Below are 72,089 nucleotides of genomic sequence, written 5' to 3' on the forward strand. Positions count from 1 at the left end.
CACCTTATACCTTCTTGTCTGTCGTAGCGGTAATAAATTGTATGCCCAAACCTTCGTTTTGAATCAGCCTACCTATTAGCGAAAACCCTATCAAAAGCCCTACAGTACTTTCTGATATTAGCCTTCACATACATACAGAAAAGCGCGGCGAGGTGCTTTAATTACAATACGTTTAGGTAACATTTCAGTTCTCTCACTGAAGATCCTTTTTAAATTTAGAGCGTATAGCTGAAAACATGTACAATATAACAACACTTAAAGGCTATTGGTTTATTATAGATTAGTTTTCAACCTATGTGATAATAATTTAGACTGATGAATGTTTGGCGGTACGTTCTATTCACGAAAGAAAGTACTGATGTGGAAAGGCACTTGTTTATTATAGCTGATTAGCGTTTGGCAGATGTGAATAAAATAAAGGACATAAATCCACGCCGGCCGTGGTGACCGAGCGGTTATAGGCGCTACAGTCTGGAACCGCGCGACCGCTACCGTCGCAGGTTCGAATCCTGCCTCGGGCATGGATGTGTGTGATGTCCTTAGGTTAGTTAGGTTTAAATAGTTCTAAGTTCTAGGGGACTGATGACCTCAGATGTTAAGTCCCATGGAAGCGAGAACTTTTTTTCTGAAAGCGATAGAATTTCAGATCACATGCGTTATAGCAGAGACGGAACATTTGAGATATTTGTTCAGTAAAATGCTTGATGTCGCTCTCTGGCGCTACAGTATTATCTTAAATATTATTTTGGTAAATAAATGCTCCATTCTGTATGCGATTAGCTTGATCTATGTGAGAGTTGAAAACCTTCTTTACTAAAAGACTGGCGACTGACTGCAGTAATGTGATCATTTCGACAGCTGGGATATTGTCACATAGAGTCCAGAATCAAGTACCAATTATGTGAGGGGGGTTTTCAACAGGAACTAATTCATTATGTGTTTAAAGATATCGGGATACTTATTTATGGGCATTAATATGGGGTGTGTCTGTGCTCCACCTTTATGACGGCTTGAAGTATCTTCGGGACACTTTCAATGAGGTGTTTGAAAGTCTGTGGAGGAATAGCATTTCATTTTCCCTCAAGAGCCGAAATTAGAGAAGGTGATGATGTTGCGCCCTATGGTCTGGAGCGAACGCAGCGTTATAACTAGGGGCTGGCGAGACCGTTTCACGAATGTTACTGTCCACAAGTTGTTGGCTCATAGATGCTGCTGCTTTATGACAGGTTGCACTGTCACGCTAGTACAACCAATCATAGTCTCTGAACTGTTTCGCTACGGTACGCAGTACAAAATGCTGTAAGGTGTGCTCATATCAGTCCGCATTTAGCGTTTTCTTATGCCCTCTCAACATCTTCTGCGTACTTCATTGTTGACACTCCACGTGATAGCAGGTAAGGTTCTCTAGATATTCGCTGAACCCACATCTTTCCATCGGACTGTGACGGGATATAGCACGACTGATAACTCCAAATTACTCATTTCCACTCATTTACTGCCTGTGGCGTCGATCTTTACACCACCCCAAGAGTTATTTGGCATTGACTACTGAAATGTGTAGCTCATAAGAGTTACTCGACCATTATCCTCCACTCTTTTTTAACTCCTTACGCACAAAAATTGTGGTAGGTGGACTGTTGATACCATTTCAGAACTCACAAACGATTCCTTCTGCTGATTATCATGCAATTTTTTAGATTTACGCTCCGCGGTGCTCGTCGGTCCCTGTCAGTAAGTAGATGAGTCTGCTTGGTCTTGGTTTAGCTGTGGTTGTTCTTCGCGTTTCCACTTCACAATAATATCACCAACAGTCCACTTGCGCAGTTTAAGAAGGGTTGAAATGTCCCTGATGGATCTGTTACTCAAGTGACATTTAATCATTAGTCCACGTTCGAACTCAACGGGGCTCTCCTGACCGAACCAATCTGCTGTTACTGCTTATCTAATGACATCACGATACTCTGAGTCTTTTTTTATACTTGAGGATCCGTCTCTCGTGACGTCAAGTGCTCAGTTCCAGATCGTATAGAGTTGTTCGGATGCTTTGATCAGATGCTGTGAGTATACATTCTAACGAAGTGGTAAGTCACATTTCTTGCTGTCACTGCAGTATTGCAGGGGGCACCTTAAACAGAAATTCGAACTTGTTTAATTCTGTGGTGTCACCGCCAGACACCACACTTGCTAGGTGGTAGCCTTTAAATCGGCCGCGGTCCGGTAGTATACGTCGGACCCGCATGTCGCCACTATCAGTGATTGCAGACCGAGCGCCGCCACACGGCAGGTCTAGAGAGACGTCCTAGCTCTCGCCCCAGTTGTACAGCCGACTTTGCTAGCGATGGTTCACTGACAAATTACGCTCTCATTTGCCGAGACGATAGTTAGCATAGCCTTCAGCTACGTCATTTGCTACGACCTAGCAAGGCGCCATTATCATTTGATATTTATCTTGTGATGCATGTACCGTCAGACCGATGTTCACCAATTATGGATTAAAGTTAAGTATTCCAGAAGCTCCGTACTTTATTTACCAGACTCAACTCCTTTAACTGTTCCAGACCTCACGCCAGCCTACGTGAGCTTAAACGCGTGCCTTTCGGCTATCTGCTAGTGGCTTGGCTGTCTTGCCAAGTCACAACAGTTTGGCGACGAGCTAAATCGCGTTTGTACCAATTCTGCCCTGATTTACTTGTGTAATGGCTTCGCCACCATCTCCAGATGTACTGTCCGAATTTTATCGCTTACAGAATCAGCAGACGCAGGCCCCACTGGATGACCTTGGACAGCTCGTCCAGGGTCAACGTACAATGCAAAACGATGCGGCCGCCGCCGCTCCACCGCTCCCGCAGCCACAACACGCAGTTGCACCACCTTTTCGTCCTTTTCATGCGGCACTGGAAAGCTGGACGGAGTGGTCACGCCAATTTGGATTCCATCTCGCCGCCTACAGAATTAGAGGTAACGAGCGGCAGCCTTTTTTGTTGGCATCCGTAGGCGTCCAGACGTACCGTGTGATAGTGAAATTATTTCCCCGATGCGACGTAGCAACTCTGAGCTACGACGAAATTTTGTCTGCATTAGATGCATATTTCAAAGAATCAGTCAATGTAGTTGCAAAACGGTATACGTTCTTTCGTACAAAACGTACGGCCGGTCAAACTAATTGGGAGTGGGTTGCAACTTTGCAAGGCCTTACTAGGGATTGTGCTTTTGAGTGTGAATGTGGACTCCCTTATTCAGATACTATGGTACGTGATGCTATTGCACAGAACGTTTCTGATGTTCGTATAAGGGAACAGATTTTTAAACTAGTCAATCCCTCCCTTCAACAAGTGATGGACATATTGGATCGGCAGGACACACTTGACTTTGCTCAGAAATCATTTGAAACTTCACCAGCCGTGTGTCACATTAACCGGCCCGCCGGGCGAGCTACATTGTTTTTGGATTTCGGTATCTCTTTAGTTGTCCCCGCCCGGAGATCCGAATGGGGGACTATTTTACCCCAGGAGAATTTAACCAACTCACTATGTATGTAACTTGAAATACAAACTGCCATAACACGTCTGTTTTTTCCACAATTTGAGTGAGTATGATGCTCCCTTTCCTGTTGATCACTTGGGTGATTCTGAGTTGAAGAATGATAAGGTCAGTGTCATACCTGACAATGTTGATAACTACATTTCATTCTCCAAGCGAATTATGCCAAGAGTTACATGCTTCTTCCTGGCTTCATTACGATTCATGCACACATCTCTTCAGAAACTTGCTGAGACAGTGCATCGGGAGGATACACATATCACCAGAGACACATATCCCAATGATGTCAAGTATCAGCTTGTGACAAAGAAGACAGTCTTTCCTTATAAATACCTCGATTCAATGGAGAGACTCCACGAAACTATGTTGTCAGATATAACCACATTCACCAGCAAGCTCACAGGCACTATCATAATGGATGGGAAGTATAGGCATGCAGTGAATGATTGGAAGAGTTTGACATCTATGATTTAGGCAATATGCTAAACTGTAAGTGGATACAGATGTACTTCTGCACACAGACACTTATGATAAATTCTGGAGTTTGTACATGGACACATCCACTATAGACTCTGCCTTCTATTACAACACGCCAGGGCTATTGTGGGACCCATTGTTTGAAAAGGCCTGTATCAACATTGAATTGTTGAGCGATGCTGACGCGTTGCTCTTTCTCAAACGCGGGATTCATGGGGGACTTTGTGAGCATGCAGAGGTACGTCATGGCGAATAACTCTCGAATGAATGAGGAGGCCATCTGACGAATTGAGTTACATCATTTAATTGGATGTGAACAACCTCTATGGGCACGCCATGCAACAATCTTTGCCATTTGGAGGGTTCCAATGGCTGTACGATGATCAGATTGCCAGAATGGAAGAAGAGATTCATGTTGTGACTCTGAATGCTGGTGACAGTTACGTCCTGAAGTCAGACGTGGAATATTCCACCAATTTGCATGACATGCACAGCGACTGGCCACTGTATCCAGACCATCTAGTCCTATGAAATGGTTCAACACCCAAACTGATGACAACTCTGTGGAATAAACAGAGATACAGTCTACGTTAAAGAAGCCTCCAACAGTGTCTCAGGTTGGAGATGAGACTTATTAGAATCACCCTTACCATCTCCCTCAACCAGTAACCCATAACACCAAAAAAAGAGCTCTCATGATGTTTGATTTTGAAAAGGATTTTTACAAATTAACGAATAATCCTGTTTTCGGCAAACGCGTGGAGAATTTTAGAAACCACTGCGAAATTAATTTAGTTTACCGATGGGATGGGAATTATGTTGCAAGAGATTACATCATAAGGTGAAATTTTAATGGAGCCACAATTTTCAGTGAAGGGCTATTCACTGTGGAGAGGGCTAAAATTTCAGTGGAGTTCATGAATCCCGTCTGTATCAATATGTGTAGAGGAAAAGCTGTAAATATAGACACCCTCTTTTGTTTTTGACTTAAAGGTACCTTCTTCCGTAAAAATTCTAGATTTCATACCTTCATTAACAACTATAACAAATTTAAGAAATGATGAGTGGCGAAACAATGATTAGTATCTATTATTTCTATTCGAAAACAAAGATTTACAAAAAGCTTGTAAAATGGAAATAAAAGAAAGGGGTTGCAAATACAGGCATCCACAAAAAGGTGCAAGAAATCTATTTAAGTATTTCTATGAAAAGGGTTAAAACAATACAGAATGGTAGACTAGTCTACAAAAAGCAACTCTCGCAAATTTATGCATGAAACCTAAAATTATTTACAGTAATCGCAAGTCTAAGTAGCTCCTTCAGCGCCAGCACTAAGTGTGCCGACGTTATGCACATAACACATTTAACCCACACCTGATCTCTCCTGTCTTAAGAGAAGTTTTCATCACAAAAGATGCAACTAGCTTCGCTTGAGTCTATTGTATCCCCCTCGTTCACATCAAGGTCATTATCGCTGTCTGCAAGGTGAGGGCTGCAGGAGCCTGAAGAGTCCGATGATGAATCAGATGGTTTTGTGGAACAGATTTTCTTTTTGAAGGGCTTTGGATTTTGCACCTCTGTCCGCAGGGCGGCCTCTAACCGCAGAGAAACTCAACAACCACTCCTTGACAGTACATTTGTCAAGCGACTTTGTTAACTGATCTTTGTATGGCGTTCCAGTGATGTGGCAGGTGGTTGCTGCTTTTCGCCCCCGCATTGTGGTTCTCTTCTTAATGTTGTGGACAGGAGATATATCGAATGGTGAAACTGCATTTGTTGAAGTTCCTGGAGAACTTCCCGGTGTTTCAATGGCTTCATCAACTAGCACAGCTAGAGCTTGATGTGACTGTACATCAGGACAACCTGAAGAAGAAGGAGGTGATGTCGATGGTCGAGAGATACGAAGTAGAGGAGCATGTGATTCAGAAACATTAGGTCTATGTTCTACTGTGGAGCAGGTTTTACCTGTGTGAGAAGACGCCCATTGTGACGCAACCACACGTCACTGCCTCACTGTAGTACGTTTTCAGAGGTCGAATGAACGTCTTATCAAAAGGCTGCAGTTTGTGGGTGCAATGTGGAGGAAGTGAGATAATAGTTACGTGGTGTTCTTTCGCCAAGTCAATCACATCTGGATTCCGAACGTGGCTATAATGACCATCCAAGATGAGGAGAACAGGCCTTTGTTCAATCAGACATGATTTCTCAATGAAGTGAACGAACCATTCGGTAAAAAAAATGTTTTCAACCCATCCTGAAAGATGGGCTCTATCAATTGCACCAGGGGGGCAGCCCCTCATTAGAGCTTGGTTATAGGGAAAATTATCGTTGGCGGGACATAATGCCCCGAAGTGCTCATGCATGCGATAACTGTGGTTGTAGCCTCTTTCCTGCTCCAGACGGTAGAACTTAAGGTTTTTTTTTTTGTTTGCATTTTGTTCGTTGTTGATCGTTTTGTTGGGCTCGTTGCGGACGTCACATGACATCCATTCAAGTACGTTGTCGATCCTTTCACTCAGTTTTTTATTACAGAGGCCAACCAGCTTTCTGACCGAACACGCTGAGCTACCGTGCCGGCACTTTGGACAATGGACAGGCCTGTGTCGCCCACCTTATACACTCGGTCTGCTGGATATGAGTGTTTGTTGTAAGTGTCTGCCAATAAATCAAAGAAAACCATTTCATTCTCTTTATTGAAACCTAAGGCTCTGGCATATGAAGTTCCACAAGGTTTGCGAATTGACAGCTGACTTTGTCTTTCAAGGAAAACGTCAGCCCAAGCTCGTCCTGCTTCTCCTCCTTTGAAAGTGGTTGTCACACTATTTCTCTAGAGATAAGAAACTAGTGAGATTACGATGAGAAAGTACACCAACTTCTGGAGGACCCTGCATACAGAATTCTGGAGTGTGACCCCACAGACAAGGTGGCCAAGAAGACTAGTGCTCTCTTGAAGGAAACAGGGATGCCTGATAAGATCATCAGACAACTACGGGAAAAAGCGCCAGTGCCACCTAGACTGTATGGTCTGCCTAAAATACACAAGGAGGGCGTGCCCCTACGTCCAATTTTCAGTAATATTGGGGCACCTACGTACACAACAGCCAAGTACTTGAAAGGTCTCCTGTCTCCATATGTGGGCAAATGTATTCACCACATCCGCAACTCAGAAGATTTTCTGCAACGCCTCAAGCAACTGCACATCACAGATTCGGACATCATGGTCAGTTTTGATGTGGTATCGCTATTCACCAGGGTCCCACTGAAGGACTCACTAGAACTGATTGCAGAGAAATTTGACGGTGCTCTGTTGGACCTGTTCAGTCATACACTGACATCCACGTATTTCCTGTACAGAAACCAATATTATGAGCAAACTGAAGGTGTAGCTATGGGCAGCCCACTGTCCCCTGTGGTTGCTAACATGTTTATGGAGAGTTTTGAGGAGAGGGCATTGGAGACAGCCACATTTAAACCCACATGCTTCTTTAGGTATGTGGATGACACATTCGTGATCTGGCCACATGGGATGGACAGGCTCAATGAGCTTCTTGAACATCTTAACTCATGCCACCCTAATATCAAGTTCACCATGGACCTGCAGAAGAATGGCCAGCTGCCATTTCTGGATGTACTAGTCCAGAGGAAAGCAGATGGATCAATTGGCCACAGTGTGTACCGAAAACCAACACACACTGATTTATATCTGCAGGCCAGCAGCTGTCACCACCCTGCACAGAAGAATGGGGTTCTGAAGACTTTGGTCCACAGAGCACATGCCCTGTCAGACCAAGAGAATCTACCTATATAGATAGAACGTCTCAAAACAGTTTTCTCCAAGAATGGATACACGGACAGACAAATTGAGAGGGCACTCCAACCAGCCACCATACCACAGGTTCCTGAAGAAGACCAAGATGAAACAAAGGAGGTGGCATATCTGCCCTATGCTGGCTCTATTTCTGCCAGAATCGGTAGGATCCTCCGTAAACACAATATCAAGTGTGTTTTCTGTCCATCCAACAACATTGGGGGACTGCTGGGGAGTGTCAAAGACGACCTGGGGTTACGGAAACCGGGGATTGACAATATACCTTGTCAATGTGGCAGGTCCTACATTGGCCAGACGACAAGAACTGTGGAGATCAGGTGCAAAGAACATCAGAGGCACACTAGATTAAGACAGGTGACTAAGTCAGCCATTGCTGAACACTGTCTAGAACTAGATCATGCCATGAAGTATGAGGATACCAGGATTCTAGCACAAACACCCAGATTTTGGGACAGTGTTATAAGAGAATCGATAGAAATTAAAATGGCTGACGATCTTATGAACCGTGACACAGGGTACCAGCTAAGCAGAGCCTGGGATCCGGCTCTGGAATTGTTAAAGGAGCAACGGGGCCAGCTACAACACTGCACAAACAGAAGAACCAGAGACATGGAGATGGAAAACGAGCCCCTGACGGACTGCCAGGAGCACCAGACCGAAGATGGAACACCCAGAAGTGGGACTGGTGGGCGCGGACCGCAGAGGGAACATCCAGAGCCGTAGTGGACGATAAACGGAGCGGCAACGCTCCAACAGGTCGTGGTGAGCGGGCGCGGACCGCAGGGGGAACGCTTGGTACCCCAGACCGTAGATGAAACCCCCAGGAACGGGGTTACTGGGCGCGGACCGCAGAGGGAACACGGAGCAGCAACGCTCCAGCAGGTCGCAGGGAATGGTCGCGGACCACAGAGGAAGCGCCTGCAGCCTTTGGTGGAGGGGAAAGGCCATAGGCATAAATACTGGACCAGGTCCACTCGAGGAGCAGTCTCAGGTCGCACCTGATGAAGGTTACGAGCTACGTGACCGAAATATCGTGCAAGTACGACGCTGATATCCGGCAGAACACCCGACAACCCAAGATGTCAAGAAACTAGTTGTTTTTCGAGGTCTGCAAGCTTTGTCTCTTGAATCGTTTGTTCAGGGATTTTATCAAGTTTAAGAAATCTCTGCAAAGTGTTACGAGGCATTCCGAATCTGAGATTTATCCCACTGATGCCTCTGGTTCTTACTTTCATAGCGCTTCTTCGTTCTCAGCATTCTGCAATGACGAACAAAAGCATTGGAGTCTATTATCGCAAATTGAAAATTTCATTTGTTTGTTTGTTGCAGTGTGAGTTGTATATATGGACTTTAAACAAAATTCGACTAACCATATCCCTATAAAATTATTTAAATGTTTTACATTGTTTAAAAGAAGTGATGATGTAATTATGGGTCCTCCTTAAATAGGAGCCCATATTTACACCAACCTAATGGGCCCATATTTACACCAACAATTCTTGATCAACGTGGCCACTATCACGTCTAACCTAAAAGCGTGTGTAACGTAAAATGTGCTCCTAAAAGTAGCTTAGGATTCCGTTATTCCGGATATAATTAAGAAATCGTTTTAAACCAATCAGAAGGATATAAAAGGAAAACGTTTTCACGTACCTTCCAAACGTTTGCAGTCCTGAACAAACACCAACACACACAGTAACCGAGGCTGTAACTACATTGTTTGAAACAATGCTTCCAACTGTTCACTGCTACCGTCCGTCAATAATAGGCACCGTCTTCAGTCGTGGTCTCCAGACTGCAGCACTGCCTATACCCTCTTCGTGAGGGGTGCCCATAATTTCACCTGTGCCCATTTTTATACCTTTTCCTCTATTCTGGAACTCCCAAAACTGCACATGTACCGATTCCACTACGAGTTTGCAAAACCAAACTTGGCTGATACCAAGACAGTTAATACGAATCCAGACAGTTTCATGTACTGGTCAAAGTACTACAATGCATATGAAATAGATAGGTACAATTCTGAGGAATTAGACTGGTCTGGATACTTCATTGTTAATCCTTATTGTATAACTCATTGGAACAAGAAGGTTATCAGTCAGATGAAAGATGAGGCGAATGGCTCACAAATAGCGGAGTTTGTGGGACTCAGATCCAAAACGTGAGTGTGCCATGTAGATGCAGGTGCCATACAAAGATGGGCTAAGGATGTATGTCATGTGGCCTCACACGCTCTCACAGTTGTGGACTACAAGAAGTGGTAATTCATCTCTGCTTATGGTGTGCAAAGTAGACTTTTGGTTACAGCGTCATGTGATACGTAATACAATGCAGTTGAATGTGGGCCTGTCGCACTACGACAAGAAATGCTTCATCTGGATGGAGAGGATTAGGGCACTCCCATTCTCACACTCTTCACTCGAGAGTGATTCAAATTTCACACTGTGTGTGTGTGTGTGTGTGTGTGTGTGTGTGTGTGTGTGTGTGTGTGTGTACACACTGATAGAGAAAAAATTGCAGCACCTAAAAATAATTAAGGTAAAGTAATGAAATCTTGTGAATACATTTGCCTGTGTAACTGATTTGAGTGATGAACATAGCAAGATGAAAGGTCAATCCAAGCACGAAATAAGCCATTGCAAATGTGAAGTGCTGTTTCATTAAAAACCAGTGTAAGCTCCATAATGTTGAATGAAAGCATACAAATGTGCATGAATTGTGTTGCGTAGCTACAGGACGTTGTTTTTGGGATGGAGTTCCGTGCCTGTTGCACTTGATCTGTCAATACAGATTGTGGATGACGTTGGAGTTGCCATATGGTGATGTCTCATATATGCTCGACTGGAGACAGATCTGCTGATTGAGCAGGCCAAGGCAATATGTCGATCCTCCATAGAGCATGCTGGGCTACAACAGCGACATGTGGGCGAGCGTTATACTGTTGGAAAACACCAAAATGAAATTCTTTTCATGAATGGCAGGACAACAGGTCGAATCACCAGAATAATGTACACATTTGCAGTCAAGTTATGTGGGATAATCGCGAGAGCGCTTCTGATGTCATACAAAATCACACCATATACCATGACTCCAGGTGTAGATTCAGTGCATCTAGCATTCAGATAGGTTGGTTGGAGGCCCTTAATTGGCTCCCTTCTAACAAACACACAGCCATCACTGGCACTGAGGGTGAACCGGCTTTCATCAGCAAACGCAACAGACCTTCGCCCTGCCCTCCAATGAGCTTTCGCTTGACACCACTGAAGTGGTGTTGCACTACGACAAGAAATGCTTCATCTGGATGGAGAGGATTAGGGCACTCCCATTCTCACACTCTTCACTCGAGAGTGATTCAAATTTCACACTGTGTGTGTGTGTGTGTGTGTGTGTGTGTGTGTACACACTGATAGAGAAAAAATTGCAGCAGTGGAATGCACGCTACAAGGCGTCTGGCTTAGAGCTGTCCTTGAAGTAACCGATTTGTAACAGTTCGTCGTGTCACTGTTGTGGCAACTGCTGCTTAAATTTCTGTTGCGGATGCCGTACAATCTGACAGCCATACTCTGAACACGACAGTCTTCCCTGTCGGTGGTGCTAAGTGTCCGTCCAGAGCCCGGTCTTCTTGTGAATGAACATTCTCGTGACCACTGCTGCCAGCAAACATGTACATGACTACCTTCCTGCTAAGTTTTCCTGCAGTATCTCAGAAGCAACATGCAACGCCTCATAGTCCTATTACTCGAACTCGTTCAAACTCAGTGAGTTGTTGATAACGGTGTCTTTGTAGTTTTGGAGGCTTTCTTCACTAACATCACCTCATCATGTCTAGTCTGAATAGTCTGAAAGGTAACTAACACTCACGACCGTTACAGCTTGTATTTAAAGCAAACCTGATTTGAAAAAAAAAAAAGGGTCAAATGGGTCTGGGTCTGAGCACTATGGGACTGAACATCTGAGGTTATCAGTCCCCTAGACTTAGATCTACTTAAACCTCACTAACCTAAGGACATCACACACATCCATGCCCGACGCAGTATTCGAACCTTCGACCATAGCAGCAGCGCGGTTCCGGACTGAAGCGCCTAGAACCTCTCGGCCACAAATGCCGGCCCTGATTTGCATTCTCATAGTGGTGTTATTAGCGCTGCTCTTAAGTGACTGGCGCGTAATTTAAATAGACATCATTTTTGAGGTGTAGAAACACATCTACCAACTCTCGTTTATGATGCACAATTCTTCTAGGTTATATAAGCATGTGTGTTTGTGTTTGTATGTGTGTGTGCGGGAGAGGAGGTGGAATAGATAGATGAAGTGTCTTTCATAGTTGTGTGTATGTGTGTTAATTGACTACGCTCTTTCTGTGTAGATACTTATATGTATACTACACTCCTGGAAATTGAAATAAGAACACCGTGAATTCATTGTCCCAGGAAGGGGAAAATTTATTGACACATTCCTGGGGTCAGATACATCACATGATCACACTGACAGAACCACAGGCACATAGACACAGGCAACAGAGCATGCACAATGTCGCCACTAGTACAGTGTATATCCATCTTTCGCAGCAATGCAAGCTGCTATTCTCCCATGGAGACGATCGTAGAGATGCTGGATGTAGTCCTGTGGAACGGCTTGCCATGCCATTTCCACCTGGCGCCTCAGTTGGACCAGCGTTCGTGCTGGACGTGCTACCGCGTGAGACGACGCTTCATCCAGTCCCAAACATGCTCAATGGGGGACAGATCCGGAGATCTTGCTGGCCAGGGTAGTTGACTTACACCTTCTAGAGCACGTTGGGTGGCACGGGATACATGCGGACGTGCATTGTCCTGTTGGAACAGCAAGTTCCCTTGCCGGTCTAGGAATGGTAGAACGATGGGTTCGATGACGGGTTGGATGTACCGTGCACTATTCAGTGTCCCCTCGACGATCACCTGTGGTCTACGGCCAGTGTAGGAGATCGCTCCCCACACCATGATGCCGGTTGTTGGCCCTGTGTGCCTCGGTCGTATGCAGTCCTGATTGTGGCGCTCACCTGCACGGCGCCAAACACGCATACGACCATCATTGGCACCAAGGCAGAAGCGACTCTCATCGCTGAAGACGACACGTCTCCATTCGTCCCTCCATTCACGCCTGTCGCGACACCACTGGAGGCGGGCTGCACGATGTTGGGGCGTGAGCGGAAGACGGCCTAACGGTGTGCGGGACCGTAGCCCAGCTTCATGGAGGCGGTTGCGAATGGTCCTCGCCGATACCCCAGGAGCAACAGTGTCCCTAATTTGCTGGGAAGTGGCGGTGCGGTCCCCTACGGCACTGCGTAGGATCCTACGGTCTTGGCGTGCATCCGTGCGTCGCTGCGGTCCGGTCCCAGGTCGACGGGCACGTGCACCTTCCGCCGACCACTGACGACAACATCGATGTACTGTGGAGACCTCACGCCCCACGTGTTGAGCAATTCGGCGGTACGTCCACCCGGCCTCCCGCATGCCCACTATACGCCCTCGCTCAAAGTCCGTCAACTGCACATACGGTTCACGTCCACGCTGTCGCGGCATGCTACCAGTGTTAAAGACTGCGATGGAGCTCCGTATGCCACGGCAAACTGGCTGACACTGACGGCGGCGGTGCACAAATGCTGCGCAGCTAGCGCCATTCGACGGCCAACACCGCGGTTCCTGGTGTGTCCGCTGTGCCGTGCGTGTGATCATTGCTTGTACAGCCCTCTCGCAGTGTCCGGAGCAAGTATGGTGGGTCTGACACACCGGTGTCAATGTGTTCTTTTTTCCATTTCCAGGAGTGTATGTAAACGTTTCTTTTGCACATTATGCATGCTTTTATGTAAGAGTACCTGAATGCATCGTGAAGGTATTAGCTAGGCTACTGATGGACACCATATTGAAATTGCGAATTAGATGTTCAAAGCACCTTGTGCAGCAAAAGATGGTCCTGCAACTCAAATATTAATTCAATAATGTGTCGATGCCATGATGTAAAACATATCAGTATATCATCTGTGATGGAAGTTGGGCTGTTGACAACGAAAGCTTCACAGTGATGAAGTAAATGGGGAAGAGTACCATATGGGGCTGGAAATGGCCTCTAATGCACAGAGTATACCACAATGTAGTCAGTATCATTAACATACCTCAATACTCGAAAACAGCAATGACAGCTGAGCTGTTGTGGAGATCATCTTGCAATACCGAATCAAATTCTGAAGACCCATGTGAAGTGAGTGACACTCCTTCAACGTAAACAGTTATTTCAAAATATGGCGATACCGCAGCGTCATCAGAACCGTTAAATTACTTGAATATTTGAAAATAACACTAATTAAATAATATGTCGGGGCTACACAACCATGATTCGCCATGTATGAACTGACATTATTATTGTCCTGTAGCACTTGGTCATCTCCTGGGGTATGGAACCATCTTTAGCAGGAATGGTATATGAGCTGCTTGCAATGAATCGTCTTAGAGTAAAGGATGCATCTATAACGGCCGTTATAGACATCTATTGATACCAACATGTAATGTTAAGGGATCCAACTCACAGAAGCTGAATCAAGTGCTGAAAATATCAATGTCTAGGAAGAGACGGTCCTGTAATACGAAGAGTAATTTAACAACGTGTCCATACCACCAAGTAGTTACCTACTTTACAAGATGTGAGTGCCTGAAAGCAGAGAATAAAATGTAGAAGATAATCAATAATGCAAAAGATAATATAATAAAGTGTCAATCCACGAAGTAATTAACATCAACGCCGTAAGCAAAATCTTGAAACATCGATGGCAGCTTGTCCGTCGACACAGATAATGTCAATCTAGCGAGTCTAGAGCTTAAGCCCACCGTGAGCAGCAAGTGATGGTCCTGTAACACGAGAAGTAATTTAATATCATGCCATTACCATGAAATAGTCAAAATTATTGACATCTCCTGAATAACAGCAAACAGCGATGGTAGCTTGTTTATTGATGGAAGCCATCACATAGTGGTGAATCAAGTGCTGACGATAAACATGTGATGTTCCTCCGAAGCAAAGACTAATTTCATAACATGATAATCCCACTACGTAATCAGCATCATTAACCTATCTGAATATTTGAAAACAACCATGAGAGCTCGCCTTTCACCGGAGAACAATTTACGACGTGTGAACATAACTACAAGCCAGGAGTAATGGCTCTAAAATACTAAACGTAATATTATTTGGATGCTACAATGTAAACAGTATTATTACAGTACCTGAATACATGAAAATATCTATGGCAGCTGTGCTGTTGACAGAGACTACATCATTATTGCGAATCAGGTGCTGCAGATAAGCATTAGCATCTAGTCATGCCCTGTAACACAAAAAGTACTGAATAGCATGAGGATATGCTGAAGTAACCAACATCATTTTAGTACCTCATATTCTGAAGTGTGGGGTTGATCTGTTATTCTGCGCAACGGATTAATCTGAGATGTACCCTTTACCCTGTGGCTCCTGCAAGATGCAATTTCCACCCCACACTACTACAGAAGACAGACAGACGCTCCTAACGTTCTAAAGAGAAATGCCTCAAAAACTTTCAGCAATAAATATCTTCTGGAGTCGTCCGCTGTAAGGAAATGACACAAAAATTCACAAAATTTCTTACGTAACTAGTGGGATACTTGGGTACTGGAGTAGTGCTAGTTAGTGTAAGAAAAACATGAAACTAACGAAAGTTATTATTTATATTGCAAAAATTCTGAGAAATCACAATGGCACTTTTAGTTATGAATTGAACAAGTTATATTCTGGTTCTTTTCGGAATGTGAAGTTACCTCTCAAGGATAGGATTCGCTACTGAAATTTCTATACAAAGTTTAAGATGGTTGTTAACTTCGCATAATGGCTGAGAGGCGCACCTACTCAACTTGAATAATTATCCTTTAGAATGTTGCTAGGTACGGTCGAGGATGTAGTGTGTGAAATGCAGTGAAGTGTACTGATGTGGAGGAAATATGGGGCTCACAATGTCTGTAGTGCACAATACCGTAATCTGCGATGACTGCTGTCTGCGCCGCTCGCTGCTGACAAATAAGATAACTCTCGTTCTATTTGGATTGACCTTCGCCAATCAAACTCTCCCTATGCCTTGATGAAGTCAAGGATTCCTATTCGTCGCTAGTCGAACTATTGGTGTGGTACATCGGTCAGATAACCAGTCCACCGCGATGCCATTCAAACTTCGCTCGCAGGCGTTTAACTATAACACTGTCATGAAACTTCCTGGCAGATTAAAACTGTGTGCCCGACCGAGACTCGAACTCGGGACCTTTGCCTTTCGCGGGCAAGTGCTCTACCAACTGAGCTACCGAAGCACGACTCACGCCCGGTACTCACAGCTTTACTTCTGCCAGTACCTCGTCTCCTACCTTCCAAACTTTACAGAAGCTCTCCTGCGAACCTTGCAGAACTAGCACTCCTGAAAGAAAGGATATTGCGGAGACATGGCTTAGCCACAGCCTGGAGGATATTTCCAGAATGAGATTTTCACTCTGCAGCGGAGTGTGCGCTGATATGAAACTTCCTGGCAGATTAAAACTGTGTGCCCGACCGAGACTCGAACTCGGGACCTTTGCCTTTCGCGGGCAAGTGCCCTACCAACTGAGCTACCGAAGCACGACTCACGCCCGGTACTCACAGCTTTACTTCTGCCAGTACCTCGTCTCCTACCTTCCAAACCTTACAGAAGCTCTCCTGCGAACCTTGCAGAACTAGCACTCCTGAAAGAAAGGATATTGCGGAGACATGGCTTAGCCACAGCCTGGGGGATGTTTCCAGAATGAGATTTTCACTCTGCAGCGGAGTGTGCGCTGATATGAAACTTCCTGGCAGATTAAAACTGTGTGCCCGACCGAGACTCGAACTCGGGACCTTTGCCTTTCGCGGGCAAGTGCTCTACCAACTGAGCTACCGAAGCACGACTCACGCCCGGTACTCACAGCTTTACTTCTGCCAGTACCTCGTCTCCTAGCTTCCAAACTTTACAGAAGCTCTCCTGCGAACCTTGCAGAACTAGCACTCCTGAAAGAAAGGATATTGCGGAGACATGGCTTAGCCACAGCCTGGGGGATGTTTCCAGAATGAGATTTTCACTCTGCAGCGGAGTGTGCGCTGATATGAAACTTCCTGGCAGATTAAAACTGTGTGCCCGACCGAGACTCGAACTCTGGACCTTTGCCTTTCGCGGGCAAGTGCTCTACCAACTGAGCTATCGAAGCACGACTCACGCACGGTACTCACAGCTTTACTTCAGCCAGTACCTCGTCTCCTACCTTCCAAACTTTACAGAAGCTCTCCTGCGAACCTTGCAGACCTAGCACTCCTGAAAGAAAGAATATTGCGGAGACATGGCTTAGCCACAGCCTGGGGGATGTTTCCAGAATGAGATTTTCACTTTGCAGCGGAGTGTGCGCTGATATGAAACTTCCTGGCAGATTAAAACTGTGTGCCCGACCGAGACTCGAACTCGGGACCTTTGCCTTTCGGGGGCAACTGCTCTACCAACTGAGCTACCGAAGCACGACTCACGCCCGGTACTCACAGCTTTACTTCTGCCAGTACCTCGTCTCCTACCTTCCAAACTTTACAGAAGCTCTCCTGCGAAACTTGCTGAACTTGCACTCCTGAAAGAAAGGATATTGCGGAGACATGGCTTAGCCACAGCCTGGGGGATGTTTCCAGAATGAGATTTTCACTCTGCAGCGGAGTGTGCGCTGATATGAAACTTCCTGGCAGATTAAAACTGTGTGCCCGACCGAGACTCGAACTCGGGACCTTTGCTTTTCGCGGGCAAGTGCTCTACCAACTGAGATACCGAAGCACGACTCACGCCCGGTACTCACAGCTTTACTTCTGCCAGTACCTCGTCTCCTACCTTCCAAACTTTACAGAAGCTCTCCTGCGAACCTTGCAGAACTAGCACTCCTGAAAGAAAGGATATTGCGGAGACATGGCTTAGCCACAGCCTGGGGGATGTTTCCAGAATGAGATTTTCACTCTGCAGCGGAGTGTGCGCTGATATGAAACTTCCTGGCAGATTAAAACTGTGTGCCCGACCGAGACTCGAACTCGGGACCTTTGCCTTTCGCGGGCAAATGCTCTACCAACTGAGCTATCGAAGCACGACTCACGCCCGGTACTCACAGCTTTACTTCTGCCAGTACCTCGTCTCCTACCTTCCAAACTTTACAGAAGCTCTCCTGCGAACCTTGCTGAACTAGCACTCCTGAAAGAAAGGATATTGCGGAGACATGGCTTAGCCACAGCCTGGGGGATGTTTCCAGAATGAGATTTTCACTCTGCAGCGGAGTGTGCGCTGATATGAAACTTCCTGGCAGATTAAAACTGTGTGCCCGACCGAGACTCGAACTCGGGACCTTTGCCTTTCGCGGGCAAGTGCTCTACCAACTGAGCTACCGAAGCACGACTCACGCCCGGTACTCACAGCTTTACTTCAGCCAGTACCTCGTCTCCTACCTTCCAAACTTTACAGAAGCTCTCCTGCGAACCTTGCAGAACTAGCACTCCTGAAAGAAAGAATATTGCGGAGACATGGCTTAGCCACAGCCTGGGGGATGTTTCCAGAATGAGATTTTCACTTTGCAGCGGAGTGTGCGCTGATATGAAACTTCCTGGCAGATTAAAACTGTGTGCCCGACCGAGACTCGAACTCGGGACCTTTGCCTTTCGCGGGCAAGTGCTCTACCAACTTTTTTTTTTTTATCTTTTTGGGTCTCCTTCCTCCCCTTCAACCCATCCTTTACGCTCTCCAAGTGTTGCCTTCTCGGCCTGGCTTCTCCGCCTTTAAGAATGAATGTGTAAGTTGATGATGTGGAAATGCGCTTCTTCTGAACGACGAACGAAGTATGCCCCTTCTGTTGCCTTTGTTTGCAACATGGCTTGAATAAAAATAAATGGAAATTCCATTGAGAAGGCAGTCTCATAATTGTTTTGGAAATGTAACTGCATCTGTAAATTTCGTTCTCCGTGCGTGGAAAAACGGAAAGAAGCAAACTCATTCTTCCTGATAAGTATAATGTCCTTTTTCAGAAGGTAATGAAGTAAAATAGGCTTCTTCTGCTTGAGTTTACACTTGATTAACATAAATGTATCTTCCTGTGAAAAGAAAGGAAAGAAAGACAGAAACTAAATAAATGGTGTATACCAGTTTCATCACTGTGTTTCACCGAAACCAAAGTAATAGATACACAGAGGCTTAATTGGTCTATACTGATGATCTCCTCTAACTACTTTCTGTTGGAAGTCCTCCTCCTGCTACGTGAAGTACAAACTTTAACCAAAAATCATTCATCTAATATACGAAATGCTTGGATGCGCAATGTAAATTACGCATTTCTATTGGTTACAGGATTGTTTTAGTTAAAATTTTGCGTAATTGTCTTTGTATTTTTTAGTACACATCAACTTGTGGTGCTCAGTTGTAAGGTATACCCAGAAGTCCTCCCTATTGCTTGATTCTTTTGTTAGGACGTAATGCATCGTTTGGCCTTTCAACCAGTTAATTGCATTTCGTTTTGTTTTAGGGTAAGGTACACCGTCAGGGTTTAAAAATTCAGCAGTCGTAACGGCATTGGGCGTAGTTCTGCTGACGCTCGCTATCTTTTGTCTTATGCAGAGCCATATTTCTTTTACCCTGTCACACAGCAACCTATGCTCTTCGGTATCTGGTATTTTACATAATGGACACAGCGGTGACTCGGCCAATCGAATAGAGTGAAGTTTAGAGTTCGTCGTAATTTTTCTGTTTACAGCAAAGTACCAGGTCGATTTGACATACGTTGGCAAGTTCCGGCAGTGAATATTTTCCCATATTGTTTCCCAGTTATAACAAGGATACTTTTGTTCTACGTCGTTTCTGGGTTTGTCTTTCATCAAGTTAGTATAAAGTTCTTTTACTTTCATTATGTCTTTTCCAGGAATCCTTGCCTGTATATAACTGTATTCTACGAAAAAGTATTTCAAGTGGTATAGTCCGTTGGGTATGTGTTGGACATTTATAGGTGCACTGACGTCAGCAGGAGCTATTGCGTTTAACAAATGTGCAGCAAGGGTACCACTTGGCTCTTTCCATTGTTTGTATGTGGTAGCAAGGTATAAGGCTTGCGCTTTTTTGCTGACATCGGTAAGATTTAACCCACCACATTTCGTAGGGAGCATCAGAATGTCATATTTGACTTTGAAAATACGTCCGCGGCTCACAAAGTGTCCTAGTGCAGATGCGATGCTTTGCAACAAAGTCGCAGGTGGTGGCAGAACTTGTGCTACATAATTAACTTTGGATGTGATGTATACATTTGCCACTGTTACTTTTTGAAGTTCATCGAGTTTCCTAATACTATGTGCTTGTACAGAGGCGCGTATGCTGTTAAGTAATTTTCGATAATTCGCAGCAATAGTGTGTTTGATGTTTCGTTTAAAATCTATGCCGAGACATTTCATGGTTACAAGCTCGCGTAACAGATCCTGCGTTTGCGTCCCAATTCCACGGCCGATGTTGAAAATCCCCGACTTTGTTCTATTAAGTTTTGCACCAGATGCCTGTTCATATTTTGTTACTATTCGTAATGCGCTCTGTACTTCAGCGCCATTCACGACTAGGAAGCCAACATCATCAGCGTATGCCTTGCACACGATCTTTTCTCCATGTATTTGTAGTCCTTGTAGATGTTTCATAAGGGAGGCAAGCAGGGGCTCGATGGCGATGGCGAAGAGTGACATTGACATTGGACACCCTTGCCTAATGGAGCTGGTGACGTCAATCGGGCGGCTGATGTGCCCATTGATGACAAATCTGGCTGAGTTGTTTCTTAATGTATTGCTTACTACCGCAATGAATCTAGGTGGGAAGCCCATTGCGCCCATGGTGCGAAGGAGAAAACTATGGTTAACTCTGTCGAAGGCTTTGTCAAAGTCGAGTGAGATGAGTGCACATTTTATTTTGCAGACGTCGGCCGTTGAGATTAGGTCCCTGTAATCACAGAGGGTCTGGAGAATTCTTCTGTCTTTGCCCACACTTGTTTGATAAGGGCCAGTGACGCTGGTCATTGTGCTTTTCAGCCTGCGAGCGAGGATGCGGCCAAAGATTTTGTAATCGCTGTTTAAAAGCGTAATTGGCCTCAGAGCGCTTACAGATTTCGTATTGGTAGTTTTTGGCACTAGCACTACGAGTCCCTCACGAAATTCTTTCGGGATGTCATTCTCAGGGTTTAGCAGTTCGTTGCAGATGAGAGTAAACTTGCCTTTTACGAGGCCACTGAATCTGCGATAAAATTCTGCTGGAATTCCATCTGCCCCTGGAGACTTATTTGTCGTGCTTCCATATATAGCTTCTTCGACGTCTTCTTCAGTCACTTCCGAGATGAGAGTTTGTGCTTCCGCGTGGCATACTTTGCCCTGGAGGTTAACCATTAACTCGTCTTGAAGCTGTTCGTCAACCGGCTGACTAGACATTAAGGATTCAAAATGCTGTACGATTGCCTCTTTAATCTCTCTTTGCTTCGTCAGCTTCCTTCCATCATCAGTTGTTATTTCAGATAATATCTTGCGAGACGCCCTTTTGCTTTCACGAATGACATGATAAATAGAAGTAACCTCGTGCTGGGCTATGTTCTGGGCACGCGACCTTATTTGGTAGCCTTCCAGTTGTTTGCGCCGTAGTGCTAAAATTTTTGCTTTAATTTTGTTAATTCTTTCGTAGTTGTTCACAACTGTTGCATCGCACTTGTACAAATCTCTTAGACACTGAAAGTAAAATTCTATAGTTGATTTGTACCAAAAGTTTTTGTCTTTGGAGTAGTTTATGAAAAACCTCCGTATTTTGGGTTTGGCATGTTTCAGCCACCAGTCAGTGCCAGAGTTGTACGAGCTAAATTTGCTTTCACACTCTCTCCATACCTTGTGAAATGCCTCCTGACAAGCATGGTCTTCCAGATGTGACACATTGAGCTTCCATGTGCCTCTACCTCTGAATGTCGCTTGTTTTATCAGATTGAGTGTGCAAATGTATGCAGCATGATCGGAAAAAACGGTAGGCCATACTTCGGACTGCAAAATGAGGTGTTTCAAATTGTGCGTGACATATATCCTGTCGAGACGGCTCGCCGAGTGACTTGTGGCGTGGGTGAAGCCAGGGGCTGCACCGTGCATATGTTCCCATGAGTCTATTAGTCTTAAGTCATTAACTATACGTTCCAGTTCAGTACACTTGTTGAAATTGGGAGTTTGGTCTTTGGCATGCAAAACACAATTAAAATCCCCTCCTAGGATAAGGTGTTCATATCGAGTTCCAAATAGTGGGACAATTTGTTCTTTAAAGAACTCCGTTCTGCGGTGCCTGTTACTGGATCCTGAAGGGGCATACACGTTAATGAGTCGTATTTTGTTTATTGTGGCCGCTATGCCGTTACTGTTTGGTAGTTTTACTACATCTTGGACTACTATGCCCTCCTTTGTGAGCAGAGCCGTGCCCGTTTTCGCTCCATGCCCTGGGTTTGTAATGGCGTTGAAGCCAGGTACGTTACCAAGCTCAATGTCTGTCACTTCTTGTAAAAGTATAATGTCACTGTCAGAAGCATATATAAAATCTCTTAAGTTCTGTAGTTTAAAGGAACTATGAATCTTATTAAGGTTTACTGTCGCGATCTTGTATGCTTGTATGTCAGACATTCTTCGTTCTACTTGATCTAACTTTAAAAAACATTCTTCTGTTTTGTTTCGCAAACGTCAGCTTTAAAACGCATCTTAATAATATTCACCGGTAGCAAATGTTTCAGCGGTGTGTCCTTGTTCTTTAGAATGTTCGTTCGCGGAGACGTCGTCGTTGAAGAAATCAGCCACCTGTGGGGCTAGCTTACAGTCTGTCTTAGTTTCTGAAACTTCTGTCATTTCAGCGTCGGCATTGTTATGGTCGCTTTCGTCTGCCCAGCTGGTTGAGGTTGTCGTCGTGGGTGGTACGAGTGAAGCTTCATGAGAGAGACTCGTTTCTTGAGGGTGGTTGGATGCTTTCTTTGTTGGCTTTCCTTGGACGTCTCGTTTTTCCAGCGCAGAAGGGGAACGCTCCACAGAAACTGGTGTCGCTTTCGCGTTGCTACAGATCTGTTGTTTAAGGTACTACCTATTTCCTTCGCTTTTTGTCGGAGTGTGGGAGCTGTCTCCTCCGCACCTTTGCGCGCCAGCCGGCGTTTCTTATTTTTCTGCGGAGAATTGCCTCTCGACGGACTTTCTTCAGTATCCAAGTTAGTGTCGCTTTCCTGCAAGGTGTGTCGGTCTTCAGCTTCCGGCGGATCTGCTGCCTTTACAATTGCAGGTGCCTGTGTCGGTGGAACTTCAACTGTTTCCGTAGATTGGCGGGACTCTTGTAGGTCGTCAGCTATGACGGCACTGACGTCCATCGGAATTCCAGTGTTTGGAGAATTTGTATTTGCACACGATTCAGGGGCTGAGGAGACAGTCGGCCGTTCGCGTGCCACGGCGGCGTAAGTTCCAGGCAGTGTTGTCATCGCCGGTGGCCTGGCGGCCTCGCCGGCCGGCAGCTGTGCAACGCGCCGCTGTATACATTCTGCGCGAACGTGCCCAGGCTTGTTACAGGCGGCACAGGTTCGCGGTTGGTCGTCATAAATTACAATCCCCCTATATCCGCAGACATTGATGTACGACGGGATGTGCTTTTGTAACTCTACACGAAGCTGCCGTACGCCATTTAGTACTGGGAATTTATGCACGCTTGACCATTTCTCGGCAAAGTTGCTGAGCACTTTCCCGAAGGGTGAAATTACAGCATTAATTTGGTCTGTTTTAATCTCAAAAGGTAACTCGAAGATTCGAATTGTGCGAATGCCAAAACCAGCATGTGCAACGGTGACTTCGCCAACGTTTCCATCGGAGTGCTTAAATTTCATGACACCTCCGGAAGACTCAACTATTTTCTCGCACAACTCGGAACTACGCATTTTAACAAACACGACACAAGCTACAATCGACAGGTGGATCCCAATTACATCATTAAAGGAGAGCTTCACATCTTCTTCTAACCAATTTTCTACTTCAAACGACTTGGGTCTGGCATATCGAGGATCAAAAGTAAGTTTCAACGTATCTTTTCGACTTGGTTGAGCCATCACTGCATGCTACTCATTACTTCTCGAAGCGTGCTATAAACAGAGTTTTAAGCCGCAGCAAGCGCAAGACTTACCACGCGGAAGCACAGACGGCGCAGCGCACACCACACTACGTCCTACCTCCACGCCCTCCGCCGGCGAACTAATCAACTGAGCTACCGAAGCACGACTCACGCCCGGTACTCACAGCTTTACTTCTGCCAGTACCTCGTCTCCTACCTTCCAAACTTTACAGAAGCTCTCCTGCGAACCTTGCAGAACTAGCACTCCTGAAAGAAAGGATATTGCGGACACATGGCTTAGCCACAGCCTGGGGGATGTTTCCAGAATGAGATTTTCACTCTGCAGCGGAGTGTGCGCTGATATGAAACTTCCTGGCAGATTAAAACTGTGTGCCCGACCGAGACTCGAACTCGGGACCTTTGCCTTTCACGGGCAAGTGCTCTATCAACTGAGCTACCGAAGCACGACTCACGCCCGGTACTCACAGCTTTACTTCACCCAGTACCTCGTCTCCCACCTTCCAAACTTTACAGAAGCTCTCCTGCGAACCTTGCAGAACTAGCACTCCTGAAAGAAAGAATATTGCGGAGACATGGCTTAGCCACAGCCTGGGGGATGTTTCCAGAATGAGATTTTCACTTTGCAGCGGAGTGTGCGCTGATATGAAACTTCCTGGCAGATTAAAACTGTGTGCCCGACCGAGACTCGAACTCGGGACCTTTGCCTTTCGCGGGCAAGTGCTCTACCAACTGACCTATCGAAGCACGACTCACGCCCGGTACTCACAGCTTTACTTCTGCCAGTACCTCGTCTCCTACCTTCCAAACTTTACAGAAGCTCTCCTGCGAACCTTGCAGAACTAGCACTCCTGAAAGAAAGGATATTGCGGAGACATGGCTTAGCCACAGCCTGGGGGATGTTTCCAGAATGAGATTTTCACTCTGCAGCGGAGTGTGCGCTGATATGAAACTTCCTGGCAGATTAAAACTGTGTGCCCGACCGAGACTCGAACTCGGGAACTTTGCCTTTCGCGGGCAAGTGCTCTACCAACTGAGCTATCGAAGCACGACTCACGCACGGTACTCACAGCTTTACTTCAGCCAGTACCTCGTCTCCTACCTTCCAAACTTTACAGAAGCTCTCCTGCGAACCTTGCAGACCTAGCACTCCTGAAAGAAAGAATATTGCGGAGACATGGCTTAGCCACAGCCTGGGGGATGTTTCCAGAATGAGATTTTCACTTTGCAGCGGAGTGTGCGCTGATATGAAACTTCCTGGCAGATTAAAACTGTGTGCCCGACCGAGACTCGAACTCGGGACCTTTGCCTTTCGGGGGCAACTGCTCTACCAACTGAGCCACCGAAGCACGACTCACGCCCGGTACTCACAGCTTTACTTCTGCCAGTACCTCGTCTCCTGCCTTCCAAACTTTACAGAAGCTCTCCTGCGAACCTTGCAGAACTAGCACTCCTGAAAGAAAGGATATTGCGGACACATGGCTTAGCCACAGCCTGGGGGATGTTTCCAGAATGAGATTTTCACTCTGCAGCGGAGTGTGCGCTGATATGAAACTTCCTGGCAGATTAAAACTGTGTGCCCGACCGAGACTCGAACTCGGGACCTTTGCTTTTCGCGGGCAAGTGCTCTACCAACTGAGCTACCGAAGCACGACTCACGCCCGGTACTCACAGCTTTACTTCTGCCAGTACCTCGTCTCCTACCTTCCAAACTTTACAGAAGCTCTCCTGCGAACCTTGCAGAACTAGCACTCCTGAAAGAAAGGATATTGCGGAGACGTGGCTTAGCCACAGCCTGGGGGATGTTTCCAGAATGAGATTTTCACTCTGCAGCGGAGTGTGCGCTGATATGAAACTTCCTGGCAGATTAAAACTGTGTGCCCGACCGAGACTCGAACTCGGGACCTTTGCCTTTCGCGGGCAAATGCTCTACCAACTGAGCTACCGAAGCACGACTCACGCCCGGTACTCACAGCTTTACTTCTGCCAGTACCTCGTCTCCTACCTTCCAAACTTTACAGAAGCTCTCCTGCGAACCTTGCTGAACTAGCACTCCTGAAAGAAAGGATATTGCGGAGACATGGCTTAGCCACAGCCTGGGGGATGTTTCCAGAATGAGATTTTCACTCTGCAGCGGAGTGTGCGCTGATATGAAACTTCCTGGCAGATTAAAACTGTGTGCCCGACCGAGACTCGAACTCGGGACCTTTGCCTTTCGCGGGCAAGTGCTCTACCAACTGAGCTACCGAAGCACGACTCACGCCCGGTACTCACAGCTTTACTTCAGCCAGTACCTCGTCTCCTACCTTCCAAACTTTACAGAAGCTCTCCTGCGAACCTTGCAGAACTAGCACTCCTGAAAGAAAGAATATTGCGGAGACATGGCTTAGCCACAGCCTGGGGGATGTTTCCAGAATGAGATTTTCACTTTGCAGCGGAGTGTGCGCTGATATGAAACTTCCTGGCAGATTAAAACTGTGTGCCCGACCGAGACTCGAACTCGGGACCTTTGCCTTTCGCGGGCAAGTGCTCTACCAACTGAGCTACCGAAGCACGACTCACGCCCGGTACTCACAGCTTTACTTCTGCCAGTACCTCGTCTCCTACCTTCCAAACTTTACAGAAGCTCTCCTGCGAACCTTGCAGAACTAGCACTCCTGAAAGAAAGGATATTGCGGACACATGGCTTAGCCACAGCCTGGGGGATGTTTCCAGAATGAGATTTTCACTTTGCAGCGGAGTGTGCGCTGATATGAAACTTCCTGGCAGATTCAAACTGTGTGCCCGACCGAGACTCGAACTCGGGACCTTTGCCTTTCACGGGCAAGTGCTCTACCAACTGAGCTACCGAAGCACGACTCACGCCCGGTACTCACAGCTTTACTTCAGCCAGTACCTCGTCTCCTACCTTCCAAACTTTACAGAAGCTCTCCTGCGAACCTTGCAGAACTAGCACTCCTGAAAGAAAGAATATTGCGGAGACATGGCTTAGCCACAGCCTGGGGGATGTTTTCAGAATGAGATTTTCACTTTGCAGCGGAGTGTGCGCTGATATGAAACTTCCTGGCAGATTAAAACTGTGTGCCCGACCGAGACTCGAACTCGGGACCTTTGCCTTTCGCGGGCAAGTGCTCTACCAACTGAGCTACCGAAGCACGACTCACGCCCGGTACTCACAGCTTTACTTCTGCCAGTACCTCGTCTCCTACCTTCCAAACTTTACAGAAGCTCTCCTGCGAACCTTGCAGAACTAGCACTCCTGAAAGAAAGGATATTGCGGAGACATGGCTTAGCCACAGCCTGGGGGATGTTTCCAGAATGAGATTTTCACTCTGCAGCGGAGTGTGCGCTGATATGAAACTTCCTGGCAGATTAAAACTGTGTGCCCGACCGAGACTCGAACTCGGGACCTTTGCCTTTCGCGGGCAAGTGCTCTACCAACTGAGCTACCGAAGCACGACTCACGCCCGGTACTCACAGCTTTACTTCTGCCAGTACCTCGTCTCCTACCTTCCAAACTTTACAGAAGCTCTCCTGCGAACCTTGCAGAACGAGCACTCCTGAAAGAAAGGATATTGCGGACACATGGCTTAGCCACAGCCTGGGGGATGTTTCCAGAATGAGATTTTCACTCCGCAGCGGAGTGTGCGCTGATATGAAACTTCCTGGCAGATTAAAACTGCGTGCCCGACCGAGACTCGAACTCGGGACCTTTGCCTTTCGCAGGCAAGTGCTCTACCAACTGAGCTACCGAAGCACGACTCACGCCCGGTACTCACAGCTTTACTTCTGCCAGTACCTCGTCTCCTACCTTCCAAACTTTACAGAAGCTCTCCTGCGAACCTTGCAGAACTAGCACTCCTGAAAGAAAGGATATTGCGGAGACATGGCTTAGCCACAGCCTGGGGGATGTTTCCAGAATGAGATTTTCACTCTGCAGCGGAGTGTGCGCTGATATGAAACTTCCTGGCAGATTAAAACTGTGTGCCCGAACGAGACTCGAACTCGGGACCTTTGCCTTTCGCGGGCAAGTGCTCTACCAACTGAGCTACCGAAGCACGACTCACGCCCGGTACTCACAGCTTTACTTCTGCCAGTACCTCGTCTCCTACCTTCCAAACTTTACAGAAGCTCTCCTGCGAACCTTGCTGAACTAGCACTCCTGAAAGAAAGGATATTGCGGAGACATGGCTTAGCCACAGCCTGGGGAGGCGGAGCGCAGGCTGTGGTTAAGCCATGTCTCCGCAATATCCTTTCTTTCAAGAGTGCTAGTTCTGCAAGGTTCGCAGGAGAGCTTCTGTAAAGTTTGGAAGGTAGGAGACGAGGTACTGGCAGAAGTAAAGCTGTGAGTACCGGGCGTGTGTCGTGCTTCGGTAGCTCAGTTGGTAGAGCACTTGCCCGCGAAAGGCAAAGGTCCCGAGTTCGAGTCTCGGTCGGGCACACAGTTTTAATCTGCCAGGAAGTTTCATATCAGCGCACACTCCGCTGCAGAGTGAAAATCTCATTCTGGAAACATCCCCCAGGCTGTGGCTAAGCCATGTCTCCGCAATATCCTTTCTTTCAGGAGTGCTAGTTCTGCAAGGTTCGCAGGAGAGCTTCTGTAAAGTTTGGAAGGTAGGAGACGAGGTACTGGCAGAAGTAAAGCTGTGAGTACCGGGCGTGAGTCGTGCTTCGGTAGCTCAGTTGGTAGAGCACTTGCCCGCGAAAGGCAAAGGTCCCGAGTTCGAGTCTCGGTCGGGCCCACAGTTTTATTCTGCCAGGAAGTTTCATATCAGCGCACACTCCGCTGCAGAGTGAAAATCTCATTCTGGAAACATCCCCCAGGCTGTGGCTAAGCCATGTCTCCGCAATATCCTTTCTTTCAGGAGTGCTAGTTCTGCAAGGTTCGCAGGAGAGGTTCTGTAAAGTTTGGAAGGTAGGAGGCGAGGTACTGGCAGAAGTAAAGCTGTGAGTACCGGGCGTGAGTCGTGCTTTGGTAGCTCAGTTGGTAGAGCACTTGCCCGTGAAAGGCAAAGGTCCCGAGTTCGAGTCTCGGTCGGGCACACAGTTTTAATCTGCCAGGAAGTTTCATATCAGCGCACACTCCGCTGCAGAGTGAAAATCTCATTCTGGAAACATCCCCCAGGCTGTGGCTAAGCCATGTCTCCGCAATATCCTTTCTTTCAGGAGTGCTAGTTCTGCAAGGTTCGCAGGAGAGCTTCTGTAAAGTTTGGAAGGTAGGAGACGAGGTACTGGCAGAAGTAAAGCTGTGAGTACTGGGCGTGAGTCGTGCTTCGGTAGCTCAGTTGGTAGAGCACTTGCCAGCGAAAGTCAAAGGTCCCGAGTTCGAGTCTCGGTCGGGCACACAGTTTTAATCTGCCAGGAAGTTTCATATCAGCGCACACTCCGCTGCAGAGTGAAAATCTCATTCTATAACTCTGTCGTTCACACCGCACAATAAGTGTGTCGGCCAACAGAGTGAACAACACTTAATCGCAAGGACTCAGTATAGAGTAGCACTTCGATTCGCTCTCGACACAGGTGCTCTCCCAGTGAAGTACTGAGGAGAGACTTGTGCCTCGCTCCAAGAGCGACAATGGAACGGCGCCTCTCCACGCAAGACGTGAAGGGATATATCTTTCAGTCTCTTCCATTATTCCTTCAGCTCAAGGCGTCAGAAATATCGTCTGCCAGTCAGCATTGCTCTTCTAAAACGGGAGAATGACGTTCTGTTTAAGGCGACCAATCCGGAAACCTGTAGCATTGGCGTTTGGCATCTCCCTGTGAAAACCTCTGAAACTGCGTGCTATGTGTAAGGAATGCGTAGACTGGCCGCTCCCACACAATGTAGCGGAATTTGCTTTTAAGGTGAACATGGGGTTGTTCCCTCCCTTTCACTTGGACCCACGCTGTCTGCTACACGGGCGGTCACCGGCCGACATCGGCTGGGTCGTCCTCTGAAGGGACCGGCGTCCCGTAGTGCGGTTTCTCTCCAAAACTAAAAGCTTCTGTGACCGTCGTGTCTGGAATGTATGTGTGTACACAAGCCTCGAGTATTTCACCCACGGTGTGCTTACTTGTTAATTGCATATCGTTTACATGAATTCATACGACACTGACTTTATCTTATCGTGTTTGGGTTTGAATGAAGCGTCTTGATATGCGGAATATGATTGTGTGGGCGGAATATGTAAGCAATGAAGGTCAGGAGACCAGGACGACTCACAATATTTGAAAACAGCAATGGCAGGTGGTCTGCTGATGGAAACCATCTCACTTTTGCCAGTCAGGTGAGGAAGATAATTATCAGCAGCGAGTAATGGTCCTGTAACACAAAGACTAATTTAAGAGCCTGTCAGTTCTACTAAATAATCACCATCATTGCAATAGCCAGTGATGGAGAGACCAACTCAAACTTTGAGAAAAAGGACATATGCTTCCCTTGCACAGCGTGTGATGGTAGTGTATCGAGAACAGTAATTTAATAACGTGATTGCTTCATGCATCCATTATGAACCACGGATAAATCATTACGAAGCATTGTGCTTGAGTAGTATCACTCATCCACCTCCTAGGAAGATAATACATCTTCCAGAGTGATGGCAGTTGAGCAGTTGGCTCAGGCAATCAGCCATTAATGGACACAATCTTAAGAATATCATGGGCAGAAAGGAGCGTTTATGTGACGGTAATAGTATTGAATAACGTTTATGTGCCACAAAATCGTTAACATCCATGCATGAACTACGATCATAATGTCAGTACGTTATATCTAGTGAACCAGGTCGCAGTCCCTTTTTACAACAAGGATACAAATTTAAATTCGATGCCGATGAGATGTTAACGATAACCATCACATGCTGATTGATCAGTTATTTGTTGGTTAAACTGTTGGTTGACAAAATCTCTTCCTATGCAAAATGAGTGACTCCAATTCAATAATGTGTTATCATAATCACAGTAAATGATTTCTTGGGGTGGAGCACTTTTACCTCTTGCAAGGAATACTTCCTCAACAGTGATTTCAGATGCATTGTTGAAAGTGACCACCTCATATGGATAGAGCCACTGCTTAAGCTTACAATGAAAGACGAGTGATCATTGTGCGTTTCTAATACTAATATGAGAATATGTCAGAACTATGTAACTATCATTTGGCATGCATGAATTACCATTATCGTTGTCCTGTACCTTACTTGTACAGCAGCATTTTGCTATCTCCAAGGGCAAGGTAAGATTTTCAGCACCAGTGGTAGTTAAGATGTTGATAGTGACCGCCACATATTGTTCCACACAAGTCTGACGTATAGCATGCACAGCAGATAGCAATTGGGTGACTCATACAGTAACAAATATCGTGTGTCAGTCAGACAATCGCCAGCCTCCATGCATGCATTAGCACCTTCATTGCTGTACAGAGAGCACACAAAAACCAGTCGCTGTTGCATCTTCAGAGAAGGATACATCTTGAATGTCACTGACGTTGCCAATTGTGCTGTTGTTTGGAAGCAGCTGCTGGCATTTATGGGACTGATTGAGACATTCTCACACAGTCGACTAAAATTCTGAAGATAACTCGGTGTGGCAAATGATGCTTCTGCAACAAAACAGTAATTAGTTAACAATGCAAACCCTGTATACCAATCAATTCTGTGATAACCGCACATCATAGCACTTTGCATTTCTGTAATATTTGCAGTGCAAGTTTTAGACGATTCACCCTGTATATATACGGGACGATCAAAATATTCCGTTTCAGTGGGTTGCTGCAGCGTATATGCAACCCAGCTTGACTCTGATGTGGATATATATACTATGTGATAAAAAGAATCCAGACACCTCAAAAAACATACATTTTTCATGTTGGGTGCATTGTGCTGCCACCTACTACCAGGTACACCGTATCAGCGACCTCGAAGTCACTAGACATCGTAAGAGAGCAGAATGGGGCGCATCGAGGAACTCACGGACATCGAACGTGGTCAGGTCATTGGGTGTCAGGAGAGATTTTCACCTCCCTAAACATCCCTAGGTCCACTGTTTCCGATGTATTAGTGAAGTGGAAACGTGAAGAGACAAATGGTTCAAATGGCTCTGAGCACTATGGGACTCAACTGCTGTGGTCATAAGTCCCCTAGAACTTAGAACTACTTAAACCTAACTAACCTAAGGACAGCACACAACACCCAGCCATCACGAGGCAGAGAAAATCCCTGACCCCGCCGGGAATCGAACCCGGGAACCCGGGCGTGGGAAGCGAGAACGCTACCGCACGACCACGAGATGCGGGCTCGTGAAGAGACACGTACGGCACGAAAACGTACAGGCTGCCCTTGTCAGTTGACTGACAGAGATCGCCGACAGTTGAAGAGGGTCGTAATGTGTAATAGGCAGACATCTATCCAGACCATCACACAGGAATTCCAAACTGCATCAGGATCCATTGCAAGTAGTGTGACAGTTCGGCGGGAGGTGAGAAAACTTGGATTTCATGGTCGAGCGGCTGCTCATAAGCCACACATCACGCCGGTAAATGCCAAACGACGCCTCGCTTGGTGTGAGGAGCGTAAACATTGCACGACTGAACAGTGGAAAAACGGTATGTGGAGTGACGAGTCACGGTACAAAAAAAAAAATGGTTCAAATGGCTCTGAGCACTATGGGACTCAACTGCTGAGGTCATCAGTCCCCTAGAACTTAGAACTAGTTAAACCTAACTAACCTAAGGACATCACAAACATCCATGCCCGAGGCAGGATTCGAACCTGCGACCGTAGCGGTCTTGCGGTTCCAGACTGCAGCGCCTTTAACCGCACGGCCACTTCGGCCGGCCACTCCGTGAAGAATGGGCTTCCACTCTCCAAGAGACCTTCCAGCACCTGAATGAACAAATGCCTGAGATAGTTGAAGCTGCCATCAAGGCTAAGCGTGGGCCAACACCATACTGAATTACAGCATTACCAATGGAGGGCGCCACAAACTTGTAAGTCCTTTTGAGCTAGGTGTCCGGATACTTTTGATCACATAGTGTAAGCATCGAAATATAGGCAAGGGGTGAGTGTGACCTTCAAATGGAATGCTCTTGATCGCCCCTTTGTGCGTGAATATGTGTGTGTGTGTGTGTGTGTGTGTGTGTGTGTGTGTGTGTGTCTGTTTCCGTGTATGTGTGTTTTTCTTCCAGTTCTGTGCTCCTACTCCCTCATGCAGTGAAAGTATTGTATATACATTGAAAATTGTACATACAGAAAATAGACCCATTGTAATGTTTTAGGTTCTATTAGTATTAGTGGGAAAAATGGATGCATCTCTACACTCTTTTTTAACTGTAAATATTGTAAGTTAGTTCTTTAGTTTAAAAAAATATAAAATGTTGTATGTGACTGAATAGAATACTTAGTTTTTTAAGTGTAAACAATATACATGATCATTTTTCTTTTGCTTTAACGAGGGTATTTTTAATCTGTCGTTGCAACTACAAAAATGTGTGACTTTTTCGCCAGACGCGTTTCGATTTTTGGAGGTAAAGCATCATCAGTGGTCTGTAATTAAGTTTATTTACATTTTGATTTGCTTTTTAGATCAAAAACAGTTCCTTAAGAATAGGTTGGTTTGTACTTACGGTGATTTTTCGGCTGATTTCTCGCTTACATTGTGGAATGCCGTCTGATATCACATCGTTGTTTTTATGAGTTAGAGGCTGATAATTTTCGTCTACTTTTAGATGTTCTGCAGCCCTATGCATTTATCACAACACACTTTTTGCACACTACTGTATTCTGTTTGTTTTCGTAATCCAAGTATGTGTTGCTCTTTGTGTTCTGTAGTGTTGCAATCATAACCTTTCCACTACTTTGTCTCTGATCTACAAATATTCTTTTTTAAATTATTCTTTCTTGAATTTCAGAGCAGCTCCTACATACCTAGTAGCAAAGAAAATGCAGTCACAGCTCACCCAGTATTATAAACTAGAAAATGATAGAACAGTCAGAAATACCTCTCAACTGGTAGAACATATAATAGTCACTAAAATACCTGACACAGCAACATTGCTCTCCTTTGATGTAGAAAGTATGTACAGTAGCATCACCGTTAATGAAACCATAAAAATAATTGAAGAAAACCTGAAAACACACAACCAGCTACCTCACGAACACACAGATGAAACCATAAAACTATTACAGTTAATAACACAACAAAATTATTTTGAATTCAACCAAGAATACTACATACAAGAAGAATGTTTACCCATGGGTTCACCTATCTCAGAAACACTAGCCAACATTTTTATGAATCACATAGAAAAACTAATATTTGAAGACATAATAACAAAGAAAAGCTACAACGTAATCTACTGGTACTGATACATGGATAACATAATATGCACCGTAGATGAACCTAAAAACAGAATGCCGGCCGGTGTGGCCGAGCGGTTCTAGGCGCTTCAGTCTGGAACCGCGCGACCGCAACAGTCGCAGGTTCAAATCCTGCCTCGGGCATGGATGTTTGTGATGTCCTTAGGTTAGTTAGGTTTAATTAGTTCTAAGTTGTAGGGGACTGATGACCTCAGCAGTTGAGTCCCATAGTGCTCAGAGCCATTTGAACCATCAACTGATACGTGGGAGTACAACGATGCTGACGCACCAGTTTTCACGTTCATAACGAGCGCTTCAACAAGTCGGTTACATCGAATTTACGTATCGAACAATATGAACTACCGAATTTTGCAGTGAAAAGTGTTGGCCCAACAGATTACCGATCATGCTGCATATATCTGTGCACTCAACATGAAAAGGCAAGAAACCTACCGAGCAAGAGGTTATTGGAAATTAGACGTCATGCACCAGTATGATGCTGAAAAAACATGGGTATAAAGTAAAAGGAGTTTTTTTATCGCATAACCCTGCTTTCAGCTGGTGGCATTCTTGTGCCCAACCCAAACTGAGAAAAATGGTAATTGAATGTTCCAGGGAAAAATCATTTTGATTCGGGAAATAATATGAATTTTACTTACAATGTTTGAGGAACCTATACAAACTAAACGTATTAGTAATTGACAATTATGTTAAGATAAAGAAGATGAAATGCAAAAATTTGTCCCTGTAGGGAAAGCAGTTAAAAGAAAATCAGATTAGGGAATTCCGTTACCTGCAAAGAAACACCGATTTTCCACATTATTCGCGAAAAGAAGAGAGGACAAAGGATAATATTCACTGAAATTAAGGAAAATGATGGCACCATTCTCACTACACAGAATGGTGTCAAAAAGAGAATTTATGACCATTTTGCGGACTTCACTTCAGGCAACGCAGTTAATTTTGAGGCATAAGACCATCTGTTACAAAATGTTCCAAGAAAACTTAGCACTGCGGCGTATCCCAGTCTCATAGCTGAGATCGACGATCAGGAAACGGCTGTAGCGCAAAGTCCCAGAAACAAATCACCGGATGCAACTGAAATTCAAATTATTGTTTATCTATAAAGAAGTAATGGATTTGGATGCCGAAATCTTAGAGGAACTCCTTGTGGGAATTGAATAACTTAACCCGAAAAAATCACGTTGTGTGTCAGTCGGAAACCTCAGACTAATTACACTGTTCAACGGTCATTACGAAATTCTGTCCCGCATTCTTGCGCACATGCTTAAGATGATAATGGATGAGGTAACCGGTTCGTACCAGACTAATGTGGGCAAGAACAGATCCAATTTCGATCTGTGTGCGAATATCGAGATATTATAGCGACGGTAAAGGTTTCTCTGTCTTAAATTCACTGCTACGACATTAGATTTCAACAAGGTATTCGACAGGGTCGCCCACCAGCACGTTCTCAAAACGATGCACGCTTCGAGCTTTCCACAACGTGATATATCCACCACAAAGTGATTTGCAGTCAGATGGACCAAATGAAGAAGATTACGCTCATTATGGACTTTTTTACGTTATAGTTTCAGGTTCTAGTTTCTGCTTCACGGAATTAAGATGTTTCTGTTTCTCTTCCAACACAACAGACAAGAGGGTTCTTTCTTGATTTAGTTGTAACGAATGTAAGAAGGAAGAATTCACTTTTCTTTAGAGAGCGGTGAGTTCATTTACATATTATTCATATGCAAAAAGTCAATACATATACTGAATTCAATTTTAATCCTGGAGGTGTGATTTTTTTATGGTGTATTTTTCATATTATACTTATAAGGTTTAAGCAAAAGAAGAATTCAGCTTCTTTTCAAATTCTGAGTGATACTGATGAAGAGGAACAACTCCTGGAAACGGAAATTAAAAAAAGAAATTAAGTTATATGCCAAATGAAGCCGGCGCCGATGAAGGCGAATGATGGCGCGTGGAAGGACGGGTTGCAGAAGAGGAAGGAGAGCAGTGCATATAAAATAAATTGTTCCACACTTGTCTTGTGATGCAAATTCTAATAGCGGTGCGGACCAGTGGTTTCTAGGTTGTTATTTACCGTTCATTTAATGCAGTATAGTAAACCTTTACACATTACGTCTTCTCACATGCTCAACTCAGTAAGTTGTGTTAGTGGTCATGAATGCCTGAAAATAAAAGATGACGTGCTCACTGACTGGCAATTCGCCTGCTCTGGTTCGATTCCCACTGCTACTTTTTTTACGTTTTCCTTCATTCCTCATAATATCAAGAGATGAATTATAAAATTTAAAGGTATTTAAACAGTTCAAATTATACACATAAAATTTATGCATTCAATTTAGTTCGATTACTATCGTTGTAAGTAAAAAGACAATAGCCCAGCACAATGGTAAAATTTAGCTCGAGCTTGTGTCGTCTATAAATAAACAGCGCTGATCAGCTCTGTCCCATTTCAGTCCGAGCATTGACTGGTGTATCAGTATGATACATCAGTTCCACTTTGGACTTTGGTAATGGCAATGAGACTGATGACCTCACTCTTTTGTTAGGTTTTGACGACTTGATTCTAAGCACCTCTCTTCCATGATCAAACATGCGATCCTCCATAGACAGTTTGCAGGAAGGTTATTGAGATCTGTATACAACAATGTGTGACTGAATTTCGTAATTCTCGACCAAAAGTTCCTGGGGTATTAGTCCAATTGCACAGAATCAGATACGTAAGTGATATTACTTCTTCTTCTTCTACAGCTGATTTTCCACTTTCATGCAATACTCATGATGATTTTTGTTATAGATGCCCTTAATGGGAACATAGCCGCAGATGTAAGTTCCAAATTGGACCATAAAGTAATGGAATATGCACATATTACCGCTAATTATAGGAAAGACGACGAGTGGTTAAAAATCTTTTATTGCCATCAGTGAACAACAAAATATCAGAAATTATTATTATTATTATTGACAGATGTATGCGTCTGTTGTGTGTGTGTGTGTGTGTGTGTGAGATACTTATCACTCTGGCTTTTTCTTCCTTTTTGTAAGAGTATCGGCGCCTTATGGAGGGGGCTTTCAACATCGCAGCTATACCCGAGTATGATTTAGTCATCATAAACCAGCTCAGGCTATGAAGCTCGTGATCTCAAGTACAGTGGTCACAGAGACTGTCCACACCCCCGTCACTGCGATTACCCCAGTCCTGGAGCGTATGTATGCCACGCTCACTTCAGAATCAACCGTACTGCCATCATCACGGCAACGTCCTGGGCCTAGTAGCAGCAGTCCTACAGAGTGCTCTGTTATGGATCATCTAGTAAATCACACGGCTGCATTGAACTACTCTGTAGTTTTTGGCACTATCAGCGAAAGGACCTTGTAATCACAATGATAACACTAGTGTTGGATATCAAGATCCTGCGTGCCAAACAGTGTTGGAGAGGGAGCTCCCTAAAGTCGTCAACAATCCATTGTGTCCTGCCATTCTGTGCAAATCACTTCTTCACTGTGAGCTGATGCCCCCCCCCCCTACCCTATACCTTCTACCCGGATTAGACAATAAATTAGTTCTGTGGAGTGAAGTATCGCTGGTGAGTCGACTGTAGAATGGTATAGTGTTATGGAAGTTTTATCGAGAGCAGGTGAAGCACTCAACTGTGTACTGCACCTTAATGTTTTCTTGCCTGTTTTTGATCAGGTTAATGGGTGGGGGGGGGGGGGGGGCGGGGGGTTGGGGAAGCAGTTTCCACCCTCTTCTAAAAAATATTGCCACTACACAGGTATGTACGTATTAATATGCAGAATATCAAAAAGGAGGATAAATATTGATCTGCATGGTCGCTTCTGGCTTGCGATAGTAAATACTCAAAAAACACAGTGAATAGAGGTACATGCAAATAACTAGCGTCTGTGGTCATTATAGCTTAAACGATATCTCATTACCTGTCAGAATCCAGGACATACCAAAATTCGAGAGGCAGAACCATGATTATTCAATCCACATTTATGGTCATCAGGAAGGTAAGAAAAGCAAGCCAGGAGATAATGACCAAGAGCTCACTGTGCAGAAAGAAGTAACTCAAAAGTCGCTACACTCCTCTACTTACCCAAAGTTGCAAGTCAGTGTCCAAAATACACAGATTTACTGCCATACTCCAAGGGTGAGGAGCATCACTATATCTGGATCAAAAACATCTTCCAGCTACTTTTCAACCACCTAAGTAAACATGAGCATAAACGGCATTTTTGCCAGATGCCTCAACTCTTTCACTAGGCAAGAGTATTTAGAAAGACATGTGATTAACTGTTCGAGATAGGAACCGATATATGCCTATCCAGGATAAAACGTTCTTACAGTTTAAGAGTGCCCACAGCCAGGAAAGCTGTAACTTCATTGTACACACTGACTCTGAGAGCATACTGTTTCCCGTGGTTCATCGTTAAGGTGATCCCACAGCCTCTCACATCACTTTCAATGAACGACATGTACCATAACCAGAGGCGTATCAAGTTGTATGCTCATGTGGCTTCAATCTCTATCATTTCGAATCATATGTCAGGGAATATTCTGCGACATGCTTGATCTCTGAGCTCGAAAAGCATGTTGAAGAGATATACTGCAACAACATTCCTATGACCAAATCGTAGCGCAATGATGCATTATACAAACAGCCAGTTGACTGTTATGTTGGTGGGGTGCCACTAGATAGAGATGCAGAGACTCCACGCAGAGACCACTGTTATCTAAAGGGGAAGTTCCACACTGCAGCTCACTATGTCTTCTTCTGTAGTGGTCAATCCAAGGATTGGTTTGCAACAGCTACAATGGCAGCTTGTCTCCATTCTCTGCATCTTTCAGCTTTTCTCTTCATTTCTTTATAGGTGTTACATCCCACATCTTTCACGATTTCATCCATGTACCTCAGCTGGGGTCTTCCTCTTGGTCTTTTTCCCTCGACATATCCCTCTATGATTGTGTTCAGGAGTCCTTTATGTCTTAATAGATGGCCTGTAAATTGTACTCATCTTTTAACAATGAAACTCCAGAAGCTTCTCTTCTCACCTGCTCTTTCCAGAACCACTTCGTTTGTGACCTTGTCGATACATTTTATTTTGAGCATGCGTCTATAGCACCAAATTTCAAAAGAATTTAGCTTCTGGTCTTCCTCTGTCCCGAGAGTCCATGTTTCACACCCATAGCATGCCACACTCCACACATATGATTTCAAAAATCTTTTCCTGATTTCAAGGCTGATGCTCTTAGATGTTAAGATGTTTTTCTTCTTGTTAAAAGCAGCCTTTGCTTGAGCAATTCTACTTCTCACTTCTGCCTTCCTCCTTCCATCCCTGGTAATATTACTGCCCAGATAAGTAAATTTATCAACTTGTTCAAGCAGTTCATTGCTTCCATGAACTTGGACTTTCGCTTGATCTTTTTTGTCGCATGCCATTACTTTTGTTTTTGCTTTATTAATTCTCGTATATTCTTCGCCCATAACTTTATCCATTGTATTCAGTAGGACTACAAGATATTCTTCACTTTCAGCTAGGACAGCTATATCATCACCATATCTTATCATATCTATTCGGTGACCATGAATTACTACACATGTCTGTGAATTTTCCCTTACTTTTTCAGCGCCTCTTCAATGTATAGGTTAAAGATAACAGGGGATAGTGCGCAACCTTGTCGGACACCTTGCCGTATCTGCACCTCTTCTTGTTTTTTCCGTCCAAGGATAACTGCTGTCTCGTTTTTATACAGGTTCTATATCATTTTTCTATCTTTATAGTCAATTCCTACTTTTTTGAGGACCTCAAACATCTTATCCTATTTAACATTATCAAAGGCTTTCTCTACATCTACGAAAGCTATGTGTGTTGTCAGGTTCTTAGCTAGTCGCTTCTCTGTTATTAGTTTTAGAGCAAATATTGCTTCTCTGGTTCCTCTATCTTTCCGGAATCAAAACTGGTCTTCGGATAGTGTAGCTTCGACTGTTTGTTCTATGTGTTTTAGGATACAAAATTGATGAGGCTTTCGTGGCCACTTGTTGACAAACTGCCTATTGGCTTCTGTCTCGGGTTCTTCGGCCGACGTTCATCTAATGATTTTTCTGACGTTTCGCCAGCACGAGTGGCTGGCATTGTCAAAGCTTCACCCTCCATTGCCGGTGGTGAACTGGAGCCGAGCTCGCGGGCGCAGACTATATGTACCTGGCGCGCCAACGTCCGAGGGCTTCTCCGCGGTCATTTCCGGTGCGGTTCTCCTCTTGCTTCCTGCGACGGTCGTTCGCTGCAGTACGGGAAGCCAGGATCCGTTGACCTTAAGGCTTTCCTCTTTCTTGTTCAAACTGTTCGCGTGTTTTTGTATTTCTACAGCTTCTCTGAACAAGCGCGTGTGATAGTGGTTCTCTACAGCCAGAACTTCCGTGTCGGCGAATTTTATTACGTGGTCGGTCTCATTCAGTGCGTGTTGTGCCACGGCCGATTTCTCCACCTGCCCCAACCTGCAATGTCGCTTATGCTCCTTGATCCTGGTGTTAATGGATCGTCCAGTCATCCCGACATAAACTTTTCCGCATGTGCATGGTATGCGGTATATTCCCGACATTGAAAGTGGGTCTCTTTTCTCCTTCGCCGATCTAAGACACTCTTTGATCTTCCTTGTCGGTTTGAAGATCGTCTTTACGCCATGTTTGCGCAATATACGGCCGATTCTGTCCGTCACTCTGGGAATGTATGGCAGAAAGGCCGTACCCGACATTTCTTTTTCTGGTTCCTTACTTCGCCGAGTGTTTGGCTCAGTTACACTTCTAATATAATTTGTGGAGTACCCATTGCTCCTCAGGACTGTTTCCAGGTGTTGCATTTCTCGTTTGAGGTGTTGCGGCCCACATATTCGTCCTGCTCTCGTTACGAGCGTACTAATCATGCCCCTTTTCTGGCTCGGGTGGTGGTTTGACAGTTTGTGCAGGTATCGGTCCGTGTGAGTCGGTTTTCGATACACGCTGTGTCCCAGGTTTTCGCCGTCCCTTGTGACCAGCACATCTAGAAATGGCAGTTTCTTGTCCTTTTCTACTTCCATGGTAAATGTTATGTTGGCATGGAGGCTGTTCAAGTGTCTTAGGAAGTCACCGAGCTGTTCTTCACCATGGCTCCACACCACGAAAGTATCATCGACGTACCTGTACCACACCTTAGGTTTGCAAGTGGCCGAGTCCAGTGCCTGTGCTTCGAATTGTTCCATGAAGAAGTTGGCCACCACTGGACTGAGAGGACTACCCATGGCGACGCCTTCCAGCTGTTCGTAGAAGTCGCCATTCCACGTGAAATAGCTCGTGGTGAGACATGCATGGAAGAGCTTTCTGATGTCTAGCGGGAAAATGGAACCGATGTGCTCCAGAGCGTCACTGAGTGGCACTTTCGTAAATAACGAAACAACATCAAAGCTGACCAGGATGTCGTTTGGTGCAAGTTTCAGTTTCTTCAGCTTCTCAATGAAATGTCCTGAGTCCTTAATGTATGTGTCGGTCTTCCCCACGTGTGGTTGGAGCAGAGAGGCCAAGTGTTTTGCCAGCTTATATGTCGGTGATCCAGGAGCGCTAACGATCGGTCTCAGTGGAACGTTGTTCTTATGGATCTTGGGTAATCCATACAGCCGAGGTGGTAGGGCTTCTGTGTTGCGCAGGTTTCTTTGTATGTCCGCCGGCAGAGAAGACGCCTTGATCAATCGATTCGTATTCCGTGTGATACGTTGCGTCGGATCTGCGCTTAGTTTTCGGTACGTCGTCGGATCTAATAGGTCTCGGATCTTTTGCTCATAATCTTCGGTCTTCATTACGACGGTCGCATTCCCCTTATCGGCAGGCAGTACCAATATACTCATGTCGGCGTTGAGATTCTTAATGGCTTGTACCTCTTCTTTCTTCAGGTTGCAAGCTGGCGGTTTTGCTCGGCACAGTATCCTGGCTGTTTCCGTGCGTATTTCCTCTGCCCTTTCACAAGGAAGGGCACGAATGGCTGCTTCGGTGTTGGCAATGATGTCCTCCATAGGTATGGTTCTCGGGATGATAGCGAAATTCCCTCCTTTTTGAAGAACAGACACTTCCGCTTCGGTCAATTGTCGTTCAGTGAGGTTGACCACTGTGTGTGACATGTCGGGAGTCGCCTTGTCGGTCTGCTTCCGGCATCTTTCAAACTTTTTCTTCTGTCGCTCGGTGCAGCGCTCGAGTTCGTTCTGCATGCTCCTGTGAGTGATGCTGTCGATCTTGTCCCAGTCGTCTCGATGCATTCTGCTACTTAGTTGATAGAAAATGTCCAGAAGTTCCTGATCCGTTCTTGCCAAGTCTCTCCGTGTTGTATGTATTCGCTCACGAAGAAAAGCTCGTTCCATTCTGTCGTAGATACGATGTGTTTGGGCGGTGGTGAATAGGCGCTTGCATCTCAAGAACTTCGGTGTAGCACATTCATCTCGGCACCGTGACAGAAAGGCGAGAGAGGACATCAGTCGCGCTTTCTTCTTCCGTCGTTGGTCAAGGCGTCGGTACAATCTGCAAATCTCCTCCCCGTAGAGGCGTAATACAAAATTGATGAGGCTTTCGTGGCCACTTGTTGACAAACTGCCTATTGGCTTCTGTGTCGGGTTCTTCGGCCGACGTTCATCTAATGATTTTTCTGACGTTTCGCCAGCACGAGTGGCTGGCATTGTCAAAGCTTCACCCTCCATTGCCGGTGGTGAACTGGAGCCGAGCTCGCGGGCGCAGACTATATGTACCTGGCGCGCCAACGTCCGAGGGCTTCTCCGCGGTCATTTCCGGTGCGGTTCTCCTCTTGCTACCTGCGACGGTCGTTCGCTGCAGTACGGGAAGCCAGGATCCGTTGACCTTAAGGCTTTCCTCTTTCTTGTTCAAACTGTTCGCGTGTTTTTGTATTTCTACAGCTTCTCTGAACAAGCGCGTGTGATAGTGGTTCTCTACAGCCAGAACTTCCGTGTCGGCGAATTTTATTACGTGGTCGGTCTCATTCAGTGCGTGTTCTGCCACGGCCGATTTCTCCACCTGCCCCAACCTGCAATGTCGCTTATGCTCCTTGATCCTGGTGTTAATGGATCGTCCAGTCATCCCGACATAAACTTTTCCGCATGTGCATGGTATGCGGTATATTCCCGACATTGAAAGTGGGTCTCTTTTCTCCTTCGCCGATCTAAGACACTCTTTGATCTTCCTTGTCGGTTTGAAGATCGTCTTTACGCCATGTTTGCGCAATATACGGCCGATTCTGTCCGTCACTCTGGGAATGTATGGCAGAAAGGCCGTACCCGACATTTCTTTTTCTGGTTCCTTACTTCGCCGAGTGTTTGGCTCAGTTACACTTCTAATATAATTTGTGGAGTACCCATTGCTCCTCAGGACTGTTTCCAGGTGTTGCATTTCTCGTTTGAGGTGTTGCGGCTCACATATTCGTCCTGCTCTCGTTACGAGCGTACTAATCATGCCCCTTTTCTGGCTCGGGTGGTGGTTTGACAGTTTGTGCAGGTATCGGTCCGTGTGAGTCGGTTTTCGATACACGCTGTGTCCCAGGTTTTCGCCGTCCCTTGTGACCAGCACATCTAGAAATGGCAGTTTCTTGTCCTTTTCTACTTCCATGGTAAATGTTATGTTGGCATGGAGGCTGTTCAAGTGTCTTAGGAAGTCACCGAGCTGTTCTTCACCATGGCTCCACACCACGAAAGTATCATCGACGTACCTGTACCACACCTTAGGTTTGCAAGTGGCCGAGTCCAGTGCCTGTGCTTCGAATTGTTCCATGAAGAAGTTGGCCACCACTGGACTGAGAGGACTACCCATGGCGACGCCTTCCAGCTGTTCGTAGAAGTCGCCATTCCACGTGAAATAGCTCGTGGTGAGACATGCATGGAAGAGCTTTCTGATGTCTAGCGGGAAAATGGAACCGATGTGCTCCAGAGCGTCACTGAGTGGCACTTTCGTAAATAACGAAACAACATCAAAGCTGACCAGGATGTCGTTTGGTGCAAGTTTCAGTTTCTTCAGCTTCTCAATGAAATGTCCTGAGTCCTTAATGTATGTGTCGGTCTTCCCCACGTGTGGTTGGAGCAGAGAGGCCAAGTGTTTTGCCAGCTTATATGTCGGTGATCCAGGAGCGCTAACGATCGGTCTCAGTGGAACGTTGTTCTTATGGATCTTGGGTAATCCATACAGCCGAGGTGGTAGGGCTTCTGTGTTGCGCAGGTTTCTCTGTATGTCCGCCGGCAGAGAAGACGCCTTGATCAATCGATTCGTATTCCGTGTGATACGTTGCGTCGGATCTGCGCTTAGTTTTCGGTACGTCGTCGGATCTAATAGGTCTCGGATCTTTTGCTCATAATCTTCGGTCTTCATTACGACGGTCGCATTCCCCTTATCGGCAGGCAGTACCAATATACTCATGTCGGCGTTGAGATTCTTAATGGCTTGTACCTCTTCTTTCTTCAGGTTGCAAGCTGGCGGTTTTGCTCGGCGCAGTATCCTGGCTGTTTCCGTGCGTATTTCCTCTGCCCTTTCACAAGGAAGGGCACGAATGGCTGCTTCGGTGTTGGCAATGATGTCCTCCATAGGTATGGTTCTCGGGATGATAGCGAAATTCCCTCCTTTTTGAAGAACAGACACTTCCGCTTCGGTCAATTGTCGTTCAGTGAGGTTGACCACTGTGTGTGACATGTCGGGAGTCGCCTTGTCGGTCTGCTTCCGGCATCTTTCAAACTTTTTCTTCTGTCGCTCGGTGCAGCGCTCGAGTTCGTTCTGCATGCTCCTGTGAGTGATGCTGTCGATCATGTCCCAGTCGTCTCGATGCATTCTGCTACTTAGTTGATAGAAAATGTCCAGAAGTTCCTGATCCGTTCTTGCCAAGTCTCTCCGTGTTGTATGTATTCGCTCACGAAGAAAAGCTCGTTCCATTCTGTCGTAGATACGATGTGTTTGGGCGGTGGTGAATAGGCGCTTGCATCTCAAGAACTTCGGTGTAGCACATTCATCTCGGCACCGTGACAGAAAGGCGAGAGAGGACATCAGTCGCGCTTTCTTCTTCCGTCGTTGGTCAAGGCGTCGGTACAATCTGCAAATCTCCTCCCCGTAGAGGCGTAATACAAAATTGATGAGGCTTTCGTGGCCACTTGTTGACAAACTGCCTATTGGCTTCTGTGTCGGGTTCTTCGGCCGACGTTCATCTAATGATTTTTCTGACGTTTCGCCAGCACGAGTGGCTGGCATTGTCAAAGCTTCACCCTCCATTGCCGGTGGTGAACTGGAGCCGAGCTCGCGGGCGCAGACTATATGTACCTGGCGCGCCAACGTCCGAGGGCTTCTCCGCGGTCATTTCCGGTGCGGTTCTCCTCTTGCTACCTGCGACGGTCGTTCGCTGCAGTACGGGAAGCCAGGATCCGTTGACCTTAAGGCTTTCCTATTTCTTGTTCAAACTGTTCGCGTGTTTTTGTATTTCTACAGCTTCTCTGAACAAGCGCGTGTGATAGTGGTTCTCTACAGCCAGAACTTCCGTGTCGGCGAATTTTATTACGTGGTCGGTCTCATTCAGTGCGTGTTCTGCCACGGCCGATTTCTCCACCTGCCCCAACCTGCAATGTCGCTTATGCTCCTTGATCCTGGTGTTAATGGATCGTCCAGTCATCCCGACATAAACTTTTCCGCATGTGCATGGTATGCGGTATATTCCCGACATTGAAAGTGGGTCTCTTTTCTCCTTCGCCGATCTAAGACACTCTTTGATCTTCCTTGTCGGTTAGAAGATCGTCTTTACGCCATGTTTGCGCAATATACGGCCGATTCTGTCCGTCACTCTGGGAATGTATGGCAGAAAGGCCGTACCCGACATTTCTTTTTCTGGTTCCTTACTTCGCCGAGTGTTTGGCTCAGTTACACTTCTAATATAATTTGTGGAGTACCCATTGCTCCTCAGGACTGTTTCCAGGTGTTGCATTTCTCGGTTGATGTGTTGCGGCTCACATATTCGTCCTGCTCTCGTTACGAGCGTACTAATCATGCCCCTTTTCTGGCTCGGGTGGTGGTTTGACAGTTTGTGCAGGTATCGGTCCGTGTGAGTCGGTTTTCGATACACGCTGTGTCCCAGGTTTTCGCCGTCCCTTGTGACCAGCACATCTAGAAATGGCAGTTTCTTGTCCTTTTCTACTTCCATGGTAAATGTTATGTTGGCATGGAGGCTGTTCAAGTGTCTTAGGAAGTCACCGAGCTGTTCTTCACCATGGCTCCACACCACGAAAGTATCATCGACGTACCTGTACCACACCTTAGGTTTGCAAGTGGCCGAGTCCAGTGCCTGTGCTTCGAATTGTTCCATGAAGAAGTTGGCCACCACTGGACTGAGAGGACTACCCATGGCGACGCCTTCCAGCTGTTCGTAGAAGTCGCCATTCCACGTGAAATAGCTCGTGGTGAGACATGCATGGAAGAGCTTTCTGATGTCTAGCGGGAAAATGGAACCGATGTGCTCCAGAGCGTCACTGAGTGGCACTTTCGTAAATAACGAAACAACATCAAAGCTGACCAGGATGTCGTTTGGTGCAAGTTTCAGTTTCTTCAGCTTCTCAATGAAATGTCCTGAGTCCTTAATGTATGTGTCGGTCTTCCCCACGTGTGGTTGGAGCAGAGAGGCCAAGTGTTTTGCCAGCTTATATGTCGGTGATCCAGGAGCGCTAACGATCGGACTCAGTGGAACGTTGTTCTTATGGATCTTGGGTAATCCATACAGCCGAGGTGGTAGGGCTTCTGTGTTGCGCAGGTTTCTCTGTATGTCCGCCGGCAGAGAAGACGCCTTGATCAATCGATTCGTATTCCGTGTGATACGTTGCGTCGGATCTGCGCTTAGTTTTCGGTACGTCGTCGGATCTAATAGGTCTCGGATCTTTTGCTCATAATCTTCGGTCTTCATTACGACGGTCGCATTCCCCTTATCGGCAGGCAGTACCAATATACTCATGTCGGCGTTGAGATTCTTAATGGCTTGTACCTCTTCTTTCTTCAGGTTGCAAGCTGGCGGTTTTGCTCGGCGCAGTATCCTGGCTGTTTCCGTGCGTATTTCCTCTGCCCTTTCACAAGGAAGGGCACGAATGGCTGCTTCGGTGTTGGCAATGATGTCCTCCATAGGTATGGTTCTCGGGATGATAGCGAAATTCCCTCCTTTTTGAAGAACAGACACTTCCGCTTCGGTCAATTGTCGTTCAGTGAGGTTGACCACTGTGTGTGACATGTCGGGAGTCGCCTTGTCGGTCTGCTTCCGGCATCTTTCAAACTTTTTCTTCTGTCGCTCGGTGCAGCGCTCGAGTTCGTTCTGCATGCTCCTGTGAGTGATGCTGTCGATCATGTCTCAGTCGTCTCGATGCATTCTGCTACTTAGTTGATAGAAAATGTCCAGAAGTTCCTGATCCGTTCTTGCCAAGTCTCTCCGTGTTGTATGTATTCGCTCACGAAGAAAAGCTCGTTCCATTCTGTCGTAGATACGATGTGCTTGGGCGGTGGTGAATAGGCGCTTGCATCTCAAGAACTTCGGTGTAGCACATTCATCTCGGCACCGTGACAGAAAGGCGAGAGAGGACATCAGTCGCGCTTTCTTCTTCCGTCGTTGGTCAAGGCTTCGGTACAATCTGCAAATCTCCTCCCCGTAGAGGCGTAATACAAAATTGATGAGGCTTTCGTGGCCACTTGTTGACAAACTGCCTATTGGCTTCTGTGTCGGGTTCTTCGGCCGACGTTCATCTAATGATTTTTCTGACGTTTCGCCAGCACGAGTGGCTGGCATTGTCAAAGCTTCACCCTCCATTGCCGGTGGTGAACTGGAGCCGAGCTCGCGGGCGCAGACTATATGTACCTGGCGCGCCAACGTCCGAGGGCTTCTCCGCGGTCATTTCCGGTGCGGTTCTCCTCTTGCTACCTGCGACGGTCGTTCGCTGCAGTACGGGAAGCCAGGATCCGTTGACCTTAAGGCTTTCCTCTTTCTTGTTCAAACTGTTCGCGTGTTTTTGTATTTCTACAGCTTCTCTGAACAAGCGCGTGTGATAGTGGTTCTCTACAGCCAGAACTTCCGTGTCGGCGAATTTTATTACGTGGTCGGTCTCATTCAGTGCGTGTTCTGCCACGGCCGATTTCTCCACCTGCCCCAACCTGCAATGTCGCTTATGCTCCTTGATCCTGGTGTTAATGGATCGTCCAGTCATCCCGACATAAACTTTTCCGCATGTGCATGGTATGCGGTATATTCCCGACATTGAAAGTGGGTCTCTTTTCTCCTTCGCCGATCTAAGACACTCTTTGATCTTCCTTGTCGGTTAGAAGATCGTCTTTACGCCATGTTTGCGCAATATACGGCCGATTCTGTCCGTCACTCTGGGAATGTATGGCAGAAAGGCCGTACCCGACATTTCTTTTTCTGGTTCCTTACTTCGCCGAGTGTTTGGCTCAGTTACACTTCTAATATAATTTGTGGAGTACCCATTGCTCCTCAGGACTGTTTCCAGGTGTTGCATTTCTCGTTTGAGGTGTTGCGGCCCACATATTCGTCCTGCTCTCGTTACGAGCGTACTAATCATGCCCCTTTTCTGGCTCGGGTGGTGGTTTGACAGTTTGTGCAGGTATCGGTCCGTGTGAGTCGGTTTTCGATACACGCTGTGTCCCAGGTTTTCGCCGTCCCTTGTGACCAGCACATCTAGAAATGGCAGTTTCTTGTCCTTTTCTACTTCCATGGTAAATGTTATGTTGGCATGGAGGCTGTTCAAGTGTCTTAGGAAGTCACCGAGCTGTTCTTCACCATGGCTCCACACCACGAAAGTATCATCGACGTACCTGTACCACACCTTAGGTTTGCAAGTGGCCGAGTCCAGTGCCTGTGCTTCGAATTGTTCCATGAAGAAGTTGGCCACCACAGGACTGAGAGGACTACCCATGGCGACGCCTTCCAGCTGTTCGTAGAAGTCGCCATTCCACGTGAAATAGCTCGTGGTGAGACATGCATGGAAGAGCTTTCTGATGTCTAGCGGGAAAATGGAACCGATGTGCTCCAGAGCGTCACTGAGTGGCACTTTCGTAAATAACGAAACAACATCAAAGCTGACCAGGATGTCGTTTGGTGCAAGTTTCAGTTTCTTCAGCTTCTCAATGAAATGTCCTGAGTCCTTAATGTATGTGTCGGTCTTCCCCACGTGTGGTTGGAGCAGAGAGGCCAAGTGTTTTGCCAGCTTATATGTCGGTGATCCAGGAGCGCTAACGATCGGTCTCAGTGGAACGTTGTTCTTATGGATCTTGGGTAATCCATACAGCCGAGGTGGTAGGGCTTCTGTGTTGCGCAGGTTTCTCTGTATGTCCGCCGGCAGAGAAGACGCCTTGATCAATCGATTCGTATTCCGTGTGATACGTTGCGTCGGATCTGCGCTTAGTTTTCGGTACGTCGTCGGATCTAATAGGTCTCGGATCTTTTGCTCATAATCTTCGGTCTTCATTACGACGGTCGCATTCCCCTTATCGGCAGGCAGTACCAATATACTCATGTCGGCGTTGAGATTCTTAATGGCTTGTACCTCTTCTTTCTTCAGGTTGCAAGCTGGCGGTTTTGCTCGGCGCAGTATCCTGGCTGTTTCCGTGCGTATTTCCTCTGCCCTTTCACAAGGAAGGGCACGAATGGCTGCTTCGGTGTTGGCAATGATGTCCTCCATAGGTATGGTTCTCGGGATGATAGCGAAATTCCCTCCTTTTTGAAGAACAGACACTTCCGCTTCGGTCAATTGTCGTTCAGTGAGGTTGACCACTGTGTGTGACATGTCGGGAGTCGCCTTGTCGGTCTGCTTCCGGCATCTTTCAAACTTTTTCTTCTGTCGCTCGGTGCAGCGCTCGAGTTCGTTCTGCATGCTCCTGTGAGTGATGCTGTCGATCTTGTCCCAGTCGTCTCGATGCATTCTGCTACTTAGTTGATAGAAAATGTCCAGAAGTTCCTGAACCGTTCTTGCCAAGTCTCTCCGTGTTGTATGTATTCGCTCACGAAGAAAAGCTCGTTCCATTCTGTCGTAGATACGATGTGTTTGGGCGGTGGTGAATAGGCGCTTGCATCTCAAGAACTTCGGTGTAGCACATTCATCTCGGCACCGTGACAGAAAGGCGAGAGAGGACATCAGTCGCGCTTTCTTCTTCCGTCGTTGGTCAAGGCGTCGGTACAATCTGCAAATCTCCCCCCCGTAGAGGCGTAATACAAAATTGATGAGGCTTTCGTGGCCACTTGTTGACAAACTGCCTATTGGCTTCTGTGTCGGGTTCTTCGGCCGACGTTCATCTAATGATTTTTCTGACGTTTCGCCAGCACGAGTGGCTGGCATTGTCAAAGCTTCACCCTCCATTGCCGGTGGTGAACTGGAGCCGAGCTCGCGGGCGCAGACTATATGTACCTGGCGCGCCAACGTCCGAGGGCTTCTCCGCGGTCATTTCCGGTGCGGTTCTCCTCTTGCTACCTGCGACGGTCGTTCGCTGCAGTACGGGAAGCCAGGATCCGTTGACCTTAAGGCTTTCCTCTTTCTTGTTCAAACTGTTCGCGTGTTTTTGTATTTCTACAGCTTCTCTGAACAAGCGCGTGTGATAGTGGTTCTCTACAGCCAGAACTTCCGTGTCGGCGAATTTTATTACGTGGTCGGTCTCATTCAGTGCGTGTTGTGCCACGGCCGATTTCTCCACCTGCCCCAACCTGCAATGTCGCTTATGCTCCTTGATCCTGGTGTTAATGGATCGTCCAGTCATCCCGACATAAACTTTTCCGCATGTGCATGGTATGCGGTATATTCCCGACATTGAAAGTGGGTCTCTTTTCTCCTTCGCCGATCTAAGACACTCTTTGATCTTCCTTGTCGGTTTGAAGATCGTCTTTACGCCATGTTTGCGCAATATACGGCCGATTCTGTCCGTCACTCTGGGAATGTATGGCAGAAAGGCCGTACCCGACATTTCTTTTTCTGGTTCCTTACTTCGCCGAGTGTTTGGCTCAGTTACACTTCTAATATAATTTGTGGAGTACCCATTGCTCCTCAGGACTGTTTCCAGGTGTTGCATTTCTCGTTTGAGGTGTTGCGGCTCACATATTCGTCCTGCTCTCGTTACGAGCGTACTAATCATGCCCCTTTTCTGGCTCGGGTGGTGGTTTGACAGTTTGTGCAGGTATCGGTCCGTGTGAGTCGGTTTTCGATACACGCTGTGTCCCAGGTTTTCGCCGTCCCTTGTGACCAGCACATCTAGAAATGGCAGTTTCTTGTCCTTTTCTACTTCCATGGTAAATGTTATGTTGGCATGGAGGCTGTTCAAGTGTCTTAGGAAGTCACCGAGCTGTTCTTCACCATGGCTCCACACCACGAAAGTATCATCGACGTACCTGTACCACACCTTAGGTTTGCAAGTGGCCGAGTCCAGTGCCTGTGCTTCGAATTGTTCCATGAAGAAGTTGGCCACCACTGGACTGAGAGGACTACCCATGGCGACGCCTTCCAGCTGTTCGTAGAAGTCGCCATTCCACGTGAAATAGCTCGTGGTGAGACATGCATGGAAGAGCTTTCTGATGTCTAGCGGGAAAATGGAACCGATGTGCTCCAGAGCGTCACTGAGTGGCACTTTCGTAAATAACGAAACAACATCAAAGCTGACCAGGATGTCGTTTGGTGCAAGTTTCAGTTTCTTCAGCTTCTCAATGAAATGTCCTGAGTCCTTAATGTATGTGTCGGTCTTCGTGAGCGAATACATACAACACGGAGAGACTTGGCAAGAACGGATCAGGAACTTCTGGACATTTTCTATCAACTAAGTAGCAGAATGCATCGAGACGACTGGGACAAGATCGACAGCATCACTCACAGGAGCATGCAGAACGAACTCGAGCGCTGCACCGAGCGACAGAAGAAAAAGTTTGAAAGATGCCGGAAGCAGACCGACAAGGCGACTCCCGACATGTCACACACAGTGGTCAACCTCACTGAACGACAATTGACCGAAGCGGAAGTGTCTGTTCTTCAAAAAGGAGGGAATTTCGCTATCATCCCGAGAACCATACCTATGGAGGACATCATTGCCAACACCGAAGCAGCCATTCGTGCCCTTCCTTATGAAAGGGCAGAGGAAATACGCACGGAAACAGCCAGGATACTGCGCCGAGCAAAACCGCCAGCTTGCAACCTGAAGAAAGAAGAGGTACAAGCCATTAAGAATCTCAACGCCGACATGAGTATATTGGTACTGCCTGCCGATAAGGGGAATGCGACCGTCGTAATGAAGACCGAAGATTATGAGCAAAAGATCCGAGACCTATTAGATCCGACGACGTACCGAAAACTAAGCGCAGATCCGACGCAACGTATCACACGGAATACGAATCGATTGATCAAGGCGTCTTCTCTGCCGGCGGACATACAGAGAAACCTGCGCAACACAGAAGCCCTACCACCTCGGCTGTATGGATTACCCAAGATCCATAAGAACAACGTTCCACTGAGACCGATCGTTAGCGCTCCTGGATCACCGACATATAAGCTGGCAAAACACTTGGCCTCTCTGCTCCAACCACACGTGGGGAAGACCGACACATACATTAAGGACTCAGGACATTTCATTGAGAAGCTGAAGAAACTGAAACTTGCACCAAACGACATCCTGGTCAGCTTTGATGTTGTTTCGTTATTTACGAAAGTGCCACTCAGTGACGCTCTGGAGCACATCGGTTCCATTTTCCCGCTAGACATCAGAAAGCTCTTCCATGCATGTCTCACCACGAGCTATTTCACGTGGAATGGCGACTTCTACGAACAGCTGGAAGGCGTCGCCATGGGTAGTCCTCTCAGTCCTGTGGTGGCCAACTTCTTCATGGAACAATTCGAAGCACAGGCACTGGACTCGGCCACTTGCAAACCTAAGGTGTGGTACAGGTACGTCGATGATACTTTCGTGGTGTGGAGCCATGGTGAAGAACAGCTCGGTGACTTCCTAAGACACTTGAACAGCCTCCATGCCAACATAACATTTACCATGGAAGTAGAAAAGGACAAGAAACTGCCATTTCTAGATGTGCTGGTCACAAGGGACGGCGAAAACCTGGGACACAGCGTGTATCGAAAACCGACTCACACGGACCGATACCTGCACAAACTGTCAAACCACCACCCGAGCCAGAAAAGGGGCATGATTAGTACGCTCGTAACGAGAGCAGGACGAATATGTGAGCCGCAACACCTCAAACGAGAAATGCAACACCTGGAAACAGTCCTGAGGAGCAATGGGTACTCCACAAATTATATTAGAAGTGTAACTGAGCCAAACACTCGGCGAAGTAAGGAACCAGAAAAAGAAATGTCGGGTACGGCCTTTCTGCCATACATTCCCAGAGTGACGGACAGAATCGGCCGTATATTGCGCAAACATGGCGTAAAGACGATCTTCAAACCGACAAGGAAGATCAAAGAGTGTCTTAGATCGGCGAAGGAGAAAAGAGACCCACTTTCAATGTCGGGAATATACCGCATACCATGCACATGCGGAAAAGTTTATGTCGGGATGACTGGACGATCCATTAACACCAGGATCAAGGAGCATAAGCGACATTGCAGGTTGGGGCAGGTGGAGAAATCGGCCGTGGCACAACACGCACTGAATGAGACCGACCACGTAATAAAATTCGCCGACACGGAAGTTCTGGCTGTAGAGAACCACTATCACACGCGCTTGTTCAGAGAAGCTGTAGAAATACAAAAACACGCGAACAGTTTGAACAAGAAAGAGGAAAGCCTTAAGGTCAACGGATCCTGGCTTCCCGTACTGCAGCGAACGACCGTCGCAGGTAGCAAGAGGAGAACCGCACCGGAAATGACCGCGGAGAAGCCCTCGGACGTTGGCGCGCCAGGTACATATAGTCTGCGCCCGCGAGCTCGGCTCCAGTTCACCACCGGCAATGGAGGGTGAAGCTTTGACAATGCCAGCCATTCGTGCTGGCGAAACGTCAGAAAAATCATTAGATGAACGTCGGCCGAAGAACCCGAGACAGAAGCCAATAGGCAGTTTGTTTTGGGATAGTTGAGGTTACTATTTTAGAGGCGTGAGTAACTAGGCTGAGCGTCCTATAATTTTCACATGTTGTAGCATTTGCCTTCTTTGGAATGGGGATCATAATGTTTTTCTCAAAGTCTGTAGGAATTTTACCCTGCTCGTACATGTTGAAAGCAAGATTATACAACTCCTGATTCAGTTTTGCTCCTCTCAGATTACAGAAGTTCAGCTGGGATATTGTCTATCGTCAGGAGATTTGTTGTTTTTCAGGTTTTTCAGAGCTAGTTCAAACTATTCCGTTAATATAGGTTCACCTATGTTGTGTGCATCTACTTCTGTTTCTTCTTCCATGATGTTTTCAAACAGTTCTGGTCCGCTGTACAGTTTTCCTATGTATTGTTTCCATCTTCTTGCAATTTCATCATCGTCATCCAACATATTGCCATTTTCATCCAGCACAGCCCTACACTTGTTTCTTCTGTCTCCAAAGAAATGTCTCACACATTTATAGGCTTTGTCAATATTTCCCTTTCTCATGTTGTCCTCAACTGAAATACAAAGATCATCAAGGTATTTTTCTCTTGCTTGTTTTGCGTCTCTGTTGATTCTGTTTTTCAGACTCTTTCTCTTGGTCTTCCCTCTTCACAGAATTTTTTTTAATTTCCTTCTTTCTTCCTTCATATTTAGTAGGTCATTAGTGATCCATTCCTTCCTTTTCTCTGTCCTTTCTTTTCCTATTACTTCTTCTGCTGCTTCTAAAATATCAGTTTTTATTTTTTCCCAGCTGCTTTGGATGTAATTGCAGTCCTCTGTATTTGTTTTCTTGTCTGTTTCTAGTTGATAGTGCTTCAGTGTACTTTCATTTTTCAGGTTTGTCAAATCCCATTTACATGTACTTCTTTTTTTTAATGTTCTTGAATTTTAGTTCAGTCGTCATCATAACGAGTATGTGGTCACTTTCCGCATCACAGCCTGGATATGATCTGCTGTCCTTAACTTGGTTTTTAAATCTTTGCTTCACTAATATAAAGTCAATTTGAAATATGTTAATGTCACCAGGCATTTTCAAAGTATATCTTCTTCTTGGATGATGATTAAAGAAGGTATTTGTAATGCAAAGTTTATTTCTTTGGCAGAATACTACAAGTTTATCCTCTCTTTCATTTCTTATTCCTAATCCAAAATTCCATTCCCAACAACGGCACTCATATCTCCCATGATGACTAGGTTTTCAGCTCCTTTAATTCTGCCAATTACTTCTTCAAGGTGGTCATACATCATGTCGATTTCATCATCCTCATGCCTCGTAGTTGGCATGTATACTTGGATTATGATTGTGTCTCTTGGTTTAGTTTCCTATCTGACATAAATTATCGTCTCACTGTGTTGAACAAATCCTTTTACTCTTAATCCCATCCCTTTATTGAGGATAATTCCCACTCCTGCAATCCCGGGATTGTCTTGTGCTGTTCCAGTGTGTATGATTCTGTAACCCCTGACAAAAAGTCACCAGCGTTTGGCCATCTCATTTCTGGGACTCCCAGTCCATCAATATCCATTCGTTTCATTTCCATTTTCAAGTTTTCCAGTTTACCACATTTAAGAAGTGAGTTGACGTTCCATGTTGCTATACTTCTTACATTGTTTTTGGATTTCGGTATCTCTTTAGTTGTCCCCGCCCGGAGATCCGAATGGGGGACTATTTTACCCCCGGAGAATTTAACCAACTCACTATGTATGTAACTTGAAATACAAACTGCCATAACACGTCTGTTTTTTTTCCACAATTTGAGTGAGTATGATGCTCCCTTTCCTGTTGATCACTTGGGTGATTCTGAGTTGAAGAATGATAAGGTCAGTGTCATACCTGACAATGTTGATAACTACATTTCATTCTCCAAGCGAATTATGCCAAGAGTTACATTCTTCTTCCTGGCTTCATTACGATTCATGCACACATCTCTTCAGAAACTTGCTGAGACAATGCATCGGGAGGATACACATATCACCAGAGACACATATCCCGATGATGTCAAGTATCAGCTTGTGACAAAGAAGACAGTCTTTCCTTATAAATACCTCGATTCAATGGAGAGACTCCACGAAACTATGTTGTCAGATATAACCACATTCACCAGCAAGCTCACAGGCACTATCATAATGGATGGGAAGTATAGGCATGCAGTGAATGATTGGAAGAGTTTGACATCTATGATTTAGGCAATATGCTAAACTGTAAGTGGATACAGATGTACTCCTGCTCACAGACACTTATGATAAATTCTGGAGTTTGTACATGGACACATCCACTATAGACTCTGCCTTCTATTACAGCACGCCAGGGCTATTGTGGGACCCATTGTTTGAAAAGGCCTGTATCAACATTGAATTGTTGAGCGATGCTGACGCGTTGTTCTTTCTCAAACGCGGGATTCATGGGGGACTTTGTGAGCATGCAGAGGTACGTCATGGCGAATAACTCTCGAATGAATGAGGAGACAATCTGACGAATTGAGTTACATCATGTAATTGGATGTGAACAATCTCTATGGGCACGCCATGCAACAATCTTTGCCATTTGGAGGGTTCCAATGGCTGTACGATGATCAGATTGCCAGAATGGAAGAAGAGATCCATGATGTGACTCTGAATGCTGGTGACAGTTATGTCTTGAAGGCAGACGTGGAATATTCCACCAATTTGCATGACATGCACAGCGACTGGCCACTGTATCCAGACCATCTAGTCCTATGAAATGGTTCAACACCCAAACTGATGACAACTCTGTGGAATAAACAGAGATACAGTCTACGTTAAAGAAGCCTCCAACAGTGTCTCATGTTGGAGATGAGACTTATTAGAATCACCCTTACCATCTCCCTCAACCAGTAACCCATAACACCAAAAAAAGAGCTCTCATGATGTTTGATTTTGAAAAGGATTTTTACAAATTAACGAATAATCCTGTTTTCGGCAAAACGCGTGGAGAATTTTAGAAACCACTGCGAAATTAATTTAGTTTACCGATGGGATGGGAATTATGTTGCAAGAGATTACATCATTAGGCGAAATTTTAATGGAGCCACAATTTTCAGTGAAGGGCTATTCACTGTGGAGAGGGCTAAAATTCAGTGGAGTTCATGAATCCCGTCTGTATCAATATGTGTAGAGGAAAAGCTGTAAATATAGACACCCTCTTTTGTTTTTGACTTAAAGGTACCTTCTTCCGTAAAAATTCTAGATTTCATACCTTCATTAACAACTATAACAAATTTAAGAAATGATGAGTGGCGAAACAATGATTAGTATCCATTATTTCTATTCGAAAACAAAGATTTACAAAAAGCTTGTAAAATGGAAATAGAAGAAAGGGGTTGCAAATACGGGCATCCACAAAAAGGTGCAAGAAATCTATTTAAGTATTTTTATGAAAAGGGTTAAAACAATACAGAATGGTAGACTAGTCTACAAAAAGCAACTCTCGCAAATTTATGCATGAAATCTAAAATTATATACAGTAATCGCAAATCTAAGTAGCTCCTTCAGCGCCAGCACTAATTGTGCCGACGTTATGCACATAACACATTTAACCCACACCTCACCTCTTCTGTCTTAAGAGAACTTTTCATCACAAAAGATGCAACGTGCTTCGCTTGAGTCTATTGTATCCCCCTCGTTCACATCAAGGTCATTATCGCTGTCCGCAAGGTGAGAGCTGCAGGAGCCTGAAGAGTCCGATGATGAATCAGATAGTTTTGTGGAACAGATTTTCTTTTTGAAGGGCTTTGGATTTTGCACCTCTGTCCGCAGGGCGGCCTCTTACCGCAGAGAAACTCAACAACCTCTTCTTGACAATACATTTGTCAAGCTACTTTGTTAACTGATCTTTGTATGGCGTTCCAGTGATGTGGCAGGTGGTTGCTGCTTTTCACCCCCGCATTGTGGTTCTCTTCTTAATGTTGTGGACAGGAGATATATCGAATGGTGAAACTGCATTTGTTGAAGTTCCTGGAGAACTTCCCGGTGTTTCAATGGCTTCATCAACTAGCACAGCTAGAGCTTGATGTGACTGTACATCAGGACAACCTGAAGAGGAAGGAGGTGATGTCGATGGTCCAGAGATAGGAAGTAGAGGAGCATGTGATTCAGAAACATTAGGTCTATGTTCTACTGTGGAGCAGGTTTTTCCTGCAACCAACTATGCAGCTATGGAATCAGCGTCGGTGAAGATGTAACGGTTAATAGGGTATAACACAGTTACTTTGAATCCGTGTATTGCTATCTCAGCTGATTGGGTAAGAAGGTAGGCTTGGCCAAAAACCTCAATAAATTCGTAATGTGTGAGAAGACGCCCATTGTGACGCAACCACACTGTCACTGCCTCACTGTAGTACGTTTTCAGAGGTCGCATGAACGTCTTATCAAGAGGCTGCAGTTTGTGGGTACAATGTGGAGGAAGTGAGATGATAGTTACGTGGTGTTCTTTCGCCAAGTCAATCACATCTGGATTCCGAACGTGGCTATAATGACCATCCACGATGAGGAGAACAGGCCTTTGTTCAATCAGACATGTTTTCTCAATGAAGTGAACGAACCAATCGGTAAAAAAAATGTTTTCAACCCATCCTGAAAGATGGGCTCAACCAATTGCACCAGGGGGGCAGCCCCTCATTAGAGCTTGGTTATAGGGAAAATTATCGTTGGTGGGACATAATGCCCCGAAGTGATCATGCATGCGATAACTATGGTTGTAGCCTCTTTCCTGCTCCAGACGGTAGAACTTAAGGATTTTTTTTTTTTTGTTTGCATTTTGTTCGTTGTTGATCGTTTTGTTGGGCTCGTTGCGGACGTCACATGACATCCATTCAAGTACGTTGTCGATCCTTTCAATCAGTTTTTTAATACAGAGGACAACCAGATCTCTGACCGAACACGCTGAGCTACCGTGCCGGCACTTTGGACAATGGACAGGCCTGTGTCGCCCACCTTATACACTCGGTCTGCTGGATATGAGTGTTTGTTGAAAGTGTCTGCCAATAAATCAAAGAAAACCATTTCATTCTCTTTATTGAAACCTAAGGCTCTGGCATATGAAGTTCCACAAGGTTTGCGAATTGACAGCTGACCCTTTGTCTTTCAAGGAAAACGTCAGCCCAAGCTCGTCCTGCTTCTCCTCCTTTGAAAGTGGTTGTCACACTATTTCTCTAGAGCTAAGAAACTAGTTGTTTTTCGAGGTCTGCAAGCTTTGTCTCTTTAATCGTTTGTTCAGGGATTTTGTCAAGTTTAAGAAATCTCTGCAAAGTGTTACGAGGCATTCCGAATCTGAGATTTATCCCACTGATACCTCTGGTTCTTACTTTCATAGCGCTTCTTCGTCCTCAGCATTCTGCAATGACGAACAAAAGCATTGGAGTCTATTATCGCAAACTGAAAATTTCATTTGTTTGTTTGTTGCAGTGTGATTTGTATATATGGACTTTAAACAAAAATTCGACTAACCATATCCCCATAAAATTATTTAAATGTTTTACATTGTTTAAAAGAAGTGGTGATGTAATTATGGGTCCTCCTTAAATAGGAGCCCATTTTTACACCAACCTAATGGGCCCATATTTACACCAACAATTCTTGATCAACGTGGCCACTATCACGTCTAACCTAAAAGCGTGTGTAACGTAAAATGTGCTCCTAAAAGTAGCTTAGGATTCCGTTATTCCGGATATAATTGAGAAATCGTTTTAAACCAGTCAGAAGGATATAAAAGGAAAACGTTTTCACGTACGTGCCAAACGTTTGGAGTCCTGAACAAACACCAACACACACAGTAACCGAGGCTGTAACTACATTGTTTGAAACAATGCTTCCAACTGTTCACTGCTACCGTCCGTCAATAATAGGCACCGTCTTCAGTCGTGGTCTCCAGACTGCAGCACTGCCCATACCCTTTTCGTGAGGGGTGCCCATAATTTCACCTATGCCCATTTTTACACCTTTTCCTCTATTCTGGAACTCCCAAAACTGCACATGTACCGATTCCACTACGAGTTTGCAAAACCAAACTTGGCTGATACCAAGACAGTTAATACGAATCCAGACAGTTTCATGTACTGGGCAAAGTACTGCAATGCATATGAAATAGTTAGGTACAATTCTGAGGAATTCGACTGGTCTGGATACTTGAATGTTAATCCTTATTGTATAACTCATTAGAACAAGAAGGTTATCAGTCAGATGAAAGATGAGGCGAATGGCTCACAAAGAGCGGAGTTTGTGGGACTCAGATCCAAAACGTGAGTGTGCCATGTAGATGCAGGTGCCATACAAAGATGGGCTAAGGATGTATGTCATGTGGCCTCACACGCTCTCACAGTTGTGGACTACAAGAAGTGGTAATTCATCTCTGCTTATGGTGTGCAAAGTAGACTTTTGGTTACAGCGTCATGTGATACGTAATACAATGCAGTTGAATGTGGGCATGTCGCACTACGACAAGAAATGCTTCATCTGGATGGAGAGGATTAGGTCACTCCCATTCTCACACTCTTCACTCGAGAGTGATTCAAATTTCACACTGTGTGTGTGTGTGTGTGTGTGTGTGTGTGTACACACTGATAGAGAAAAAATTGCAGCACCTAAAAATAATTAAGGTAAAGTAATGAAATCTTGTGAATACATTTACCTGTGTAACTGATTTGAGTGATTAACATAGCAAGATGAAAGGTCAATCCAAGCACGAAATAAGCCATTGCAAATGTGAAGTGCTGTTTCATTAAAAACCAGTGTAAGCTCCATAATGTTGAATGAAAGCATACAAATGTGCATGAATTGTGTTGCGTAGCTACAGGACGTTGTTTTTCGGATGGAGTTCCATGCCTGTTGCACTTGATCTGCCAATACAGATTGTGGATGACGTTGGAGTTGTCATATGGTGATGTCTCATATATGCTCGACTGGAGACAGATCTGCTGATTGAGCATGCCAAGGCAATATGTCGATCCTCCATAGAGGATGCTGGGCTACAACAGCGATATGTGGGCGAGCGTTATACTGTTGAAAATCACCAAAATGAAATTCTTTTCATGAATGGCAGGCTTTTGCGGAGGCTTTCTTCACTAACATCACCTCATCATGTCTAGTCTGAATAGTCTGAAAGGTAACTAACACTCACGACCGTTACAGGTTGTATTTAAAGCCCCAGCCCCAGCCCCAGGCTGTGGCTAAGCCATGTCTCCGCAATATCCTTTCTTTCAGGAGTGCTAGTTCTGCAAGGTTCGCAGGAGAGCTTCTGTAAAGTTTGGAAGGTAGGAGACGAGGTACTGGCAGAAGTAAAGCTGAGAGTACCGGGCGTGAGTCGTGCTTCGGTAGCTCAGTTGGTAGAGCACTTGCCCGCGAAAGGCAAAGGTCCCGAGTTCGAGTCTCGGTCGGGCACACAGTTTTAATCTGCCAGTAAGTTTCATATCCGCGTACACTCCGCTGCAGAGTGAAAATCTCATTCCGGAAACATCCCCCATGCTGTGGCTAAGCCATGTCTCCGCAATATCCTTTCTTTCAGGAGTGCTAGTTCTGCAAGGTTCGCAGGAGAGCTTCTGTAAAGTTTGAAAGGTAGGAGACGAGGTACTGGCAGAAGTAAAGCTGTGAGTACCGGGCGTGAGTCGTGCTTCGGTAGCTCAGTTGGTAGAGCACTTGCCCGCGAAAGGCAAAGGTCCCGAGTTCGAGTCTCGGTCGGGCACACAGTTTTAATCTGCCAGGAAGTTTCATATCAGCGCACACTCCGCTGCAGAGTGAAAATCTCATTCTGGAAACATCCCCCAGGCTGTGGCTAAGCCATGTGTCCGCAATATCCTTTCTTTCAGGAGTGCTAGTTCTGCAAGATTCGCAGGAGAGCTTCTGTAAAGTTTGGAAGGTAGGAGACGAGGTACTGGCAGAAGTAAAGCTGTGAGTACCGGGCGTGAGTCGTGCTTCGGTAGCTCAGTTGGTAGAGCACTTGCCCGCGAAAGGCAAAGGTCCCGAGTTCGAGTCTCGTTCTGGCACACAGTTTTAATCTGCCAGGAAGTTTCATATCAGCGCACACTCCGCTGCAGAGTGAAAATCTCATTCTGGAAACATCCCCCAGGCTGTGGCTAAGCCATGTCTCCGCAATATCCTTTCTTTCAGGAGTGCTAGTTCTGCAAGGTTCGCAGGAGAGCTTCTGTAAAGTTTGGAAGGTAGGAGACGAGGTACTGGCAGAAGTAAAGCTGTGAGTACCGGGCGTGAGTCGTGCTTCGGTAGCTCAGTTGGTAGAGCACTTGCCCGCGAAAGGCAAAGGTCCCGAGTTCGAGTCTCGGTCGGGCACACAGTTTTAATCTGCCAGGAAGTTTCATATCAGCGCACACTCCGCTGCAGAGTGAAAATCTCATTCTGGAAACATCCCCCAGGCTGTGGCTAAGCCATGTCTCCGCAATATCCTTTCTTTCAGGAGTGCTAGTTCTGCAAGGTTCGCAGGAGAGCTTCTGTAAAGTTTGGAAGGTAGGAGACGAGGTACTGGCAGAAGTAAAGCTGTGAGTACCGGGCGTGAGTCGTGCTTCGGTAGCTCAGTTGGTAGAGCACTTGCCCGCGAAAGGCAAAGGTCCCGAGTTCGAGTCTCGGTCGGGCACACAGTTTTAATCTGCCAGTAAGTTTCATATCAGCGCACACTCCGCTGCAGAGTGAAAATCTCATTCTATAACTCTGTCGTTAACACCGCACAATAAGTGTTTCGGCCAACACAGTGAACAACACTTAATCACAAGGACTCAGTATAGAGTAGCACTTCGATTCGCTCTCGACACAGGTGCTCTCCCAGTGAAGTACTGAGGAGAGACTTGTGCCTCGCTCCAAGAGCGACAACGGAACGGTGCCTCTCCACGCCAGACGTGAAGGGGTATATCTTTCAGTCTCTTCCATTATTCCTTCAGTTCAAGGCGTCAGAAATATCGTCTGCCAGTCAGCATTGCTCTTCTAAAACGGGAGAATGACGATTTGTTTAAGGAGACCAATCCGGAAACCTGTAGCATTGGCGTTTGGCGTCTCCCTGTGAAAACCTCTGAAACTGCGTGCTATGTGTAAGGAATGCGTAGGCTGGCCGCTCCCACACAATGTAGCGGAATTCGCTGTTATGCTGAACATGGGGTTGTTCCCTCCCTTTCACTTGGACCCACGCTGTCTGCTACACGGGCGGTCACCGGCCGACATCGGCTGGGTCGTCCTCTGAACGGACCGGCGTCCCGTAGTGCGGTTTCTCTCCAAAACTAAAAGCTTCTGTGACCGTCGTTTCTGGAATGTATGTGTGTACACCAGCCTCGAGTATTTCACCCACGGTGTGCTTACTTGTCAATTGCATATCGTTTACATGAATTCATACGACACTGACTTTATCTTATCGAGTTTGGGTTTGAATGAAGCGTCTTGATGTGCGGAATATGATTGTGTGGGCGGAATATGTAAGCAATGAAGGTCAGGAGACCAGGACGACTCACAATATTTGAAAACAACAATGGCAGGTGGTCTGCTGATGGAAACCATCTCACTTTTGCCAGTCAGGTGAGGAAGATAATTATCAGCAGCGAGTAATGGTCCTGTAACACAAAGACTAATTTAAGAGCCTGTCAGTTCTACTAAATAATCACCATCATTCTCAAACTTTGAGAAAAAGGACATATGCTTCCCTTGCACAGCGTGTGATGGTAGTGTATCGAGAACAGTAATTTAATAACGTGATTGCTACATGCATCCATTATGAACCACGGATAAATCATTACGAAGCATTGTGCTTGAGTAGTATCACTCATCCACCTCCTAGGAAGATAATACATCTTCCAGAGTGATGGCAGTTGAGCAGTTGGCTCAGGCAATCAGCCATTAATGGACACAATCTTAAGAATATCATGGGCAGAAAGGAGCGTTTATGTGACGGTAATAGTATTGAATAACGTTTATGTGCCACAAAATCGTTAACATCCATGCATGAACTACGATCATAATGTCAGTACGTTATATCTAGTGAACCAGGTCGCAGTCCCTTTTTACAACAAGGATACAAATTTAAATTCGATGCCGATGAGATGTTAACGATAACCATCACATGCTGATTGGTCAGTTATTTGTTAGTTAAACTGTTGGTTGACAAAATCTCTTCCTATGCAAAATGAGTGACTCCAATTCAATAATGTGTTATCATAATCACAGTAAATGATTTCTTGGGGTGGAGCACTTTTACCTCTTGCAAGGAATACTTCCTCAACAGTGATTTCAGATGCATTGTTGAAAGTGACCACCTCATATGGATAGAGCCACTGCTTAAGCTTACAATGAAAGACGAGTGATCATTGTGCGTTTCTAATACTTGTATGAGAATATGTCAGAACTATGTAACTATCATTTGGCATGCATGAATTACCATTATCGTTGTCCTGTACCTTACTTGTACAGCAGCATTTTGCTATCTCCAAGGTCAAGGTAAGATCTTCAGCACCAGTGGTAGTTAAGATGTTGATAGAGACCGCCACATATTGTCCCACACAAGTCTGACGTATAGCATGCACAGCAGATAGCAATTGGGTGACTGATACAGTAACAAATATCGTGTGGCAGTCAGACAATCGCCAGCCTCCATGTATGCATTAGCACCTTCATTGCTGTACAGAGAGCACACAAAAACCAGTCGCTGTTGCATCTTCAGAGAAGGATACATCTTGAATGTCACTGACGTTGCCAATTGTGCTGTTGTTTGGAAGCAGCTGCTGGCATTTATGGGACTGATTGAGACATCCTCACTCAGTCGACTAAAATTCTGAAGATAACTCGGTGTGGCAAATGATGCTTCTGCAACAAAACAGTAATTAGTTAACAATGCAAACCCTGTATACCAATCAATTCTGTGAAAACCGCACATCATAGCACTTTGCATCTCTGCAATATTTGCAGTGCAAGTTTTAGACGATTCACCCTGTATATATACGGGACGATCAAAATATTCCGTTTCAGTGGGTTGCTGCAGAGTATATGCAACCCAGCTTGACTCTGATGTGGATATATATTCTATGTGATAAAAAGTATCCGGACACCTCCAAAAACATACATTTTTCATGTTGGGTGCATTGTGCTGCCACCTACTACCAGGTAAACCGTATCAGCGACCTCGAAGTCACTAGACATCGTAAGAGAGCAGAATGGGGCGCATAGAGGAACTCACGGACATCGAACGTGGTCAGGTCATTGGGTGTCAGGAGAGATTTTCACCTCCCTAAACATCCCTAGGTCCACTGTTTCCGATGTATTAGTGAAGTGGAAACGTGAAGAGACACGTACAGCACGAAAACGTACAGGCTGCCCTTGTCAGTTGACTGACAGAGATCGGCGACAGTTGAAGAGGCTCGTAATGTGTAATAGGCAGGCATCTATCCAGACCATCACACAGGAATTCCAAACTGCATCAAGATCCACTGCAAGTAGTGTGACAGTTAGGCGGGAGGTGAGAAAACTTGGATTTCATGGTCGAGCGGCTGCTCATAAGCCCCACATCACGCCCGTAAATGCCAAACGACGCCTCGCTTGGTGTGAGGAGCGTAAACATTGCACGACTGAACAGTGGAAAATGGTATGTGGAGTGACGAGTCACGGTACACAACGTGGCGATCCGATGGCAGGGTGTGGGTATGGCGAATGACCGGTGAACATCTGCCAGCGTGTGTAGTGGCAACAGTAAAATTCGGAGGCGGTGGTGTTATGGTGTGGTCGTGTTTTTCATGGAGGGGGATTGCACCCCTCGTTTTGCGTGGCACTATCACAGCAGAGGCCTACATTGATTTTAAAGCGTGTTCTTGCTTCCCACTGTTGAAGAGCAGTTCGGGAATGGCGATTGCATCTTTCAGCATGATCGAGCCTCTGTTCATAATGCACGGCCTGTGGCGGAGTGGTTACACGACAATAACATCCCTGTAATGGACTTGCCTGAATCCGACAGATGTTTTGGAACGCCTACTTGGTGCCAGGCCTCACCGACCGACATCGATATCTCTCCTCAGTGCAGCACTCCGTGAAGAATGGGCTTCCATTCTCCAAGATACCTTCCAGCACCTGAATGAACAAATGCCTGCGATAGTTGAAGTTGCCATCAAGGCTAAGGGTGGGCCAACACCATACTGAATTACAGCATTACCAATGGAGGGCGCCACAAACTTGTAACTCATTTTCAGTTAGGTGTCCGGATACTTTTGATCACATAGTGTAAGCATCGAAATATAGGCAAGGCGTGAGTGTGACCTTCAAATGGAATGCTCTTGATCGCCCCTTTGTGCGTGAATATGTGTGTGTGTGTGTGTGTGTGTTTCTGTGTGTGTCTGTTTTTCTTCCAGTTCTGTGCTCCTACTCCTTCATGCAGTGAAAGTATTGTATATACATTGAAAATTGTACATACAGAAAATAGACCCATTGTAATGTTTTAGGTTCTATTAGTTTTAGCGCGAAAAATGGATGCATCTCTACACTCTTTTTTAACTGTAAATATTGTAAGTTAGTTCTTTAGTTTAAAAAATATAAAATGTTGTATGTGACTGAATAGAATACTTAGTTTTTTAAGTGTAAACAATGTACATTATCATTTTTATTTTGCTTTAACGAGGGTATTTTTAATCTGTCGTTGCAACTACAAAAATGTGTGACTTTTTCGCCAGACGCGTTTCGATTTATTGAGGTAAAGCATCATCAGTGGTCTGTAATTAAGTTTATTTACATTTTGATTTGCTTTTTAGATCAAAAACAGTTCCTTAAGAATAGGTTGGTTTGTACTTATGGCGATTTTTCGGCTGATTTCTCGCTTACATTGTGGAATGCCGTCTGATATCACATCGTTGTTTTTATGAGTTAGAGGCTGATAATTTTCGTCTACTTTTAGATGTTCTGCAGCCCTATGCATTTATCACAACACACTTTTTGCACACCACTGTATTCTGTTTGTTTTCGTACTCCAAGTACGTGTTGCTGTTTGTGTTCTGTAGTGTTGCAATCATAACCTTTCCACTACTTTGTCTCTGATCTACAAATATTCTTTTTTAAATTATTCTTTCTTGAATTTCAGAGCAGCTCCTACATACCTAGTAGCAAAGAAAATGCAGTCACAGCTCACCCAGTATTATAAACTAGAAAATGATAGAACAGTCAGAAAAACCTCTCAACTGGTAGAACATATAATAGTCACTAAAATCCCTGACACAACAACATTGCTCTCCTTTGATGTAGAAAGTATGTACAGTAGCATCACTGTTAATGAAACCACAAAAATAATCGAAGAAAACCTGAAAACACACAACCAGCTACCTCACGAACACACAGATGAAACCATAAAACTATTACAGTTAATAACACAACAAAATTATTTTGAATTCAACCAAGAATACTACATACAAGAAGAATGTTTACCCATGGGTTCACCTATCTCAGAAACACTAGCCAACATTTTTATGAATCACATAGAAAAACTAATATTTGAAGACATAATAACAAAGAAAAGCTACAACGTCATCTACTGGTACTGATACATGGATAACATAATATGCACCGTAGATGAACCTAAAAACAGAATGCCGGCCTGTGTGGCCGAGCGGTTCTAGGCGCTTCAGTCTGGAACCGCGCGACCGCAACGGTCGCAGGTTCAAATCCTGCCTCGGGAATGGATGTTTGTGATGTCCTTAGGTTAGTTAGGTTTAATTAGTTCTAAGTTGTAGGGGACTGATGACCTCAGATGTTAAGTTCCATACTGCTCAGAGCCAGTTTTAAAAACAGAATACAGCAACTACACAGACGTAAGTGCTGTACACAAAAACATAAAGTTCACAATAGAAGAAGAACAAGTAAACACACTCAACTTTTAGACATAACCATAAAAAAGACAATAATAAACACACATTCGACATATACAGAAAACCTACAACAAATGACATTATCTTAAATGAGACTCCAAACCACACACAGAACCACAAACAAGCAGCAACCAGATTTATGTTAAACAGGCTGAACAGGATCCCCTAAACACTTCGAATTACCAAAAAGAGTTAGCCATTATAAAACAAATAGCATTAAAAATGGACACAAAGAGACTATGGTAGACAAACTAAACAAAAAAATAAAGAGATAAATAAGGAAGAAAACTAACCAAACCACACTAACTCGTACAATTTGCACTACAACAAAAAATGGCATACAGTGACCCGGCACAAGAGATTCACTCATAAAATAGGAAACATATTCGAAAAACAAGGCATAAACATTGCTTACAAAACAAACAGTTCCATACAAAAGCACATCCCAAAACTAAATTCAAAACTAGACACATACCAACAATGTGGTATCTGTCAGCTCAGTTGCAGAGATTGCGAGAAGGTAAACATTGGAATCACTGGCACGACATTTGACACAAGATATAAAGAACATATCAGAGAATTCAAACATGGTACAAATCCTTCAACATTTGCAGATAATCTAAAATAAGAACACCATAGACCAAGCAATATTACATCAGCACTGCAAGTGTCTTTTCTACAGGCATTTCCACAGGCATTTACACATCAGCATAAAGTTTACATTGAGGCGTGAGCGCTCAGGAAGTGAACATCCAGTTCAAGGTAGCTGACCGAATAACAAAATGTCAGTTCCCAGAAATGAACACCAAAGGGCTTACATTTAAGAAAAAAGGGGTGAACGTTGGTGGGACCTAGTGATGTGGGGAAGAGACCACTAAGATCAAAATATAACGGATGGCTTGGGTGGTCGGGAGAGGAGTATGTTAGCTGTTCAGGTCCCGGCGAGCAAAAAGAGTGATAGGTCTTAGGTCAGTCTCCTGCGTCGTCTGCGCCCGAGGCACCATGTGGCCGTCTTATGTTACCGTTCTGGCCAGGAAGGGTGAACAAAGGCCACTGACGACGTCCCTAGTTCTGCGTTCCTTACTGTAAGAACGTCGAAAGGTCGGCGTGCCACGCTGAAGATGTGAGAACTTGTAGGTCGTCTGCCCTGCATCAAACCTAGTGGCAAAAAAGTAAAAAGTCCCGACAGAAAATTTAAAACAATCTGCTGCCTCTACCTTCTCCAGATGTATGGCTCTCCCACATCCTTCCCCCTTCTGCTGGAACCGAATATCTATTTTGAAATGTTTAACAAATATTTACTAACGGACAACAATGTCTCCCTTGGACAGGCATTGCGGACATGGGGCCGTATGAACTAAATGGGCAATTGTTATCATTTTTATTACTTCATTTCAAAAGAATAGGGGCGTACTTAAGAACTTGCCTCGCAGCGTCTTGCCTCGTACACTGGGATAAGTGTTCTGGTCGACGGCAAAGAGCTGTGGTGCGCAGTGGCGGCGGGTGGAGCATTCTATACGGCGGCTGAGGCCGCACAACTGCAGCGGCGTGAGGAGGACCTCTATGTACGGCTACAGAACATAGCTGCGCTGTGGAGATGTAATGGTTTGACGCGTACGCCGGGGTGCTGTCACCTCAAGAATGGTCTCCAAAACTGCAACACTCTATCCGACTGGTATTAGTGAGAGGCCCAGAGGAAGAGTTTACACAATGTAAGGGATTGGATTCAATGGGGGTTTCTTTACTTTAAATTACATTACTTCCGCTAGTAAGTTAGTAATATGAAATAAACTTTTGTTCCCAAAAACTGTCGTAAAAAATCAGTACTCACTTTTAGAGGTTTCCAATTCACTCAATATTTGTTGTTGCAACGCTGAATATGGAGTACATGAAATGATTACATTGACAGGTTAACAGCACAAGCGGTTCTGAGGTACCAAGTGTCGGCCCATGCTGAAACACCTATGTTAGCCCTTAACTCACGAGGTGTGGTCTCTCAGACTGCGCGAAAATTTTCGAACTCGCTCTCCAAGGCCAGTTGTGGTGGATCCTCTTTGCCGATTTACAAATAGTCTTTAGGCCATGTTTGCGTAATATACGGCCTATTTCTGTGTGTCACTGCCTGTCGATAAGGGAAATCCGACCGTTGAAATGAACACCAAAGATGATGAGCAGAAGATCCGGAACCTATTAGACACGACTACATACCGAAAACAAAGCGCAGATGCAACAAAGCGGATCACACGGAATACGGATCGGTTAATCAAGGCGTCTTCTCTCCCAACGTACATACAGAGGAACCAGCGCAACACACAATCCCTACCACTATGGCTGTATGGATTACAAAATGGGTCAAATGGCTCTGAGCACTATGGGACTTAACATCTCAGGTCATCAGTCCCCTAGAACTTAGAACTACTTAAACGTAACTAACCTAAGGACATCACACACATCCATGCTCGAGGCAGGATTTCAACCTGCGACCGTAGCGGTAGTGCGGTTCGAGACTGAAGCGCCTAGAACCGCTCGGCCACCAGCGGCCGGCTGGATGGATTACCAAATGTCCATAAGAATAATGTTTCATTAAGACCGATTGCTAGCGCTCCTGGCCCACCGACATACAAACTGGCAAAACACTTGGCCTTTCTGCTCCAGCCACACGTGGGGAAGACTTACAGAGACATAAGGGACTCAGGACATTTCATTGAGAAGCTGAAGAAACTGAAACTTGGTCCAAACGACATCTTGGTTAGCTTTGATGTTGTTAGGTTTAAGTAGTTCGAAGTCTAGGGGACTGACGACCTCAGATGTTAAGTCCCATAGTGCTTAGAGCCATTTGAACCATTTGCTATTCAGTGACTGTCTGGATAACATCGGTTCTGTTTTCCCACAAGATATTACCAAGATTTTTGACGCATATCTCAGGACAAACTATATCACGTGGAATGACAACTTCTACGAACAGGTGGAAGACGTCGCAATGGTTAATTCTCTCAGTCCAGTGGTGTCCAACCTCTTCATGGAACATTTCGAAGCACAGGCACTGGACTTGGCACCTTGTAAACCTAATTAGTGGTACAGATACGTCGATGATATCTTTGTTGTGTGGAGCTATAGTGAGGAACAGCTCGGTGACTTCCTAAGACACTTGAACAGAGTCCATGCTTACATAAAATTTGCCATGTAAGTAGAAAAGGACAAGCAGCTACCCTTTCTAGATGTGCTGGTCACAAGGGATAGTGAAAATGTGACACACGGAGTGTACTGAAAACCGACACACACGGACCGATACCTGCGCAGACTGTTAAATCACCATCCGATTCGAAAAAGAGGCATGATTAATACGCTCGTAACTCGAGAAAGACTAATATGTGTGCCGCAGCACCTCGGACGCGAGACGCAACACACGGAAAGCGTTCTGAGTAGCAATGGGCACTCCACCAGTTATATGAGAAGTGTAACAGAGTCAAACACTCGGCGAAGTGACACATCGGGAAAGGAAATGTCGGGTACGGCTGTTACGCCATACATTCCCAGAGTGACGGACAGAATCGGCCTATATTGCGTAAACACGGCCTAGAGACGGTTTGTAAACCGACATAGAAGGTCAGAGAGTGTCTCAGATCGGCAAAGGAGAAGAGGAACCCACTTGAACTGTCAGGAATATACCGCATACCATTCACATGAGGATAAGTTTCTGTCTGAATGACTGGGCGATCAATCAACACC

General features: G+C 45.5%; 4 non-coding genes across 4 annotated transcripts; all 4 read right to left on the reverse strand.

Annotated features, from left to right (window-relative positions):
* Positions 1-17,339: 17,339 nt before the first annotated feature.
* Positions 17,340-17,414, reverse strand: Trnas-cga (transfer RNA serine (anticodon CGA)). The gene has a single exon. It is a non-coding gene; the product is annotated as a tRNA-Ser (tRNA).
* Positions 17,415-17,941: 527 nt separating this feature from the next.
* On the reverse strand, positions 17,942-18,016 carry Trnas-cga (transfer RNA serine (anticodon CGA)). The gene has a single exon. It is a non-coding gene; the product is annotated as a tRNA-Ser (tRNA).
* Positions 18,017-25,325: 7,309 nt separating this feature from the next.
* Trnas-cga (transfer RNA serine (anticodon CGA)) lies at positions 25,326-25,400 on the reverse strand. The gene has a single exon. It is a non-coding gene; the product is annotated as a tRNA-Ser (tRNA).
* Positions 25,401-26,830: 1,430 nt separating this feature from the next.
* Positions 26,831-26,905, reverse strand: Trnas-uga (transfer RNA serine (anticodon UGA)). Its single transcript has one exon. It is a non-coding gene; the product is annotated as a tRNA-Ser (tRNA).
* Positions 26,906-72,089: the final 45,184 nt, after the last annotated feature.

Source organism: Schistocerca nitens, chromosome 3 (assembly GCF_023898315.1).
Source record: "Schistocerca nitens isolate TAMUIC-IGC-003100 chromosome 3, iqSchNite1.1, whole genome shotgun sequence".
Taxonomy (NCBI): domain Eukaryota; kingdom Metazoa; phylum Arthropoda; class Insecta; order Orthoptera; family Acrididae; genus Schistocerca; species Schistocerca nitens.